The sequence below is a fragment of the Pristiophorus japonicus genome, chromosome 3, assembly GCF_044704955.1.
Source record: "Pristiophorus japonicus isolate sPriJap1 chromosome 3, sPriJap1.hap1, whole genome shotgun sequence".
Lineage (NCBI taxonomy): Eukaryota > Metazoa > Chordata > Chondrichthyes > Pristiophoridae > Pristiophorus > Pristiophorus japonicus.
In genome coordinates, this window is record NC_091979.1 from 64,846,173 (window position 1) to 64,918,261 (window position 72,089).

Here is a 72,089-nt window from a genome sequence, read left to right on the forward strand (position 1 = left end):
CCCCCTAGTTTTAGAATCTTCAGCCAAGGAGAAACAGTCTTTCACCATCTACCCTGTCAAGCTCACTGAGAATTTTACACATTTCAATGAGAACACCACTCATTCTTCTGTCACTGACCCCATCTCCTCTGGAGTTCTTCCCTCCATCGCCTCCAAACACAGACCCACCAACCCGCACAGCCCGCTTCTACCTCCTTCCCAAGATCCACAAACAGGACTGCCTGATAGACCCAGCCTGTTAGCCTGTTCCAGTCCCATGGAACGTATCTCCTCCCACCGCAACTGTTTTTTTCTCCTCTTGTCCAGTATCTTCCCACATATATCCGTGACTCTTCCGACGCCCTCCGCCACTTTAACAGTTTCCAGTTTCTTTGTCCTAATCCTCCCCTTTTCACCATGTACATCCAATCCCTCGACAACTCCATCCCCCACCAGGACAGCCTGAGGGTGCTCCACTTCTTCATTGAACAGAGGCCTAACCAGTCCCCAACCACCACCACCTTCCTCCACCTGGCTGATCTTGTTCTCACAATGAACAACTTCTCCTTTGACTCCACTCACTCCTCCAAATTAAAGGTGTTGCTATGGGAGCGCTCATGGGTCCTAGCTATGCCTAGCTTTCCATTGGATATGTGGACCAATCTTTGCTCCAGTCCTACTCAGGTCCCTTCCCTTTTTACGTTACATTGAGGAGTGTACCGGTGCCATTTCCTGTTCTCGCCCTGAACTGGAAAATTTCATCAACTTTACTTTCAATTTCTGCCCTTCCCTAACTTTCACATGGTCCAGTTCCGAGTCTTCCATTCCCTTCCTCGACTTCTCTGTCTCCATTTCTGGGGATAGGCTTTTGACCAGTATCTATTATAAGCCCACTGACTCCCACAGCTACCGTGACTACTCTTCCTCCTACCCCGCTTCCTGGATGGACTCTATTCCATTCACTCAATTTCTCTGTCTCCATCACATCAGTTTTCTCAAAGCCACCTTTTTTCTCAACCAGGGATTCCCTTCCACCGTGGTTGATAGCGCACTCGACAGTGCCCATTCCATTTCCTGCACTTGTGCTTTCACCCCTTCCCCTCCTTCCCAAAACCACGATAGAGTTCCCCTTATCTTCACCTTCCATCCCACCAGCCTCCACATTCAATGATCATCCTCCACCATTTTGGCCACCCCCCAGCATGTTCCCACCAAAAGCACATCTTCCCCTCCCCTCCGCTTTCAGCATTGCGAAGGGACTGCACTCTCTTCTTCACCCTGGTCCACTCCTCAATCCCCTTCCCACAGCACCTTCCCGTACAAGTGCAGGAGATGCAACACCCGAGTAGACAAGGCCTATAGGCCCCTATTTTCGCCATGATTGTGCGTCGTTTTTTGGCGCCCAAACGTTGTTTGGCATGAACTTCTCCGTTTCCAACACTAGCCAACATTTGTACGCCTGCGCCGGCCATCTGCGCCAATTAAAATTGTTGGCGCAGACATGAGTGAAAACGGACTCGGGCGCAAAATTTGAGCAATTAGACAATTTCGGCCTTCCACGATTTTTTTTCAGCGCGGCGCATACTGCCAAAAGGCCTCGAAAATAAAAACCTTCTGTGAACTTAAGTAAATCGGCGCAGCGCCACAAGATGACATTGGGGCCAGGCAAAAGAAGACAAAATAAAGTACAAATGCATGGATTTTTTTTTGGCAGGGTACTCTGAAAATAACTCAAAGTAATTTCCCAGTTTCTGGAGCGAGACAATGTAAAAAACAGAAGTATCATTTTTTCGGAGGGAACTGAAATAACTTTGCTGGGTTGTTTTTCACCCAAATCACGACTGTCCACCCCAAAACAATAGTTGCTGACCACGCTCCAGGCACGGTCGAAGGATTGCCGACTGGGCAGGATCGCAAGCTCGGCCGGACACAAGCACCAGAGCCCGGGCTGCTTTTGAAGCCGAGCGTCGACTTGTTGTGCTTGTGTCCGGCCGAGGTTGCGATCCTGCCCGGCACTCCTTCGACCTGTGCTCGAGCTCGGTCAGCATCCGAAATGGGACGTTTTGTGCACAGGCACAGCAGCAAACTAGAAATCACCATTTGCCAGAGGTGACCCAAGAGAATCACTGTACAAACAAACAAACAAACAAACGCATGCGCAGATCAGGTGTGGTCCGATCTAGGGCATCACCCAGTCTTGTGGAGTAAAACGGAGAGGAAAGGTGTCAGTGATTTAAGTATTTATCTGCATAATAACAATAATAACGGGTGCAATTTTCAGCATGCCTGATGTGATAAGGGTGTTGGCCATACATGGCATGCAGAGGTGATGAATAATTCGATGCCGATATCGGGGAGACAGATTGATGGGGAGGAGGCCTTACCCTCAGCGAGTCTATAGGGAGAGGTGCTCATACCTGCAACTCAGTGAGGCAGACTGCGTTTGCAGGCTGCAATTCAGAAAGGAGGTCATCACTGAGATCTGCCAACTAATCAGGGCAGATACACGGCCAAGAAGTGGAAAGAGGACTGCCCTACCTGTATAAGTAAAGGTAACAGCGGCACTTGTGTTCTATGCTACGGAATCACTTCAAGCTTCAACTGGGGATGTGTGCTCGATCTCGCAGCACACCACCCATTGCTGCATTCGTCAGGTGACTGCTGCACTGTATGTCAAAAGGGACAAGTTCATCCCTTTCTCTATGACCATGCAGGCAATGAGAGACAGGGCTGTGGGGTTCTTCAGAATTGATGGCTTCCCCAGGGTACAGGGTGCCATTGACTGTACCTTGACAGTACCCTTGCAAGATTCCAAAGTTTACCACAACAGGAAAGGGTTCCACGCCCTAAATGTGCAGCTGGTATGTGACAATCTGCAGCGGATCATGGCAGTGGATGCCAAATATCCCGGTAGCACATGATGCTTTCATTCTATGTGAGAGCATTATATCTGCGATATTTCAGGAGCTACCAGAAGGGCAGAGCTGGTTGCTCGGGGGCAAAGGTTACGGGCTCGCCACCTGGCTTATGACACCCCATAATGACATGGAGCATCATAGAGAGGACAATTGGTGTTTCAAAGCAGCGTTTCCGATACCTGGACCACTCTGGAGGCTACCTGCAATATTCTCCTCACCACGTCACTCAGTTCACTGTCGTGTGCTTCATGCTGCACAACTTGGCCATCATGAGGGGATAGGGACTGGACACTGAAAATCCTCCTGAGGGGAGAAGGAGGGATGAGGAGGAGGAGGAGGCTGACGAGGAGGAGGAGGAGGAGGAGGAACAGGAACCGCCTCAAGCCACTGGACGACGGTGGAGGGGGGTGGGTCGACCAAGGGGACCTCTAGCCATTGCTGGAGACTTGCGTCAGCGGCTAATCTGTGAAGGTTTTTCTGCCTGAAGGCTAAACGGCGGCACGGTTGATTATAGTGTCGCACCATATTGACTGTTTACACTTGTTCGCACTTTTAATAATGTTGTGTTGGTTTATGTTGATTAAATTCACAAAATAATGCACTGATTCTGGTTAAATTAAAATAATAGGTTTATTAAACATTTGTACATTTATACTCAACTTTAATAAAACCTTTTGTATCAAACTTTAAAATTTTCAATTAACATGTATCAAACTTTAAACTTTTCGCAAACTAACATTTTCAATTAACAAAACTTTATTGTATCAAACTTTTCTATTTACAAAACAAGTAACAGCAAAATACAGATATCTCTCCTCCCCCTTATTCAACGACCACTGGTGCATAATACCCTTCTTGCCCGCCCTGGTGCCTCTACCCTTAGCCCTGTCTGTTGGCGTAGCAGACTTCCTCGGCCCCCCGGTGAGCCCATGGTTATTTTTTTTGTTTTTCGTCGGTGGGTTGATCAGGGGCAGACGTAGTAGACACCTTTGTGTAAGGCCCGGGTTCATCTTTGTCTTCTTTTTCAAGCTGTGGATCACCCTGCGGCACAGTCCCTGAGGTTGGTCTGGGGATGATTTAAGTGGCAGCAGTTGATGCCTGCAGTTGGTGTTGTTGAATGACAACCTGGGTGTGTTCCCTTATTGCAGCAGCTACCTGCAAATTTCTATCACATATGTCAGACAATTTCCCCATCAGCTGTCCCAACAGTGCATCAAGTGCATCCACCATTCCCTCCCTAATCTGTCCCGCCAGTGGTGGTCCTATTCCTCCAGACAGTGTTGCTACTTCTCCTGACAGTCCCACAATTTCTAGCCTCACCTCACCCCTCCAGGAGCCACCTGGTTAGCTGCATACTCTCCCCACTCATCCCGATGAGCTGTACCATGTCTACCTGCACTTGTGGTTCAGCTATCCTTTCCACCCTCCTTCGCCGTCTCCCACCTGTGCCTTGTTCCTCGACCCTATTGGGCATCCCTCTCACAGTTGTGTGTTGCTGGACCACACTGGGACACGTATCCTGGTCCACCATGGGCTCCACTGGCTGCAGGTCCTATATGACCATCTGATCAGTGGGGGATCTTCATGCTGGCCTTCAACCAGATCATCCTGCTCAAAATCAAGAAACAATTCTGGACTCTCCCCTGGATGTCCTTTTGTGCTACTTCTGCTGGTACTTCGGCTTGTCCTTCTGCTTCTTTTATAGGATCACCTTCTGCCTCTTCCTGACGCGCAGCTGCTCTAAAGCAAACATCCATTAAAGCCTAGCTTGCCCATGCAGTATTTAGCCAACCCACAGTGCAAATTGCAGGGCTTACCCCATCTCTTTGACCTGGGCCCAGCGTCCACATTTGTGGTGGATCTTCTCCGGTGAACTTTAATCAGATCAGAGATCCTCTGTCCCAGCTGGCTCAATTGCAGCTTACTTGGTGATCCTCCACCAGTACGATTCCTGTGGTTCCTGATCTTTGTATTCTTCAACTGCAAAGATGAAAATAGAACTTTTTAAGAGAGGGTCCTTTGATGTAGTGGTCCCACACACACATACACACACACACACTCACATTTACGAATGTAATTGCAGTGCAAACTACCTTTAACTAATTGTCCTAGGTCCTGCCACTTCTTTTTCAAATGCCCACCGACTCTCCGGGGGATGGCTACTGCAGCAACATCATCTCAACATTGAGTCATTATAACAGGTTTTACTTTTTTTTGCTATTCCCCTGAGTTGCCAGCAGATGCCATTTCCTCTCAATAATATCTACCAGGGATAAAACTTTGTGTGGGAGAAATCGAACGGCCCTTCCTTCTCCTTGTCTTTTGAATTCCTCTTCCACTTCGCTCTCAACCATATTTTGCAGGTTTTAATGCTCAAAATTGCAGAAAGATCCGGCCAGCAGGATCCGATCACAAAAGTAAAAACGATCCGATCACAAAGGGCTCTTTAAATATGTCTGATCCAGACCAGGAAGTTGCTTTTTTCACGCATGTCCAGAGAGCTTTTAGCGCAGACTTGAAGCTCCGCGCTCCCCCCCCCTCCCCCCCCAGACAATATCGGAGAGCGCGGCGCCAAATTCAAATATTTGTTTGGCGAAAGTCCCGAAATCGTACGTTAACATGTGCGGGCGTCAAAAATGCAGCATGGAAAATAGGGGCTATATTCTCTAGAGTTTGGAAGAATGAGATTTGATCTCATTGAAATATACAACATTCTTACAGGGCTTGACAGCATAGATACAGGGAGGGTGTTTCCCCTGGCTGGGCAGTCTAGAATTAGGGGGCACATTCTCAGGATAAGGGGTTGACCATTTAGGACTGAGATTAGGAGAAATTTCTTCACTAAGAAGGTTGTGAATATTTGGAATTCTCTACCCCAGAAGGCTGTGGAGGTTCAACCATTGAGTATATTCAAGGCAGAGATCGATAGATTTTTGGATATTCAGAGATTCAATGGGTCGTTTCGGAGAAGGCCGGAGTGGTCCATTCCCATGTGCCCAGGGCGACATTTCCTTGATGTCCAGAGCAGCCCATTCCCAGATGCTTAGACTGACCTATTCCCAGAGGCAGCATTGTGAAGCCTGTCTGATGCTATCCTGGCAGAGTACCCAAATACTTAGGGAAAATCGAATTGTATCAGCAGATTAAACATTTAATATTTAACCAGAGTGACCTCTCTGGAATCGTGACAGTGAGTGGGAGAGGTTCACCAGAAAAAGATTGATTGGTCAATGATCCCATTGCTGTCTGTGGGACTTTCATAAATTCTATGATCAACGCCACACCATTGCAGATCATCGAGTGAGAGGACCTGGATTGCCTGCCAAACTACTGTGAGTACACTTTGCAAATCCATTGAGAGAAATGAAACCTATTGAGAGAGAGAGAACCTGCTGTGAGATGGGAAAGGTACAGAGAATTAATGACTGAGGGAGAGAGGCAAAGAAAGACAGAGAGAGACAGAGAAAAGATAGGCAGCCAGAGTGAGAGAGGGAACCTGCAGTGAAATGGGGAAGGTACAGAGAAATTGGGAACTTCAGAGATGGCGACGGATAGAGAGAGAGAGAGAGAGATAGAAAGATAAAGAGGAAGCGAGCGGTGAACAGAGAGACAGACACAGACACAGACAGAGAGCAAGACAAGGTAGATGCAGGGAGGATGTTTCCCCTGGCTGGGGAGTCTAGAATACGGTGTCACAGTTTCAGGATAAGGGGTCGGCCATTTAGGACTGAGATGAGGAGAAATGTCTTCGCTAAAATATTGTGAATCTTTGGAATTCTCTGCCCCAGAGGGCCGTGGATGTTCAATCATTGAGTCTATTCAAGATAGATTTTTGGGAATTAAGGGATTATGGAGATAGTGCGGGAAGGTGGAGTTGAGGTCAAAATTCTTGTTGAATAATCTTATTGAATAGTGGAGCAGGCTGAAAGAAAAAAGAAAAAAGAAAGACTTGCATTTATATAGCACCTTTTATGACCAGTGGATGGCTCAAAGCACTTTACAGCTAAAGAAGTACTTTTGGAGTGTAGTCACTGTTGAAATGTAGGAAACACGGCAGCCATTTTGCGCACAAGCAAGCTCCCACAAATAGCAATGTGGTAATGATCAGATAATCTATTTTTTTTGTTATGTTGATAGAGGGATAAATATTGACCAGGACACCCGGGATAACTCCCCTGTTCTTCTTCGAAATAGTGAAATGGGATCTTTTAGGTCTACCTGAGAGAGCAGATGGGACCTCGGTTTAAGGTCTCATCCAAAAGACGTGCAGTGCTCCCTCAGCATTGCACTGGAGTGTCAGTTTAGATTTTTGTGCCATAGTTCCTAGAGTGGGACTTGAATCGATAAGCTTCTGATTCAGAGGCGAGGATGCTACCCACTGAACCACAGCTGACACATATGGCATACTCCAGCTCTCATTTCTTATGTTCTTCTGTAGAAAGCAGGAGAGCGAGGGATAAGCTACAGAGAGAATGAAGTGGAAGAGAGGGAGATGGATCTTCAGAGTGAGTGACAGAGAGAGAGAGAAAGAGAGAGAGAAAAAGGCACAGATAGAGAGAGACAGAGAAAGAGGGAAAAAGGGGAACCTGCAAAGAGACATTAGGCAGGTGTAAGGGGACAATATCGAACCCTTGCTGAACAACCTTCTGACCCAGAGGCAAGACTGCTTCCCCCCGTTAAGGGGAAAGATGGAAAGACTTGTCTTTTCAATCTGGAGAGGAGGCGCCTGAGAGGTGATCTGACAGAGGGATATCAGATAGTTAAGGGCATGGAAATGGTGACTCCAGAATATTACTGCAAATTAATTTGGGAGAGTGGGAGAAGGGGACATAAGGTCAAACGAGTAACAGAGGAACTCAGGATTGAGATCAGGAGAGAACAATTTACACATGGAACGGACTCTCAAATAGAGTCGAGGAGGGGAAATCCCTGTGATCATTTAAGGAACAGTCAGATGGGGCATTGGGAAGGGGATGGGGGTGTAGGTGAGGACGTGTTAGAATTAAACAAACATAGAATGGTTACAGCACAGAAGGAGGCCATTCGGCCCGTTGACCCTGTACCGGCTCTCTGCAAGAGCACTTCATCTAGTCCCACTCCCCCCCTTTCCCCAAAGCCCTGCAAATATTTGTCCTTCAGGTACTTATCCAAGTCGCTTTTGAAAGCCACGATTGAGTCTGCCTCCACCATCTTTTCAGGCAGTGTATTCCAGATCCTAATCACTTGCTGCCTTAAAAAGTTTTTCTTCATGTTGCCTTTGGTTCTTCTGCCAATCACCTTAAATCTGTGTCCTCTGTTTCACGACCCTTCCGCCAATGCAAACAGATCTGTCTATCTACTCTGTGTAGACCCCTTATGATTTTGAACACCTTTATGAAATCTCCTCAAAACCGTCTCTGATTGATAGAGAGCAAACCCTGCTTCTCCAGTCTATCCACGTTACTGAAGTCCCTCATCCCTGGAACCATTCTCGTCAATTTTTTATGCACCGTCTCTAAGGCCTTCACAGCCTTCCTAAAGTGTGGTGTCCAGAATTGGACACAATACTCCAGTTGAGGCTGAAACAGTGTTTTATAAAACTTCATTATAATTTCCTTGCGTTTGTACTCTATGCCTCCATTTATGAAGCCCAGGATTCTGTATGTTTTTTTAACTGTTATCGCAATCTCTCCTGCCACCTTCAACGATTTGTGCACAAATACCCTCTATGCTTCAACACCCCTTTTAGGATTGTCCCCTTTAGTTTATATTGCCTCTCCTCATTCTTCCTACCAAAATGTATAATTTCGCACACTTCTGCGTTAAATTTCATCCGCCACATGTCTGCCCATTCTACCAGCCTGTCTATGTCCTCTTGAAGTCTATCACTGTCTTCCTCACTGTTCCCCACATCTCCAAGTGATATTCATCATCTTTCTGGATGAATGAATGAAGATGGGCTGAATGCCCAGCCTCATCCCATGATACACCTCATTTGGGACTCATTTGGGAAAGTACTACAGTGAGTACCAGGGTGGCTGGTTTGTGTGTTGGTTAGACCAGTGAGACTGGATTGGTAGTTCTGCCTTTAAATATCAGCTTCAAACCAAATTATATTACTCATTGATTCTTCTCATTTACAGGCTGGACACAGGATGAAAGGCTTCATTCCCTTTGCGCTTGTGGTGTGCATTTATCTGCCAGTAACTGCCAGTGAAGGTATGTTGCAGTTCAGAGCTGCACAGGCTATAGTGTGCAAACACCATTCAAAATATATTTTACATGAGAGGCACTGAACACCCGCTGCTCCCCCCAAGCCCCACACAGAGCAGGAAGGGTTCAGGTTCCATGCCCAGCCCGAGCATCAGTTAATCAATCCCACCCAGAGTGGAACTGAGCACCACACAGAGATGGACGATCATGGGTTCCATCATGATCTGTGCCACAGTGCAGCTGTTCCAAATCAATGTTCAGTGATTCCTGCAGAAATATGAACTTATAAATGTCTGTGTGAAGGGTGGGGAGTTGGATGGGGTAAAGTGTGTGTGTGAAAGGGGGGGGAGTTGGGTGGGGTACAGTGTGTGTGTGAAAGGGTGGGGAGTTGGGTGGGGTACAGTGTGTGTATGAAAGAGTGGGGAGTTGGATGGGTTACAGTGTGTGTGTGAAAGGGTGGGGAGTTGGGTGGGGTATAGTGTGTGCAAAAGGGGAGGAAGTTGGATGGGGTACAGTGTGTGTGAAAGGGTGGGGAGTTGGGTGGGATACAGTGTGTGTGTGAAAGGGTGGGGAGTTGGATGGGGCACAGTGTGTGTGTGAAAGGGTGTGGAGCTGGATGGGGTACAGTATGTGTGAAAGGGTGGGGAGTTGGATGGGGTATAGTGTGTGTTTGAAAGGGTGGGGAGTTGGATGGGGTACAGTGTGTGTATGAAAGAGTGGGGAGTTTGATGGGTTACAGTGTGTGTTTGAAAGGGTGGAGAGTTGGATGGGGTACAGTGTGTGCGTGAAAGGAGGTGGGGGGGGGGGAGTTGGATGGTGTAGAGTACCTGTGAACTGTGTCCAGAGGGAGTAAAGTGTCTGTTTCAACGGAGCGATGCATGTTGGACGGGTGACAGAGGTTGTTGAGGGTACTTCCCTTTTAATGATATATCTCTTCTATCTCTCTTTGTAAGCAGCTCACTGCTGATACCGTTTTGAAGAGTCACTAACCAGGATAACTCTGATATTTTGCAGGTTTTCAAGGGAAGTCACTGATATTTCCAGGAGAAACTGTCACCAGTTATGTCAAACTGCATCCCAGAAACTTTGTCGATTTGTCCTCCTTTACTCTCTGCCTGAGGGCAGCCTCTAATGTAAAGCGAGGTTATGCTTTATTTTCTTATGCTACCTCAAAGAGCGATAATGAATTGTTGCTGTGGCACAATGATGATGGGACATTGTCTGTTTACTTTGGCTCTATCATTGTTGGTTTCTCCCTCCCAATGTTGAATGATCTGCTGAATCACATCTGTGTGACCTGGGAGTCTGAAACAGGGCTGATAACTTTCTGGATCAATGGAGTGAGAAGCTTGCAGAAGTTTGGTCATCAGGGGGGTGTGGTGCATGGTGGTGGTACGACTATCCTGGGTCAGGAGCAGGACACGGTTGGGGGAAAGTTTGATATCAAACAGTGTTTTGTTGGGGAGATATCAGATGTAAATCTGTGGGACCATGTTGTATCTGCTCAGGACATCAAGACTGTAAGTCAGGTTTGTCACTGCCCTGGGGGAAACATCATCGACTGGGCATCGATACAGTATGAAAAAATTGGAACTGTGACCATCGCTGATCAAAATGAGTGCAGAATTTAAAATTCTCTGGTTGCAACAGTTTTGAAACAGCAGGCTAAAGGATTAGAACGAGCAGGGTTCAGGGAAGACATTTCCAGTAAACTGCAATCATGGAACATTGCCTTGCATTGCCATCTTTCCTATCTGAATCAGACCAGTCAGCAAAGGGAATCATGTTTAATCTAGAATGAGCAGGAATTGCTCACTGGGCTGATTGCATCAGGATCAGGCTTTAATCACAGGGACCTGTTTAATCACACATCCTGGATATCTGGGTGGGGCTCCAAACTCAATGTACAATAACCACTGTCAATCTCCACCATATATGTTGAGAGAGAGATGGAGGTATAGAGACAGAGAATTACGTCGATGTATACAAACAGGTCCGCCTGCTTTATCTGCCAAAGCCTTCTCATTTATGCCCTTTTCTAATCACAGGAGGAACAATTCTGTCTCCTCCTACAAGGTGCATCCGTGCATAAAGGTGACTAACATAGAAACATAGAAACATAGAAAATAGGTGCAGGAGAAGGCCATTCGGCCCTTCTAGCCTGCACCGCCATTCAATGAGTTCATGGCTGAACATGCAACTTCAGTACCCCATTCCTGCTTTCTCGCCATACCCTTTGATCCCCCTAGTAGTAAGGACTTCATCTAACTCCTTTTTGAATATATTTAGTGAATTGGCCTCAACAACTTTCTGTGGTAGAGAATTCCACAGGTTCACCACTCTCTGGGTGAAGAAGTTTCTCCTCATCTCGGTCCTAAATGGCTTACCCCTTATCCTTAGACTGTGACCCCTGGTTCTGGACTTCCCCAACATTGGGAACATTCTTCCTGCATCTAACCTGTCTGAACCCATCAGAATTTTAAACATTTCTATGAGAAACTAGAGGGAGGTTGCTGCCTTCTGACTCTGTCAAGCACACAGAAACTATAAAATAATCACATTTTAATGTTTGTGGTGTGGGCAGGCAGAGTCAGACTGTGTGAAAGTGCCTGTAATAGAAGCTGACTGTGTTCTGCATTGCGATTGTGCTGGTTTGTGATTATTAATGCCTGCTCTCTCTTTCTCTCTCTGCCTCATTGCTTTGAATCACCATGGACTGTAATACTCATACATTGAACTGATGTGTCTGTGGAGAGATTGTAATTGAACTGTGGAGGTTTCATCATCAGATTAATAAATTAGCATCAAAAAGGAGAGGTCACTTTGTCTTTAAATTACTGTGTTTGTGTCTAATATTCAATGTGAAAACCAGTACACACACAGTCCCACACACACATACACACTCTCACAGTCTCACTAACAAACACACACACACTTACACACACTCCCACTCACACACTCTCCACATACATACACACTCACACACTATGTCACAATCACACACACTCTCACTCACACACACACTCCCACTCACACACACTCCTACACAGACACAATGTCCAAATCACACACACTCTCACTCACACACACACTCACACTCACACACACTCTCACACACAAGGTCCCAATCACACACACAAACACACTTCCACTCAGAAACACACACTCACGTACACTCTCACTCACACACACACATACCAACATGCACACGCCCTCCCACACACACACACACACACACAGTCCCACACACAGTTCCAATCAAGCACACACACAGTCCCGCTCACACACAGTCCCACATGCACACTGTCACTGACACACACACACACTCACACAGTCCCACTCACGCACACTGTCACTCACACATACACACACACACACACACACACACAGTCCCACTCACGCACACTGTCACTCACACACACACACTCACACAGTCCCACTCACACACACTGTCACTCACACATACACAAACACACACCACACACACACATGCACACATAGTCCTACTCACAAGCACTATCACTCACACACACACACTCACACACACACTCTCACACTCACAAACACTTACACACACACACACACACACACACACACACACACACTATCACTCACACAAGATCATCATCATAGGCAGTCCGTCGGAATCGAGGAACACTTGCTTCCACTCTTATTATGAGTTCTTAGGTGGCTTTACAGTCCAATACGAGAACCGCAGTCTCTGTCACAGGTATGAGTGGACTCATACTCTCACATATACACACAATCACACTCACGCACACACTCTTACTCACTCACACGCACACTCTAACTCTCACTTACATACTCTGACACTTAATCACACTCACACACACATGCTCACACACTTAGACACACTCTCACACACTTAGACACACTCACACCACACTATTTCTCACTCACACACACTGAAGGAGTGCAAAATTCACAAGAGCCCCCCCCAGTGTTTGGGTTCATTCGAAAGGAAATTTAATTTGGGACTATCGACCGAAAAGTTTGGAACCCTAAAGTGCTTATGGAAGAAACTACGAACTTTAATAGAATTTTGAACTTTTATAAGACAAATTCAAGGCTGTGGATGGGCCTAAAAGGACTGACAGGAGACAACCTGATTGGTGAGACTACCTGGGTGTGAGGACTAAAGTAACCTGTCTGGAGAAATGGGTATTCGAGAATCCTTCTCCACAAGAGACATTAACATTACAAAATAGCTAACCATCAACTTGAAATTGGAAAACCATTTCAGCACATACATCATAAAGAGGCCCAATCCAGCCTGTATGTGAAAAACTAAGCACAAAAAGATATTGCAATTACCAAACTAATATTTCCATCAGGAAACAGTTTTCGAACATCAACCCACCCAAGACATATTAACTTTTAACGAGCCCGACAAAATATTACAAAGAAGAGTCAAGCCCGCCAAATTTAAACAAAGAATTCGGAACTGATTTGACACCAAGATTAGAACTAGTCAAACCGTATAACTGGCCCCTGTTTCAACAGAGGGTATGACACACTTTGCCATACAACTGAGACCAAGCTGATGTCATCAAGACAAGGAGAGAAACCTACTCGACAGTTGTAAACTAACTTCTCCCAGCCCCGAAATCCTGAAGTCCTGAAGGAAGGAAGGAAGAACATCACCATCGTGGCAGCAACCGACCACAACCAACGTGGTATCAACGGAAAACCATCTCGATTGATCAAATTCGAAACAAAACTCTAATGGGAAAAAATGTGAAGAATTGAAAAGTTTCCACTCTACAATCTGATCCTGACCTACCAACGGGTAAAACATTACCTAAAAGACTGTAGAAACCTATTTCTAACCAATGAAACCATAGATCCAAAACGCGCCTTACCGCATCAGCGGACTCAACCCGATTGAAGATTGTGCAGCAGAAAGTCTTCTCCAACATTCGGGGTACGGCAAGCAGACCCTACCACATCCAGCGAACCCCAAAACTGCGACCTACCATTAACTGTCAAAAGGATTGGTAAGCATAGTCCCTGCCTGCCCTGGAGTCTAACCTAGCAAGGATTAAGTATTGGGAGGTGGGAGGTGTAATTCTACTGTAACCCCCTTTGAATGTAATGTCTTGTTCTCTATTAGAGTCATTATAAGCTATTGTTTCCCCCTCTGACTGTGTAAGGTTCTGTTCTTTAATAATTTTGAATAAGTTTTGACATTGTACCTTCTTATTAGAGTAATTCTAAGTTTGTATTTTCTTGACTGTAATAAAAATCAAAGTTCTTTTGCATCAAACCAGTGTCCTTTGCACTTTGTCACATCCCCGAAATAAATCCAGAGTACAGAACCCAAGGGAGTGGGAGCGATTCGAACCGCTCAAGTTGGTCAGAAGGGAACCTGACCCCCTCATAGAGACCACTCCCTTACAAAATGGCGACCGCGGCAGGACTCTGGTACACGGGGTGTGATGTGGAGAGTGCTGGTTTGGGGCAAAGAACGAAAATGGAAGAGAGCATTTCCTCCTTGGTGTATAAGCAGGTCAATGTAACTAAAACATGGTTGCTTAGTCTATTGCGCGCTGAGCGTCCAGCTGACACTGCAGCCCAGTGGACACAAAGAAGCAGTAGAGAAGGCAATTTGGTTGGTCTGTCTACAGGACAGGTTGGACAGGTCCAATTCCTAGATAAAACCAATGAGACACTATGGGCAGAGTTATGGGAATGCGCAGGAAACTACCAGGAAAGGGTTATGTCAGAATAAAGATTATCGGGAGAACTCCGTAAGCTAAAATGGGAAAGGACTCAAATAATGGAAAGGTTTAAAAACAGTCAGGACTATTTTCAATGTCAGGTTACTGAGGCCAAAAGTAATGAAAAGTCACTGAGAGAGGAAAGCACTTGCCTCACCCTACAAGTAAAAGAGCTCCAGGAAAGATTAAAAGATGTGCAAGCAGCGTATAATGCAGCTAGCACTAATGGGTTTGAATCGGGAGACCATGGTCCCTGCCAGCAACAACTAAGAATTTAAACCTTGCTCTGTCCAAGGCAAAAGGCATGGTATGCCTAATAAGCCCAGGTACACCCCAGGTAAACCTGGAAGAGAAGGAGGAAACGATCTGGCCACTACCTGTGGCACCAGTGACTACACCGGTTCAGTATCAGGGGGGGAAAATCAGTTGCGGGGCTGACAGGGATAGTGAACCACCACTACCTGTAGCACTGAGTTTCAGCTCGGCTTGGCCGTAGGGAGGAGAGGGAGACGAGCCAGAACAGGGAGAGCCAGAACCAGGGCCAATGTGCCCGGTCCGGCAACAGAAGTTTGGTCCGCCCACCCTTGCCGGGGGTCCAGGGCCCCTGGAAAGTCAGTGTGGGGTCCCCCACACTCCCCCACAGCTTAGGGCTATGATAAGCCACCTGGGAAAGCTAACTCCAAAGGGAGGCCCCTCGGTTCACTTTGTGGAGGTGGAACAGACAGGGGATATTAATGGGTGCGATGATGCAGAAATGGCAAAGGTGCTTCTCCTATCTATAGACAGCAAACTCTACCAGTCCCTCTCTACTGAGAGCAAAAGAGGACAGAAAATATTTGCTGCCATCCAGAAAGACATTTTAGAAGCTATGGGCTGCAATGATGGGAGTCCTTTCTCTAGAGTAGAGAAAACAGTGCAGCTCACAGGGGAAACCCCACATGCTTTCGCAGACCAACTGTGGCCTGTGTACAAAAGTGCCTGTAGTGGGGACATAGACAGAGATAACTTTAGCCCGGACAAGTTAGCCCACTGGCTCCGCAGCCTAGTAGCTAACAGTTTACCCCGAATAAGAGGCCTGGTTCGACCCAAGAGATCCCCAAGCCACAGAACTGAGAGTGTTTAGGCAACTGACCCTAGCTTACAGAAACGGCAGAGGGATAGAAGAGCAGCCACAAAAGGGAAGGGTTCCTGAAATCTGACCCAGCCAAGATAAGAGGGAATGGCGCCATGATGGGGGTAGCCCCTCTAATACGAAACGTACCTGCTTCGGGTGCGGAAAGAGTGGGCACTGGAGAAAGGATTGTAGAAATCCCTGGAAGTATAGCGCAGGAAAGAGTTCTCCAGCCCCGGCCAAAAAGGCCGAGACCGATTAACCAGTCTCTCCCCACTCATTCGATACTTTTCTAACCGCACTCCAAGCCATGTTAGATGGCGCTGGGAAGGTAGCCATGTCACCGGTACCGAAATCCCATCTGCCCCCTCCCAACCAAAACCGTGACTAGGACAGGCACAGCCTGTCCACTTGTGTTCCCTCGAGTATGATGCGTGGGGGAGATCGACTGTACAGATGGAAGTGAAAAAGGTGAAAGGGACTTACCTGCTGGACACTGGTGCCTCAAGCACCCTCGTCTATGCAGCTAACCCCGCCGCCTCACCTCTGTCTAATGGGGTCCCCAACAGCTTGGTGGGTTTCACAGGCACCGAACAGACTGGCTCATTCTCCATTCCGCTCTCCATTCATTTAGGTACACTTCACACTAAGTGGACGTGTCATGATGAAGTGGGAGCAGGAAGGGAGAGGGATCCTGGGGGCTGACTTCATCGTAGGCCATGGGATCCTAGTGGATTTAAGAAACCACTGTCTTTGCGGGTCAGTCTGTGCGGGGCAGGAGAGTGAGGTGATGGTTAGCCCGGGAAAACAGGGAAAAGGGACGATGTGCACCATGAAGCCAAAGGAGGGTTACGACCTTGAATCACTGGTCAGTAACACGCCAGTAGAATATCAAGAATATGTGAGGAAAAACCTTGCAGCTTTTGTCACTCACAAACACGACTGTGGGAGAATAAACGGGGTTGACTTTAGCATTGATGGGGACCCCATGACCTGACACAGAAACAGTACAACTTCCCCAGGGAGGTGGAGGCAGACATGGAAACAGCCTTGGGTTCTCTGGTTAAACAGCGGGTATTGAGACCAATAGCTACCCATGTAAACTCTCCATTGTGTCCGGTTGAGAAACCGGACAACTCCTGGAGAGCCACGGTGGACTATCGAGTACTCAACCGTAACATCCCCGCCTGTGCACCCACCATGGCTGCTGTCGCCGACCTCATTAGAAGTATCCCAGCCTCCGCAACCACCTTCACGGTGCTGGATATTTCCAACGGGTTCTGGTCCATACCTTTAAGAAGGAAAGATCAGTACAAGTTTGCTTTTATCTTTAAAGGACAGCAATACACTTGGAACTGTCTCCCTCAGGGCTTCCACAACAGCCCCAATATTTTCCATCAGTGTATGGCCAACTGTTTAAAGAACTTCAGCAGACCCCAGCAGCTAGTACAGTATGTGGATGACCTGCTCCTGTTCACCGATGAGGGAGAGGAGCATGGCCCACTGCTGGCTGAACTGCTGGAGCTGCTGAAAGAAGAGGGATTTAAAGTAAACCCCAAGAAGGCACAGATCGGCCTGAAGGAAGTGAAATTCCTGGGACTGGCTGTGCACTGTGGGGAAAGAGCCATTGACAAAGCTAGAAGGGAAACAGTGCAAAAGTTACCCGCCCCCAACATAACAACAGGAGTGAGATCTTTTCCAGGGCTAACCGGGTACTGCAGAGATTTTATTGAGGATTATGCAGCCACCGCAGCCCCTCTGCTCCGACTCCTACTCAAGGGAGTGGAGTGGGAATGGGACAAAGGTTGCGAGGCAGCATTTATCCAACTCAAGAAAGACTTGCAGACCGCGCCAGCTCTTGGGGCCATAGATGGGGGTAAAGAGTTTTTCTTGGAGGTTACAGCCGGTGGGGACAGCCTGAGTGCAGTACTGATCCAAGAGCGGCACGGCTGGCTGAGACCGATGGTCTACTCCTCCAGGATACTCACAGATGTGGAAAAGGGATACTCCAACTGTGAGCGGCACCTGCTAGCCACTCACTGGGCTGTGAAAAGATCACTGATCTTCACAGGGGAGTCCACTATCACACTCCTTACCCACCATATGCTCACCCAAATGCTCCTGGACGGGAGAATTAAGGACGGGACAGTGAGCAGTGCCTGCATTGCTCGCTGGACCCTGCTCCTTTCTCAAATGGACCTAAGGGTAAAGGGTCTCTGTGAGCCAAGACTCGCAGCCAACATGATTTATCCAGGGACAGCCCATCGGTGTTCCGTAGAAGTGGTATGGGAAATTGACATAGGCTTTCGGGCTGGGTTACTCCCCACAGGCCGAGAGATCTATGTGGACGGTTCAAGCACGGTATCTGCGTGTGAACGGCTCACAGGCTGCGGAGTTTATGACCCTGAGGCAGGCATTGCCCTGGCGATTAAACTCCCCAGCACTATGAGCGCCCAGCACGCTGAACTGTCTGCGGTGATGTACATAGTCACACATCCCGAAATATTCCCTACCCCATACACGATTTTTTCGTACAATATGTTCACATGCAATTCGTGTACGGAGTACCTGGCTATTTGGTCCAACGCGATACACATCCGCAGACGGGAGACCCCTGGCAATTAAACCCCGACTGGAAAAGATCATGAAAGCCGTAGGGGAGGAAGGGAATATCTACATAAATAAGTTGAAGGCACATTACACCACTGAACCCTGTAGCAAGGGAAACTAGCAGGCTGAAATGTTGGCCAAAGCACGGGAAAGCTCTGGGATCCGTACAACCCAGGACCCATCGAGGCAGTCAGGGGCAGAATTGGGACAGCAAGGAAGGCAGGGATAGTTTTGCCCCCGGACCTAAAAATGGTTCAGACCCAAGACCCCGTCCTCAAAACTGTCCTGATCACGCTAGCGAAAGGGGAAAGGATAGACGGCCCGTACAGCACCGCAGCAATTGCCATTAAAGAAGGCATGCTGTTCAGGGGGGAGCAATGGGTAGTACCGCAACAACACCGAAGAGAATTCCTCCAGCTGGCCCACGAGGGTCCAGAAGCAGGACACCCCGGACTTAAGACCACTTGGCAACAAGTGGAACAGGGAGGGTGGTGACCAGGACTCAGGGAAGACGTCCGCGAGTTCTGTGCTAGCTGTCTGGTGTGCGTGGCCAAGAACCCCAACCCCCAGAAAAGAAAGGTGTCTATGGGACATATAAGGAGGGTAGAGGGACCCTGGCAGTCAATCCAAATCGACTACATCGGGCCCCTACCCATTGCCCAGGGAGGTTACAAGCACTGCCTAGTATTGGTGGATGTATTCACCAAATGGTGAACAACCACTGCCCTGGGAACAGCCAGGATCCTGGTCAGAGAAGTGTTCTCTCGATGGGGACGAACACAGTACGTGGAGTCTGACCAAGGAAGTCACTTCGCCGGGCAGGTGATGCAGGAGACCCTTAAGGTACTCACCATCAAAGGGAAACGGCATGTCGCCCACAACCCGTAGTCATCTGGGCCTGTGGAGCGTTTAAACCGCACTATTAAAGAAAGGCTGCGCAAAGAGACAGGGGACTCACCCAAAGGGTGGGTAGAGGTCCTACCACTAGTCCTCATGAGGATCCGGGCCAGCCAGTCAAAGAGCACGGGGTACTTCCCGTACGAGCTTATGACTGGCAGAGCCATGCGAACCCCTACCCATGTGTTAGCCCCGGTACTCACGGAAGGTCAGCTTAGGGAAGCGAACCGGGACAGCTTTGTCGAGAATCTGTTTGAACACCTTAAACAGATTCACTCGCATATTGCTAACAACATGGTAAAACAGCATCGGAGCAACCGACTGCAACTAGAACCCTGCCAGCAAGAGTCCCGCAAACACCATGAGTGGGAGATAGGTGACCAGGTTATGGTGAGGAACTATGCTAGAGTAGGGGTCTTTGAGGCAATGTGCATGGGGCCGTACCACATTGTCGACAAGGCAAGCCCCATGGTCTTTGCCATAAAATTGCTCCGCCGAACAAAGTGATTCCACATAAATCCCCAGGGGCAGCAGCAAAATGTAAGGGACAGCCAAAAACTATAAACCCTACTGAAGACAGGGACCCCCAGCCCACAACCCCTGACTGTGGAAATCCCACAGGGGACGTGGCAGACGCACAGACTGCACCTAGAGGAGCGGTAGACTGTGTTACTGGAGGAGCTGTCCCCACAATCATTTGGGACTCGAACGCACCCCCAGCAGCCGGAGCCTTGAGAAGGACTCCCCGCACACCACGGCCAAAGACACCATGGTCACCAGCGCCCCAATTTAAATGGTTCAGCCCCGGGAAAGGGACCAGCCGCAAAAGGGCACCTAAGGTTAGAGACCAGCCTGCGAACAGGGACACCCAGCCGGTAGCCTCAGGCAACAAGGGACCCTCAGAAGAGATAGCGGTGGATTAGCCACCAACTGGAAGTCCCCAGCCCGTAGCCCTCGACCAGGTAGAACCTCCAGGGGAAGAAACAAACCAAGCAGCCACCCCCAAATGAGTGGTGTGCTGCAGCACCGGAGGGGACGTTCCCCCGATAGTGTGGGACTCGAACCCACCTCCAGTCAGGACACTCCGGGTCCTGCAGTACAGGCCGACCTATTACCGACCTCGCTGGACCCCCAGCGGAAGAAGAAGAAAGAAAGAAGGCAGGAATTAACCTGGCCACCCGGAGACGGGTGGCAGATGTACATAAATAGTAAAATATGAATTTAAGAATGTTTAGTGAATAATTTAGGGTAGTGTAAGATTATCTGTGTAATGATAAGTATATATGTATTAGTTAACTGGGGTCAGGAAAATAATCTACCTGTGCAGCTATTAAAAGAGGCACAGGCCAGGTAATACCTGGGAGTACGAAGAATCTATATAGTATAACTGTCAAGGGAAGCTTCGGTGCGATAACAAGCAAAATGGCTCTGAGATGAACGTGAGAGCAGACATCAGTCCACAAGGAACTGAATAAGACAGCCAGTCAATTAAAGACTATGAGCCCAAATTGGAATTCAGTCACCTTTGACAAGCCAGAGAGTTTTCTCAGGGCTAGACAATCTGTTTTATGTACCTCTACAGGAAAGAGAGCAGCATGAGAAGGGTCCTATTTCTGCTCACCCTGATAAGGATGAGCAGCGGCGACCAGGGAGATGTGGAAGAATCCCTCATTTACAGGTGTTCAGGAGAAAGAACACCGATCGTAACCGCCGGGTGTGGCACCCCGGGCATGGAAGAACTCGCCGTTTATGCCCACGAGGGAAGATGGCCAGGATGGCTGGGATTTAATTCTACCCGCTACTCCAGCCAGGAAGGTTTTACCTACGGGGAGGCCTCAGTTCCATGTCCCCGGATATGGATCATCGCTACCCGAGTCAGTATTATAGAGGGAAATCGTGTATGTTTGACTTGCAAAGGAAACATTTCCCTGGGTAGATGGTGGTGGCTCAGAAAACTCAGCAAGGACACATGGGACCAGGAATCAGACTGGGAAAGATTCGGTAATGATATGTATCGCACCATCACGGGGACATGGGGAGGAGTAAAAGTGTGTTGGGACAAATGGTGGGAATCCGAACAAGGAATTTATGTTTGCATGTGGGGATCAGAGAGTATTTGACCCGCAGGCATATTGATCGCCTTCGCCAGGCAAAGGCAAGATGAAGGAGAAGAGATAGGGTAGGACTCTAGCCTACACGGGTGTGTGCTCCCACACTCCCCACTCCCAATTAATGCCACTGAATTAAGAGCACACAATAAGAAACCCCTGCCCACAACCCCGCCAATATGCACAGTAATAGAAAGGTGTCCTACCACCACCAAGGGACCTGGGAATGGATTAGTATTGGTACCGACTGAAAAGGTGTTATACCAGGGGGTACATTATGCAGTAGCTTCAGTAATATTAAATCTTACCGAGGTACACCTACCTGCATGGTGCCCAAAGGAAACAGAGCTGCTATACCAGGCCCTACTCGGAGACATGTTCAAGAAATTTTAAGAGTTAGACTTTGGAAATATAGACAATGCAGGCCTATACACCCTAAACGCTAGGACACCATGGGCTTGGGGAGACCAAGAAGGGGAATCATAAACGGCGTTTTCACTACCTACAACACAGCATCCTCTGTAATAAATAGCCTAAATGACATCGAGCTGCAAACACAGATAAACAGTTTAAAGAACCAATTGAGAAAAATCTTAAAACAAGAGAATACAGTAGCAGGATCAGAACTACACGAGGACCAGGCTATGACTATCCATTTAAAAGAAATAGTGGCTGAGCTGGAAAAACATGCACAGACAGTGAATGCACTCATACGGGAGGATAGAAACGTTCGGACCAGGCTGCACAGAACGAGGAGTGTGTACTGTATGGGGCTACTGTATGGGGCATGGTTGTTGGGCGAGGGCCGCAACAACCTGGAGGATTTAAAACAAGGTGTAGTCCCTTTTTGGATCAGAAACAAGCACCTTGCAGCCTTCCACCCGTACAGCAATTCACTAAGCCTGTGCCAGCTCCGCCTAGCCTCTGAAGCCTATCCTGTCCTAGTAGACTGTGGGAAACCGAACCACAACATTATGGGGATAGTATTAAGGATGCCGGTCATGGGTGGGACAGCCCGACCTGCACCGGTATACCGGGCAGAAAACATTGGAGTTATTCAGGGAGGTGCACACATTCGTTTCACAGCGGTCCCACCCAATGTCATAAAGTGGGAACACGCTGTAACGGGTACTGACCTCTCCGGGTGCCGGAGCCGGGGTGCACACGTAATACTGTGTCCCCAGTACTTGAGTGCCCATTCAAAGTCACAGTGTGGGTTTAAAGCTGCTGGCAGGCACAGCCTATTAACTGCACCATGGAGGTAATGGCACAAGACCATGTCCCTCCACAGGTAACATACATAGGAGGTGGGACATATTGTGTCTTAATGCAAGAAGTATCCGCAATAAGGTGGATGAATTAACTGTGCAAATAGATGTTAACAAATATGATGTGATTGGGATTACGGAGACGTGGCTCCAGGATGATCAGGGCTGGGAACTCAACATCCAGGGGTATTCAACATTCAGGAAGGATAGAATAAAAGGAAAAGGAGGTGGGGTAGCATTGCTGGTTAAGGAGGAGATTAAGGCAATAGTTAGGAAGGACATTAGCTTGGATGATGTGGAATCTATATGGGTAGAGCTGGAGAACACCAAAGGGCAAAAAACGTTAGTGGGAGTTGTGTACAGACCTCCAAACAGTAGTAGTGATGTTGGGGAGGGCATCAAACATGACATTAGGGGTGCGTGCAATAAAGGTGCAGCAGTTATAATGGGTGACTTTAATATGCACATAGATTGGGCTAACCAAACTGGAAGCAATACGGTGGAGGAGGATTTTCTGGAGTGCATAAGGGATGGTTTTTTAGACCAATATGTCGAGGAACCAACTAGGGGGGAGGCCATCTTAGACTGGGTGTTATGTAATGAGAGAGGATTAATTAGCAATCTCGTTGTGCGAGGCCCCTTGGGGAAGAGTGACCATAATATGGTGGAATTCTGCATTGGGATGGAGAATGAAACAGTTAATTCAGAGACCATGGTCCAGAACTTAAAGAAGGCTAACTTTGAAGGTATGAGGCGTGAATTGGCTGGGATGGATTGGCGAATGATACTTAAGGGGTTGACTGTGGATGGGCAATGGCAGACATTTAGAGACCGCATGGATGAACTACAACAATTGTACATTCCTGTCTGGCATAGAAATAAAAAAAGGGAAGGTGGCTCAACCGTGGCTATCAAGGGAAATCAGGGATAGTATTAAAGCCAAGGAAGTGGCATACAAATTGGCCAGAAATAGCAGCGAACCTGGGGACTGGGAGAAATTTAGAACTCAGCAGAGGAGGACAAAGGGTTTGATTAGGGCAGGGAAAATGGAGTATGAGAAGAAGCTTGCAGGGAACATTAAGACGGATTGCAAAACTTTCTATAGATATGTAAAGAGAAAAAGGTTAGTAAAGACAAACGTAGGTCCGCTGCAGTCAGAATCAGGGGAAGTCATAACGGGGAACAAAGAAATGGCGGACCAATTGAACAAGTACTTTGGTTCGGTATTCACGAAGGAGGACACGAACAACCTTCCGGTTATAAAAGGGGTCGGGGGGTCTAGTAAGGAGGAGGAACTGAGGGAAATCCTTATTAGCCGGGAAATTGTGTTGGGGAAATTGATGGGATTGAAGGCCGATAAATCCCCAGGGCCTGATGGACTGCATCCCAGAGTACTTAAGGAGATGGCCTTGGAAATAGTGGATGCGTTGACAGTCATTTTCCAACATTCGATTGACTCTGGATCAGTTCCTATGGAGTGGAGGGTAGCCAATGTAACCCCACTTTTTAAAAAAGGAGGGAGAGAGAAAACAGGGAATTATAGACCGGTCAGCCTGACATCGGTAGTGGGTAAAATGATGGAATCAATTATTAAGGATGTCATAGCAGTGCATTTGGAAAGAGGTGACATGATAGGTCCAAGTCAGCATGGATTTGTGAAAGGGAAATCATGCTTGACAAATCTTCTGGAATTTTTTGAGGATGTTTCCAGTAGAGTGGATAAGGGAGAACCAGTTGATGTGGTATATTTGGACTTTCAGAAGGCTTTCGACAAGGTCCCACACAAGAGATTAATGTGCAAAGTTAAAGCACATGGGATTGGGGGTAGTGTACTGACATGGATTGAGAACTGGTTGTCAGACAGGAAGCAAAGAGTAGGAGTAAATGGGTACTTTTCAGAATGGCAGGCAGTGACTAGTGGGGTACCGCAAGGTTCTGTGCTGGGGCCCCCGCTGTTTACACTGTACATTAATGATTTAGATGAGGGGATTAAATGTAGTATCTCCAAATTTGCGGATGACACTAAGTTGGGTGGCAGTGTGAGCTGCGAGGAGGATGCTGTGAGGCTGCAGAGCGACTTGGATAGGTTAGGTGAGTGGGCAAATGCATGGCAGATGAAGTATAATGTGGATAAATGTGAGGTTATCCACTTTGGTGGTAAAAACAGAGAGACAGACTATTATCTGAATGGTGACAGATTAGGAAAAGGGGAGGTGCAAAGAGACCTGGGTGTCATGGTACATCAGTCATTGAAGGTTGGCATGCAGGTGCAGCAGGCGGTTAAGAAAGCAAATGGCATGTTGGCCTTCATAGCAAGGGGATTTGAGTACAGGGGCAGGGAGGTGTTGCTACAGTTGTACAGGGCATTGGTGAGGTCACACCTGGAGTATTGTGTACAGTTTTGGTCTCCTAACCTGAGGAAGGACATTCTTGCTATTGGGGGAGTGCAGCGAAGGTTCACCAGACTGATTCCCGGGATGGCGGGACTGACCTATCAAGAAAGACTGGATCAACTGGGCTTGTATTCACTGGAGTTCAGAAGAATGAGAGGGGACCTCATAGAAACATTTAAAATTCTGACGGGGTTAGACAGGTTAGATGCAGGAAGAATGTTCCCAATGTTGGGGAAGTCCAGAACCAGAGGTCACAGTCTAAGGATAAGGGGTAAGCCATTTAGGACCGAGATGCGGAGGAACTTCTTCACCCAGAGAGTGGTGAACCTGTGGAATTCTCTACCACAGAAAGTTGTTGAGGCCAATTCACTAAATATATTCAAAAAGGAGTTAGATGAGGTCCTTACTACTAGGGGGATCAAGGGGTATGGCGAGAAAGCAGGAATGGGTTACTGAAGTTGAATGTTCAGCCATGAACTCATTGAATGGCGGTGCAGGCTAGAAGGGCCGAATGGCCTACTCCTGCACCTATTTTCTATGTTTCTATGTTTCTATGTGTCACCACCAGTGCAACCCACCACCAACATGGACACTTCTGGTGTCCGGTGAGTGACAGCAGTTTTTGCTTCAAGTCTGAGGCATCAGTTCAAGTGGCCCAGGAACGGATTGTCCCCATTCCTGAATCCTCCACTGTCCACCTCACTGTGAAGGAAAACATTACAAACCTGCAGGATTATGTTGTACATTTTGGCTATGCAATGCCCCCTCTACCCAAATATCTTACCGCTCTGCTAAAAGCTGTAATTATCTCACAGAAACACTTCTACACTGGAGAACAGAAAACCATTTTGATAGGGAAAAAGATTCTCGAGATCACAATTCCGCCTTGGTAGGACCTTTTCAGAAATATAGAAGCCCCAGTCTGGATCCAAATCGCTTCCCACACTTTAGTTAACTGTCAACTCGCAATTATTCTTCACTTATGGTGTCTCACTTGCCGAGTGAAATGCAGAGGCCATCAGGTCAGGCACCAAAGGCTGCTATACGCTCCTTGGCCGAACTTGGGAATCGCACAGGGAGGGGTGACACCATATTACCATGTTTAATTTCTGTTTGATTTTACCTGCTGTAAACCGCAGAATATCGAGTGTTGTAAGAATGTTATTTGAAAATGTGTTTGGCTATGAACCTTTATTTTACTGAACTTAAAATGTGTTTGACCATGGACCTTTATGCTCCTTGAGAATGTGTTACTATGTGCTTTCATTTTATTTTACTTAAAGTTGTGTTTGACTGTATACCGTTACTTTACTGAAAAAACGAGTAAAGGAGGGGCACCCCTTCTATACTGTAACCGAATTGTAACGACTGTATTCGCCTGTAAATTGCATTGCATTTAAACGGGGGATGCAAGATAATGTTTTGCTGGTATAAATGCAGGGAAGGTTGGCTCTCGGTAGCAGGAATTTTGCTTACCTTGATTGGCACACAAGAGTGTGGAGTGTCAACAGGGGGGACTGAGGGGGTGCAAAGTTCAAAAGAACCCCCCCTGTGTTTGGTCTCATTCGAAAGGAAATTTAATTTGGGACTATTTACCAAAAAGTTTGGAACCCTAAAGTGCTTGTGGAAGAAACTACGAACTTTAATAGAATTTTGAACTTTTACAAGACAAATTCAAGGCTGTGGACGGGCCTAAAAGGACTGACAGGAGACAACCTGATTAGTGAGACCACCTGGATGTGAGGACTAAAGTAACCTGTCTGGAGAAATAGGTATTCGAGAATCCTTTTCCACAAGGGACATTAACATTACAACATAGCTAACCATCAACTTGAAACTGGAAAACCATTTCAGCATATACATCACAAAGAGGCCCAATCCAGCCTGTATGTGAAAAGCTAAGCACAAAAGGACATTGCAATTATCAAACTAATATTTCCATCAAGAAACATAAACCCACCCAAGACATATTAACTTTTAACGAGCCTGCCAAAATATTATAAAGAGTCAAGCCCGCCAACTTTAAACAAAGAATTCTGAACTGATTTGGCGCCAAGATTAGAACCAGTCAAACCGTATAACTGGCCCCTGTTTCAACAGAGGGTATGACACACTTTGTCATAACAATCGAGACCAAGCTGATGTCATCAAGACAAGGAGAGAAATCAATGCGACAGTTGTAAACTAACTTCTCCAGCCTCGAAGTCATGAAGTCCTGAAGTCCTGAAGGAAGGAAGAACATCACCATCGCGGCAGCAACCGACCACAACCAACGTGGTATCAACGAAAAACCACCTGATCGACCAAACTCGAAACAAAACTCCAACGGGAAAAAAATGTGAAGAATCGAAAAGTTTCCACTCTACAATCTGATCCTGACCTACCAACGGGTAAAACATTACCTAAAAGACTGTAGAAACCTATTACTAACCAAAGAAAATGGGTACTTACCCCACAGATCCAAAACGCGCCATACCGCATCAGTGGACTCAACTCACTGAAGCTTGCACAGCAGAAAATCTTCGCCAACATTCGGGGTATGGCAAGTAGACCCTACCACATCCAGCCAACCCCGAAACCGCGACCTTTTGTTAACTGTCAAAAGGATTGGTATGCATAGTCCCTGCCTGCCCTGGTGTCTAACCTAGCTAGGATTAGGTATTGGGAGGTGGGAGGTGTAACCCCCTTTGAATGTAATGTGTTGTTCTCTATTAGAGTCATTATAAGCTATTGTAATAGCTTATAATGACTCTAATGTGACTGTGACTGTGTAAGGTACTATTCTTTAATAAGTTTGAATAAGTTTTGACATTGTACCTTCTTATTAGAGTGATTCTAAGTTTGTATTTTCTTGACTGTAATAAAAATCAAAGTTCTTTTGCACCAAACCAGTGTCCTTTGCACTTTGTCACATCCCCGAAATAAATCCAGAGTCTAGAACCCAAGGGAGTGGGAGCGATTCAAACCGCTCAAGTTGGTCAGAAGGGAACCTGACCCCCTCATAGAGAAAATGTGTGTGTGCATGTGTGTGTGAGTGTGAGAATGTGTGTATGAGTGTGTGAGAGTGTGTGTGTGTGAGTGTGAGTGTGTTCGAGTGAGTGCGAAAGTGTGTGTGAGTGTTTGTGAGTGTGCGTGTGAGTGAGTGAGACTGTGTGTGTGTTTATGTGTGTGTGAGACTGTGTGTGTGTGTGAGTGTGTGTGTGAGTGTGTGTGTGTGTGTGTGAGTGAGACTGCATGTGTGTGTGTGATTGGAACTGTGTGTGGGTGTGTAGGTGCGTATGGGAGTGTCCTTACAACACTCACTCCCACGCACACACGCTCACACTCACAAACACTCACAAACACTCACACACAAACACACATTCACACTCTCACTCACACACACTTTCTCACACACACACACTCTCACTCACAAACACATCCACTAACACACACACTCCCACACACACAGACACTCCCATACGCACCTACACACCCACACACAGTTCCAATCACACACACACACACACACACACACACACATTCACACACACACTCACACAGACACATAAACACACACACAGTCTCACTCACTCACACGCACACTCACAAACACTCACACACACACACTTTTGCACTCACTCAAACACGCTCTCACACACACTCTCACACTCACACCCACATGCACTCTCTTACTCTCACTCACACACACTTACTCACACACACACAATCTCACTCACACACACACACACTCACAATCACTCACACACATATACACTTTCACACTCTCACTCACACACACTCTCTCACACTCACACACTCTCACTCACTCACTTACACTCATTCTTACACACACACTCACTCATACACACACACACACTCTCTAACTCATACACACAATCTCATTCTCACACACACACTTACACTCACACACACACTCTCTCACATACACACACACATGCACTTACAAACTGTTCCTCTCAGACACTCAGACACACTCACACACACACAGACTAACCCACTCACACACACTCTCACTCACACACACACTCTCTCACGCACACACTATCACACACACAATCTCACACACACAAACACACTCTCACACACACACTCTCACACACACAATCTCTCTCACTCATTCACACACTCTCACACACACAATCTCTCTCACTCACACACACTCATTCACCCACTCAGACACACACCTTCTTATTTACACACATTCTTATTTATACACACACATTCTCTCACTCACACACACTCTTTCAGTCACACACACACACATACTCTCTCTCACACACACTCTTTCAGTCACACACACACACACACTCTCACACACACACTCTCTCACACACAGACTCACTCACTCACTCACACTCACTCACTCACTCTCATACACACACATACTCTCACACACACTCTCTCTCTCACACACTCATTCACTCATATACATACACACATTCTCTCTCACGCATTCTCTCTCACACACACACACTCTCACTCACACACAGATTCTCATTCACACACACACTCACACATACACATTTTCTCTCTCACACACACACACACTCGCTCACACACATTCTCATTCACACACGCACTCTGACTCACACACACTCACTCACTCACTCACACACACACTCTCTCATATACACACACACACACACTCTAACTCATACACACAATCTCATGCTCACACACACACACTTACACTCACACACACACTCTCTCACATACACACACACATCCACTTACAAACTGTTCCTCTCAGACACTCAGACACACTCACACACACACAAACTACCCCACTCACACACACTCTCACTCACACATGCACTCTCTCACACACACACTATCACACACACAATCTCACACACACAAACACACTCTCACACACACATACTCTCACACACACAATCTCTCTCACTCATTCACTCACTCACACAAACACATTCTTATTTATACACACACATTCTCTCACTCACACACACTCTTTCAGTCACACACACACACATACTCTCTCTCACACACAGACTCACTCACTCACACTCACTCACACACTCTCACACACACACTCTCATACACACAATCTCTCTCACTCACACACACTCATTCACTCACTCACACACACACCTTCTTATTTACACACACAATTACTCTCACTCACACACACTCTTTCAGTCACACACACACACACTCTCACATACTCTCACACACACACTCTCTCACACACAGACTCACTCACTCACACTGACTCACTCACTCTCATACACACACATACTCTCACACACACTCTCTCTCTCACACACTCATTCACTCATACACATACACACACTCTCTCTCACACACTCTCTCTCACACACACACACTCTCACTCACACACAGATTCTCATTCACACACACACGGACACATACACATTTTCTCTCTCACACACACACACACTCGCTCACACACATTCTCATTCACACACACACTCTCACTCACACACACTCACTCACTCACTCACACACACACTCTCTCATATACACACACACTCTCTAACTCATACACACAATCTCATGCTCACACACACACACTTACACTCACACACACTCTCTCTCACATACACACACATGCACTTACAAACTGTTCCTCTCAGACACTCAGACACACTCACACACACACAGACTAACCCACTCACACACACTCTCACTCACACATGCACTTTCTCACTCACACACTATCACACACACAATCTCACACACACAAACACACTCTCACACACACACACTCTCACACACACAATCTCTCTCACTCATTAACTCACTCACAGAAACACATTCTTATTTATACACACACATTCTCTCACTCACACACACTCTTTCAGTCACACACACACATACTCTCTCTCACACACAGACTCACTCACTCACACACACTCACTCACACACTCTCACACACACACACTCATTCACTCACTCACACACACACCTTCTTATTTACACACACACTTACTCTCACTCACACACACTCTTTCAGTCACACACACACACACTCTCACACACTCTCACACACACACTCTCTTACACACAGACTCACTCACTCACTCACACTCACTCACTCACTCTCATACACACACACACTCTCACACACACTCTCTCTCACACACTCATTCACTCATACACATACACACACTCTCTCTCACACACTCTCTCACACACACACACTCTCACTCACACACAGATTCTCATTCACACACACACTCACACATACACATTTTCTCTCTCACACACACTCGCTCACACACATTCTCATTCACACACACACTCTCACTCACACACACTCACTCACTCACACACGCACTCTCTCACACACACAAACACACACACAATCTCTCTCACACACACAAACACACACACAATCTCTCTCAGTCACACACACTCATTCACTCACTCACACACACACACACATTCTTATTTATACATACACATTCTCTCTCTCACACACTCACTCACTCATACACACACACACTCTCTCTCACACACACACATTCTCACTCACACACAAATTCTCATTCATACACACTCACACATACACATTTTCTCTCTCACACACACACACTCTCGCTCACACACATTCTCATTCACACACGCACATACTCTCACTCACACACACACTCTCACACACACTCTCTCTCACACACTCACTCACACACACAAACACACTCTCACATACACACACTTACACACACAATCTCTCTCACTCACACACACTCATCCACTCACTCACACACACATTCTTATTTATACACACACATTCTCTCACTCACACACACTCTTTCAGTCACAACACACTCTCTCACACACATACTCTCTCTCACACACAGACTCACTCACTCACACTCACTCACACACTCTCACACATACACTCTTTCACACACACAATCTCTCTCACTCACACACACTCATTCACTCACTCACACATACACATTCTTATTTACACACACATTCTCTCACTCACACACACTCTTTCAGTCACACACACACACACATTCTCATACACTCTCACACACACAGTCTCTCTCACACACAGACTCGCTCACTCACTCACTCTCTCTCTCTCACACACACATTCTCATTCACACACACCCATACTCTCACTCACACACACTCTCACTCACACACACACACACACACACACACACTCACTCATTCACTCACACACACACTCTCACACACACACTCTCTCACACACACACACTCTCACACACACACTCTCTCACACACACACACATAAACTCTCACACACAAACGCAGTCTCACTCTCACACACACACATTCTCATTCACACACACACACTCTCAGTCACACACACACTCTCACTCACACTCACACACTCTCACTCACACACACACACACTCTCACTCACACACCCACTCTCACTCACTCACACACTCTCACTCACACACACTCTCACTCACACACAAACACACACACACACTCTCACTCATACACACTCTCACTCACACACAAACACACACACACACTCTCATTCACAATCACACACATACACACACACACACACACACACACACACACACACACTCACACACACACACACACTCACACACACTCTCGCACACACATTCAATCCCTGCTCTGGGCTCAGTGAACTGATCGCTGTTGGGAAATTACTCTGGGTTCTGCGATGAAAATCGGGCATGTGCTAGAGATCAGAATTGGAGGATACCTCGGATTGTTGCAGCACTGGAGGAGGTTACAGAGATCGGGAGGGGAGAGCCCATGAAGGGATTTGTAAACAAGGATGAGAAGTGTAAAATAGAGGCGTTGCCGGACTGGGCGACAATGTGGGTCAGCAAGCACAGAGAGTGATGGGTGAACGGGACTTGGTGGGAGACACAGCCAGCAGAGATTTGGATGAAGTCAAGTTTGCCAAGTTCACTGTCAACATTCAACCATTTTCTATTGATCCATATCCGTCCGACCCTGATTTACTTTTCAATCTGAGGAAAGATCTGATCAGGAACGGTAGCATAGTGGTTATGTTGCGGGACTATTAATTCAGTAGGTCTGGACTAATGACGCGTGAAACAGGAGTTCAAATCGCACCAAGGCAGCTGGGGAATTTACATTTACATAAACCTCAAATTTAAAAAAAAACTAGTACCCTGTAATTTTGGTAAGAAAAGTAGGGATGTAACATTTTACGTGGAAAACAAGAATCTAAATGGGGTGGAAGAGCAAAAGGAACTCGGAGTACAAATACACAAATCACTGAAAGTAGCAACACAGGTTAACAAGGCCATAAAAATGCAAACCAAACACTAGTGTTTATTTCTAGAGGGATCGAATTGAAAAGTAGAGAAGTTTTGCTAAACTTGTATCGAATCTTGGTTAGACCACACTTGGAGTACTGCATACAACTCTGGTCGCCATATTATGAAAAGGATATCGAGGCACTGGAGAGGATGCACATAAGATTCACAAGACTGATACCACAAATGCAAGGGTATACCTATCAGGAAAGGATAAACAGGCTGGGACTCTTTTCTATTGCACAGAAAAGGCTGAAGGGTGACGTAATAGAAGCCTTTAAAATTATGAAAGGTGTTGATAGAGTAGAGAGAGTGTTTCCACTGATGGGAAGGAGCATAACTAGAGGCCATCAATAGGGATTTCAGAAGGAACTTCTTTACCCAGAGAGTGGTTAGAATATGGAACTCGCTACCACAGGGAATGGTTGAAGTGAATAGTATAGATGTATTTAAGGGATGGCTAGATAAGCATATGAGGGAGAAGGGAATAGAGGGTTCTGCAGATAGAGCCACATGAGGAAAGACGGGAGGAGGCTCGAGTGGAGCATAAACGCTGGCATGGACTGATTGGGACGAATGTCTTGTTTCTGTGCTGTATATTCCACGTCGAGGAAAACTAGCTTCCACTCTAAAAATGAGTCCTTAGGTGGCTGAACAATCCAATATGAGAACCACAGTCCCTGTCACAGGTGGGACAGGTAGTTGTTGCGTCAAGGGGTGGGTGGGACTGGTTTGCCACACGCTCTTTCCGCTGCCTGTGCTTGATTTCTGCATGCTCTCGGTGATGAGACTCGAGGTGCTCAGCGCTCTCCCGGATGCACTTCCTCCATTTAGGGCGGTCTTTGGCCAGGGACTCCCAGGTGTCGGTGGGGATGTTGCACTTTATCAGGGAGGCTTTGAGGGTGTCCTTGTAATGTTTCCGCTGCCCACCTTTGGTTCACTTGCCGTGAAGGAATTCCGAGTAGTGCACTTGCTTTGGGGGCCTCGTGTCTGGCATGCGAACGATGTGGCCTGCCCAGCGGAGTTGATCTAGTGTGTAAATGCTGGGGATGTTGGCCTGGTCGAAGATGCTAACGTTGGTGCATCTATCAACCCAGGGAATTTATAGGATTCTGCAGAGACATCGTTGGTTGTATTTCTTCAGCGAGTTGAGGTGTCTACTGTACATGGTCCATGTCTCTGAGCCATACAGGAGGGCGGGGGTATTACTACAGCCCTGTAGACCATGAGCTTGGTGTCAGTTTTGAGGGCCTGGTCTTCAAACACTCTTTTCCTCAGGCGGCCGAAGGCTGCGCTGGCGCACTGGAGGCGGTGCTGAATTTCGTCGTCAATATCTGCTCTTGTTGATAAGAGGCTTCCGAGGTATGGGAAATGGTCAACGTTGTCCAGGGCCGCGTAGTGGATCTTGTAGACTGGCGGTGGGGGGAGTGCTGTGCGGCAAAGACAGGCTGGTGGAGGACCTTTGTCTTACGGATGTTTAGCTTAGGGCCCATGCTTTCGTACACCTCAGTAAATACGTTGACTATGACTTGGAGTTCAGCCTCTGTATATGCGCAGGCGTTGTCTGCGTACTGTAGCTCAACGACAGACATTGGGGTGGTCTTGGACCTGGCCTGGAGACGGCGAAGGTTGAACAGGTTCCCGCTGGTTCTGTAGTTTAGTTCCACTCCAACGGGGAGCTTGTTGATTGTGAGGTGGAGCCTGGCAGCGAGGAAGATTGTTAAGAGGGTTGGGGCGATGACGCAGCCCTATTTGACCCCGGTCCGGACAACATTTTGATACAATGTGTAATGAGTCCAATGATTGAGGGCCCGAACTTGGTCAAGCCAAGGCCCGCTCAAGTGTCGCCCAAAGGACCACGAGGATCGCCGGGAGACCTGGTGGTACTTAACCAGGGAGATTCCTCCAAAAGAAAAACCTGACGGCCAAAAAACGACTTATGCCATGAATCTGGGTGGGAACTCCCAATCTCGGCGGCAAATGCAATCTTTGCCAAAGTGCCGCCGAGGATTGAGTTGGGCCCAGAGAGGGCGGAACAGCTAGAAATTAAAATTAAAAAAAACAATGGAAAACATTCAGGGGACCACATACTCATAAATTGCTGAAAGAAAGATAAATAAAAGAAGTTCACAAACCTTTTTTGCAGGTCTTCTTACTTACCCTTGTTGTTAGACCTGCCTCCATGCAATTCCTTCCCCCTGCTGCTGCTGACTTACACCCGGAGGAATTTGCCAGCTCGGCGGGCGGGAGGCTACTTACGCGACTGGTGCGCCATTGGCCTTCAGCGGGCGGTTTCCAGCGGTATTCCCCTCCCGCCAGCGGCAGACCTCGACGAATCTGTCACCGAGGGGAGAGCGGTAAAAAAACTCAGCGGCAGCTGACAGCAACCTATGGCAGTGGGCGGTAAGGCCACCAAATTCGGGCTCTTGGTTCCAGAACTACTTGCTATTCTGTTGGGTATGTATCTATCTAAGGCTAGACTACAGAAAGGAGGCAGCTTTCAGAAGACAGGGTACAAGGACATATGCTTTCAGATATGACCATGATTGTACCATTACCAAGCTCAGTCTTCTTCCATTTGGTAGTAGTAAAGCAAATCAAACGTCAATATCTAAGTAAGATATCCAGGCCAAAGCCTCCGGTGTAACAGCGTGGATATTTTGTATGCTGCCTGTGAATTTCCTCTGAGGGCAGAGCTCAATGATGTGCTCCAGGATCTGATCATGAGCTCCACAGTTGCATGATGGGGATGCTTTAATCTTCCATCTACGCGGAAGGTGGCAGCATCTCCCATGACCAGTTCTGAGGCGGTTGATGGTTGTCCACTGTTTGCGAGGAAGGTTTGATCCTTCAAGTTGTACTGTGGAGTCCTCCATAAGGAATCCTTTCTGTATGTCTCAGTTTTACCAAGCATTTCACCATCAGTCAACAAGGCTGAGGGCAGATCGCTGAAGGGCTTCGGCGATGGTCCAAAATGGCCTTCTAGATTTGACACTTGTGCTGGTATCTTGTTCAAGACAGCATGGATCATCATGCCTTTGCTGGTGTAGCGGTGGTATTCCGTGGAGACTGTATATTCATGGCGTAGATGTGTGATACTTGCAAGCAAGGGCAGCCAAGATGTCATCGATAAAAGTCTACTGGTGATAACTTTCAAAGTGGAATTCAGCTGGACACCAATGGATTTGGCATGCGGACTTGATAGCCATGCCAAAGAGCAGATTTGGGTGTACAGGGCTCAATTTTAAAATTTGTAGATGACACAAAACTTGAAAGTATAGTGAACAGTGAGGAGGACAGTGATAGAATTTAAGAAGACATAGAGAGGCTGGTGGAATGGGCAGACACGTGGCAGATGAAATTCAACACAGAAAAGTGCAAAGCGATGCATTTTGGTAGGAAGAATGAGGAGAGGCAATTAAAACTCTGGGGAGGTCCCAGCAGATTGGAAAACTGCAAATATAACGCCCCTATTTAAAAAGGGAGGCAGACAAAGAGCAGGGAACTATAGACCAGTTAGCCTAACATCTGTGGTTGGGAAAATTTGGAGTCCATTATTAAAGAAGCAGTAGCAGGACATTTGGAAAAGCAAAATTCGGTCAGGCAGAGTCGGCATGGATTTATGAAGGGGAAGTCATGTTTGACAAATTTGCTGGAATTCTTTGAGGATGTAACGAACAGGGTGGATAAAGGGGAACCAGTGGATGTGGTGTATTTGGACTTCCAGAAGGCATTTAACTAGGTCCCACATAAAAGGTTACTGCACAAGATAAAAGTTCACGGGGTTGGGGGTAATATATTAACATTGATAGAGGATTGGCTAACGAACAGAAAACAGAGAGTGAGGGTAAATGGTTCATTCTCGGGTTGGCAATCAGTAACCAGTGGGGTGCCGCAGGGATCAGTGCTGGGACCCCAACTATTTACAATCTATATTAACGACTTGGAAGAAGGGACCGAGTCTAACTGTAATGTCTGTAGCTCCACACTGTGGATGTGGACATATTGTGTTACTGCAACTAAAGGGAATAAACAGTCAGCTTACAAGAACCAGGAAGTTTCAGAGACTTCCGAAGCTATATTCATTTTAGGAAGCTGTGTGTGCTTGTGCTCTGTGAATATATTACATTTGGCAGCGAGATGGGATTTTTTGGATGATTTAAAGCTGAAATTTTATTGGTGAAGGATTCAGCCAGCCAACAGAGAGATTTTGGAAGCTTCTCTGTCTTTGGATATAGCTACAAAATCCGAGGTAAAAAATGAGTACACTAGTTTAAACTGCAGAGTCAAAAATGGCAGCACCCATAGCAGTAATGGGACACTTAGGTGAATATGAACGCGGCCAGGAAAGGCTTAACGCATATATGGATCAGCTAAAAATGTATTCCACTGCAAATAATATAATCGAAGTTCCAGAGAATGCAGATCAGAACCGGGCTGTGTTGGAACGGAAGCGAGCTATCTTCTTGTCGGAAGTTGGACCTGAATTGTATGAAATGCTGATAAATCTGCTTGTGCCTGACTAGCCAAAGGACACAACACTTAAAGAGATTTTAACGAACCTGGAGCAGCACTATAACCTCAAACCGTTAGAAATTGCTATCTAACTAACGAAGCTATCGTTTCGGTATACAAAATCAAAAGACTGATAAAATTATCAGTGATTACATGGTAGCATTAAAAAAGCTACTTATTCACTGTAATTTTGAAAACTTTCAAAACCGAGCATTGCGGGACAGTTTTGTTTGTGGGGTGAAAAATGATGCGATCAGAAGGAAGTTGTTGACGACGGATGAGTTGACTTTTGAGATTGCTTGTCAGACAGCGAGGTCGATGGGCATGGCCGATCAATATTCCCGAGAATTTCATAATAATTACAGTCGTCAGTTAACCAAGGTGAATCGCCTGTAGATTCAAAATAAAAGGTGGTGTGGGCCCAATATCTCAGAAACTGAAAATTGTAACAAAGCATTGAAGTCGTGCTATAGGTGCCTGGGATTGCTCAAAGTTGTCCATATGTGAAGGCAGAGTGTTTCTTCTGCAGAAAGACTGGGCATCTTGCGAAGGCTTGCCAACTGAAGGGTAAACCAGCTTTCAAAACTATAAGTCCAGCTTTCAAAGCTATGAGTCCAGCGTTCAAAGCTATGAGTAGAAATCCCCAGAGACTACATAGCATGGTCGAACAACAACAGGACGAGGAGATGTTAGAGTTATATGTCATCAGGAGCACGAGGTTAATGGACAGCGATTCGAAAAGTATCAAAATCCACATAGATGTCGTGGGATTCAAGACACCAATGGAACTCGACACAGGTGCATCCGTGAGTGTAGTACCGGAGTCGCTATACCTAGGAAGCTGTGTGTGCTTGTGCTCTGTGAATATACCACAGTAACGTAGCCAAGTTTGTGGATGACACTAAACTGGGTGGTGGTGCGAGCTGTGAGGAGGACACTAAGAGGCTGCAGGGTGACTTGGACAGGTTAGGTGAGTGGGCAAATGCATGGCAGATGCAGTATAATGTGGACAAATGTGAGGTTATCCACTTTGGTGGCAAAAACATGAAGGCAGAATATTATCTGAATGGTGGCAGATTAGGAAAAGGGGAGGTGCAATGAGACCTGGGTGTCATGGTTCATCAGTCACTGAAAGTGGGCATGCAGGTACAGCAGGCGGTGAAGAAGGCAAATGGTGTGTTGACCTTCATAGCTAGGGGATTGAGTATAGGAGCAGGGAGGTCTTACTGCAGTTGTACAGGGCCTTAGTGAGGCCTCACCTGGAATATTGTGTACAGTTTTGGTCTCCTAATCTGAGGAAGGACGTTCTTGCTATTGAGGGAGTGCAGAGAAGGTTCACCACATTGAGTCCAGGGATGGCTGAATTGTCATATGAGGAGAGACTGGATCAACTGCGCCTTTATTCACTGGAGTTTAGAAGGATGAGAGAGGATCTCATAGAAACATAAAAGATTCTGATGGGACTGGACAGGTTAGATGCGAGAAGAATGTTCCCAATGTTAGGGAAGTCTAGAACCAGGGTACATAGTCTTAGGATAAGGGGTAGGCCATTTAGGACTGAGATGAAGAGAAACTTCTTCACTCAGAGAATTGTTAACCTATGGAATTCCTTGCCACAGAGGGTTGTTGATGCCAGTTCATTGGATATATTCAAGAGGGAGTTAGATATGGCCCTTATGGCTAAGGGGATCAAGGGGTATGGAGAGAAAGCAGAAAAGGGGTACTAAGGTTGAATGATCAGCCATGATCTTATTGAATGGTGGTGCAGGCTCGAAGGGCCGAATGGCCTACTCCTGCAGCTATTTTCTATGTTTCTATGTTTCTATATAAAGATGGGAGGAAAAGCAATGTGTGAGGAGGATACAAAAAATTTGCAGAAGGACATAGACAGGCTAAGCGAGTGGGCAAAAATTTGACAGATGGAGTAAAATGTTGGAAAGTGTAACGTCATGCACATTGGCAGAAAATATCAAAGAGCACATTATTATTTAAATGTAGAAAGATTGCAAAGTGCTGCAGTACAGCGAGACCTGGGGGTACTTGTGCATGAAACACAAAAGGTTAGTATGCAGGTACAGCAAATGATCAGGAAGGCCAATGGAATCTTGGCCTTTCTTGCAAAGGGGATGGAGTATAAAAGCAGGGAAGTCTTGCTACAGTTGTACAGGGTATTGGTGAGGCCACACCTGGAATACTGCGTGCAGTTTTGGTTTCCATATTTACAAAAGGATACACTTGCTTTGGAGGCAGTTCAGAGAAGGTTCACAAGGTTGATTCCGTAGATGAGGGGGTTGACTTTTGAGAAAAGGTTGAGTAGGTTGGGCCTCTACTCATTGGAATTCAGAAGAATGAGAGGTGATCTTATCGAAACGTATATTATTATGAGGGGGCTTGACAAGGTGGATGCAGAGAGGATGTTTCCACTGATGGGGGAGACTAGAACTAGAGGCATAATCTGAGAATAAGGAGCCGCCCATTTAAAACTGAGCTGAGGAGAAATTTCTTCTCTCAGAGGGTTGTGGATCTGTGGAATTCTTTGTCTCAGAGAGTTGTAGAAGCTGGGACATTGAATAAATTTAAGACAGAAATAGACAGTTTCTTAAATAATAAGGGAATAAGGCGTTATGGAGATCGGGCAGGGAAGTGGAGCTGAGTCCATGATCGGATCAGCCATGATCGTGTTGAATGGCAGAACAGGCTCGAGGGGCATTATGGCCTACTCCTGCTCCTATTTCTTATGTTCTTATGTAAACTAAATTGTGGATGCCAAGATTGCATGAACTGTGTTGACAACAGTTGCACATTTAGTGTTTACAGATCCAAGTCCATCCATCCCTGATTTACTGACTGGAGCAAGTTGTTTGCTGATTTCTGCACAAGCATTGAATATATGCAAGGCTGAGATAGACAGATTCTTGAACTATAGGAGAGTCAAAGATTATGGGGAACAGGCAGAAAAGTGGAGTTGAGGCCAAGATCAGATCAGCCATGAACTTATTGAATGGCATAGCAGGCTTGAGGGGCCATATGGATTACTCCTGCTCCTATGTCTTATGTTCCTTATGTTATGTAACCCTCCAAGTGAAGAAATTCCACCTCATTTCAGTCCTAAATGGCTGTCCCGTTATCCTGAGACTTTGCCCCCTAGTTCTAGATTCTTCAGCCAGGGAGAAATAGCCTTTCACCATCTACCCTGTCAAGCCCACTGAAAATTTTACACATTTCAATGAGAACACCACTCATTCTGCTGTCACTGACCCCATCTCCTCTGGAGTTCTTCCCTCCACTACCTCCAAACACAGACCCACCAACCCCGCACAGCCCGCTTCTACCTCCTTCCCAAGATCCACAAACAGGACTGCCCTGATAGACCCATTCTGTCAGCCTGTTCCAGTCCCACGGATCCTATCTCCTCCCACTTCAACTCTCTTTTTCTCCCCTTGTCCAGTATCTTCCCACCTACATCCATGACTCTTCCGATGCCCTCCGCCACTTTAACATTTCTCAGCTTCCTGGCCCTAACCTTCTCCTTTCCACCATGTACATCCGATCTCTCTACAACTCCATCCACCACCAGGATGGCCTGAGGGTGCTCCGACTTCTTCCTTGAACAGAAGCCCAACCAGCCTCCTGGAAGGCCTCTATTCCATTCACCCAGTTTCCTTGTCTCCATCGCATCTGTTCTCTCAAAGCCACCTTCCATTACAGTGCATCAGATATGTCTTTGTTTTTCCTCAACCAGGGATTCCCCTCAACCATGGTTGACAGGAAACTCGACAGTGCCCGTTCCATTTTCTGTACTTATGTTCTGACCCCTTCTCCTCCATCCCAGAACCACGATAGAGTTCCCCTGGTCTTCACCTTCAGCCCCACCACCTTCAAATTCACTGGTCATCTACCGCCATTTCCACCATCCTATCACAAACATATCTTCTCCGCCCCGACCCTTTCGGCATTCCAAAGTGACTGCTCCCTCTGCGACACCCTGGCCCATTCATCAATCACCCCCAATGCCCCCACCCCTTCCCAGGGCACCTTCCCGTGCAAGCGTAGGAGATACAACATCTGAGTAGACTGGGCCTATATTCTCTAGAGTTATGAAGAATGAGATGTGATCTCATTGAAACAAAAAAATCCTTACAGTGCTTGACAGAATAGATACACGGAGGGTGTTTCTCCTGGCTGGGAGTCTAGAACCAGGGGGCACAGTCTCAGGATAAGGGATTAGCAATTTGGGACTGAGATGAGGAGAAATTTCTTCACTAAGAAGATTGTGAATCTTTGGAATTCTCTACCCTAGAAGGCTGTGGAGGTTCAACCATTGAGTATATTCAAGGCAGAGATCGATAGATTTTTGGATATTAAGGGAATTAATGGGTCCTTTCGGAGAAGGCCCGAGTGGTGCATTCCCATGTGCCCAGGGCGACATTTCCCTGAGGTCCAGAGCAGCCCATTCTCAGATGCTCAGACTGACCTATTCCCAGAGGCAGCATTGTGAAACCTGTCTGATGCAATCCTGGCAGAGTACGCAAATACTTAGGGAAAATAGAATTGTATCAGCAGATTGAACATTTAATAATTAACCAGCGTGACCTCTCTGGAATCGGGACAGTGAGTGGGAGAGGTTCACCAGAAAAAGATTGATTGGTCAATGATCCCATTGCTGTCATTGGGACTTTCATAAATTATCTGATCAAATGCCACACCATTGCAGATCGTTGAGTGTGAGGACCTGGATTGCCTGCCACACTAAGTGACTGTGAGTACACTTTGTAAATCCATTGAGAGAAATGGAACCTATTGAGAGAGAAAGAACCTGCAGTGAGATGGGGAAGGTACAGAGAGATAGGGAATTTCAGTGATGGTGATGGATAGAGAGAGAGAGAGATAGAAAGATAGAGAGAGGGGTGAACCTGCAGAGAGTAAGAGTGAGACAGAGAGACAGACAGAGAGACAGACACCGACAGAGAGCAAGACAGCAAGACAGGGTTGGTGCTGGGAAAATGTTTCCAAGATTATGGCTGGAGTGTCTAGAACACAGTGTCACAGTCTCAGGATAAAGGGTCGGCTATTTAGGACTGAGATGAGAAATTTCTTCAATCAGAGGGTGGTGAATCTTTGGAATTCTCAATCCCGGAGGGCTGTGGAGACTCAGTCGTTGAGTATATTCAAGACAGATGTCGATCAATTTTTAGGAACTAAGGAAATTAAGGGATTATGGAGATAGTGCAGGAAGGTGGAGCTGAGAGAGCAGACGGGACCTCGGTTTAACGTTGTCATCCGAAAGATGACACGACCGACAATGGAGTGTCAGCTTAGAATTTTGTGCTATAGTCCCTGGGGTGGACATGAACCCACAACCTTCTGACTCAGAGGTGAAGATGCTACGCACTGAGCCACATCTGACACAAATGGCCTACTCTATCTCTAATTTCTTGCGTTCTTCTGCAGAAAGAGGGAGAATGAGAGAAAAGCTACAGAGGGAACGAATCTGCAGAGGGAGATGGATCTTCAGAGCAAGTGACTGAGAGAGAGAAAGAGAGAGAGAAAAATTACACAGATAGCGAGAGACAGAGAAAGAAGGAGAAAGGGGGAAACTGCAAAAAGACATCATGCTGGTGTAAGGGGACAATATCAAACTCTTGCTGAACAACCTTCCGACTCGGAGGCGAGACTGCTTCCGCTCGTTAAGGGGAAAGTCTGGAGCGACTTGGCTTTTCAAACTGGAGAGGAGGCGCCTTAGAGGAGATCTGACAGAGGGATATCAGATAGTTAAGGGCATGGAAATGGTGACTCCAGAATATTACTGCAAATTAATTAGGGAGAGTGGGAGAAGGGGACATAGGGCCAAACTAATAACAGAGGAACTCAGGACCGAGATCATGAGAGAGAAATCGACACATGGAATGGACTCTGAAATAGAGTCGGGGAGAGGAAATCCCTGCGATCATTTAAGGAACAGTTAGATGGGGCAATGGGGAGCGTGGGGAGGTATTAGAATTATTGAACCATAGAAAGGTTACAGCACAGAAGGAGGCCATTCGGCCCGTCGAGCCCGTACCGGCTCTCTGCAAGAGCACTTCAGCTAGTCCCACTCCCGCCCTTCCCACACAGCCCTACAAATATTTTTCCCTCAGGTACTTATCCAATTCCCTTTTGAAAGCCATGATTGAGCCTGCCTCCACCACCCTTTCAGGCAGCGCATTCCAGATCCTAATCACTTGATGCATAAAAAAGTTTTTCCTCGTGTCGTCTCTGGTTCTTCTGCCAAGCTCCTTAAATCTGTGTACTTGGCTTCTCGACTCTTTCAACAATGGCAACAGTTTCTCTATCTACTCTGTCTAGAACCCTCATGATTTTGAACGCCCCAATCAAATCGTCTCTCAGCCTTCTCTGCTCGAAGGAGATCATTCTCAGCTTCTCCAGTCTATCCACGTAACTGAAGTCCCTCATCCCTGGAACAATTCTCGGAAATCTTTTCTGCAACTCTCTCCAAGACCTTCACAGCCTTCCTCAGGTGCGTTGCCCAGAATTGGACACAATACTCCAGTTGAGGCCGAATCAATGTTTTATAAAAGTTCATCGTAATTTCCATGCCTCCATTTATGAAGCCCAGAATCCCGTATGCTTTTTAACAGCTATCTCAAACCGCCCTGCCACCTTCAACGATTTGTACACATATACCTTCTCTGTTCCTGCATCTCCTTTAGAATTATGCCCTTTAGTTTATATTGTCTCTCCCCGTTCTTCCTAACAAATGTATAATTACATAAGAACGGAAGAAATAAGATTTCACACTCTTCTGCATTAAATTTCATCTGCGAAGCGTACGCCCATTCCACCAGCCTGTCTATGTCCTATTGAAGTCTTATCACTATCCTCCTCACTGTTCCCCACATCTACAAGTGATATTTATCATCTTTCTGGATGAATGAATGAAGATGGGCCGAATGGCCTCGCTCATCCCATGGTACACCTCAGGACTGGACTTATTTGGGAAAGTACTGCAGTGAGTACCAGGGTGGCTGGTTTGTGTGTTGGTTAGACCCGTGAGACTGGGTCGGTAATTCTGCTTTTAAATATCAGCTTCAAACCAAATTATATTACCGATTGATTCTTCTCATTTACAGGCTGGACACAGGATGAAAGGCTACATTCCCTTTGTGCTTGTGATGTGCATTTATCTGCCAGTAACTGCCAGTGAAGTATGTTGTAGTTCGGAATTGCACAGGCTATAGTGTGCAAACACCATTCAAAATATATTTTACGTGAGAGACACTGAACACCCGCTGCTCCATCCGAGCCCCACACAGAGCAGGAAGGGACCAGGTTCCATCCTCGCACTGATCCACAGTTTCTGAAGCAGAAAGAAGCAAATTATGTCAGGGCATTACAATTGACCTCAGCATCCTGGTTCAGAGTGGGGAAAAGTCAGCCTGTGCACCTGTTCCAAATTAATGTTCAGCGATTCCTTCTGAGATATGAACATATGAATGTCCGTGTGAAAGGGGGGGGGGGGAGTTGGATGGGGTGAAGTGTGTGTGAAAGGATGGGGAGCTGGATGGGGTACGGTGTGTATGTGAAAGGGTGGGGAGCTGGATGGGGTACAGTGTGTGTGTGAAAGGGTGGGGAGTTGGATGGGGTACAGTGTGTGTTTGAAAGGGTGGGGAGTTGGATGGGGTACAGTGTGTGTATGAGAGTGGGGAGTTGGATGGGTTACAGTGTGTGTTTGAAAGGGTGGGGAGTTGGATGGGGTACAGTGTGTGCGTGAAAGGAGGGGGGGGGAGTTGGATGGTGTAGAGTACCTGTGAACTGTGTCCAGAGGGAGTAAAGTGTCTGTTTCAACGGAGCGATGCATGTTGGACGGGCGACAGAGGTTGTTGAGGGTACTTCCCTTTTAATGATATATCTCTTCTATCTCTCTTTGTAAGCAGCTCACTGCTGATACCGTTTTGAAGAGTCACTAACCAGGATAACTCTGATATTTTGCAGGTTTTCAAGGGAAGTCACTGATATTTCCAGGAGAAACTGTCACCAGTTATGTCAAACTGCATCCCAGAAACTTTATCGATTTGTCCTCCTTTACTCTCTGCCTGAGGGCAGCCTCTAATGTAAAGCGAGGTTATGCTTTATTTTCTTATGCTACCTCAAAGAGCGATAATGAATTGTTGCTGTGGCACAATGATGATGGGACATTGTCTGTTTACTTTGGCTCTATCATTGTTGGTTTCTCCCTCCCAATGTTGAATGATCTGCTGAATCACATCTGTGTGACCTGGGAGTCTGAAACAGGGCTGATAACTTTCTGGATCAATGGAGTGAGAAGCTTGCAGAAGTTTGGTCATCAGGGGGGTGTGGTGCATAGTGGTGGTACGACTATCCTGGGTCAGGAACAGGACACGGTTGGGGGAAAGTTTGATATCAAACAGTGTTTTGTTGGGGAGATATCAGATGTAAATCTGTGGGACCATGTTGTACCTGCTCAGGACATCAAGACTGTAAGTCAGGTTTGTCACTTTCCCGGGGGTAACATAATCAACTGGGCATCGATACAATATGAAAGTGCTGGAACTGTGAGCATAAAATACAACAACGACTGCACGGTACAGAATTAAAATTCTCTGGCTGCAACAGTTTTGAAACAGCAGGCTAAAGGATTAGAATGAGCAGGGTTCAGGGAAGACATTTCCAGTAAACTGCAATCATGGAACATTGTCTTGCATTGCCATCTTTCCTATCTGAATCAGACCAGTCAGCAAATGGAATCATGTTTAATCTTGAATGAGCAGGAATTGCTCACTGGGCTGATTGCATCAGGATCAGGCTTTAATCACAGGGACCTGTTTAATCCCACATCTCTGCGTACCTGGGTGGGGCTCCAAACTCAATGTATAATAACCACTGTCAACCTCCACCGTATATGTTGAGAGAGAGATGGAGGTATAGAGACAAAGAATTAGACTTATGTATACAGGACAGGTCCGTCTGCTTTACCTGCACAATCAATGTCATTTTTGCTGCTTGTGCCCTTTTAAATTCACAATAAGGACACATCTGTATCCGACCGCCCCATATCCAACCTTTCTTTCCTCTTCAAAGTCCTTGAACGTGTTGTCGCCTCCCAAATCCGTGCCCATCTTTCCCGCAACTCCATGTTTGAATCCCTCCAATCCGGTTTCCGCTCATCAAAGTCACAAATGACATCCTTTGTGACTGTGTCAAAGGCCTCCTGGTCCTTCTTGGCTTGTCTGCAACCTTTGACACAGTTGACCACTCTATCCTTCTCCAATGCCTCTTCACCATCCTCCAGCTGGGTGGGACTGCACTCGTCTGGTTCCATTCTTATCTATCTAATCGTAGTCAGAGAATCACCTGCAATGGCTCCTCTTCCCACCCACGCATCATTACTTCTGTCCCCCAAGGATCTACCCTTGGCCCCCTCCTATTTCTCATCTACATGTTGCCCCTTGGCGACATCATCCAAAAACACAGCTTCAGTTTCCACATGTACACTAATGACACCCAGCTCTACCTCACTACCACTTCTCTCAACCGCTCCACAGTCTCCAAATTGTCAGACTGCTTGTCCGACATCCAGTTCTGGATGAGCAGAAATTTTCTCCAATTGAATATTGGGAAGAGTGAATTCATTGTTTTCGGTTCCCGCCACAAACTGCATTCCCTAACCATTGACTCCATCCCTTTCTCCAGCTGCGGTCTGAGGCTGAACTGAACCGTTCGCAATCTTGTTGTCATATTTGATCCTGAAATGAGCTTTCAACCACATATCCGCAGCAGAACTAAAACTGCCTATTTCCACCTTCGTTAGCATCGCCCGTCTCCATCCTTGCCTCAGCTCATCTGCTGTTGAAGCCATCTTCCATGCCTTTGTTACCTCTAGGCTTGTCTATTCAATGTTTCTGACTAACTTGATTGAACTTTTCGAGAAGGTAACCAGCAGGGTCGATGAGGGTAGTGCATATGATGTAATGTATATGGACTTTAGCAAAGCTTTCGATAAGGTCCCACATGGCAGACTGGTCACAAAAGTAAAAACCCATCAGATCCAGTGCAAAGTGGCAAGTTGGATCCAAAATTGACTCAGAGGCAGGAAGCAAAGGGTCATGGTTGATGGGTGCTTTTGTGACTGGAAAGTTATTTCCAGTGGGGTTCTTCAGGGCTCAGTATTAGGTCCTTGCTTTTTGTGGCATACATCAATGATCTAGACTTGAATACAGGGGGTATGATTTTGAAGTTTGCAGATGATACAAAAATAGGCTGTGTGGTTAATAATGAAGAAGAAAGCTGTGGACTGCAGGAAGATAGGCAGAAGATTAGCAAATGGAATTTAATCCAGAGAAGTGTGAGGTAATGCATTTGTGGAGGGCTAACAAGGAAAGGGAATACGCATTAAATGGTAGGACATTGAGAAGTGTAGAGGAACAAAGGGACCTGGGAGTACATTTCTACAGATCCCTGAAAGTAGCAGGCCAGGTAGATAAGGTGGTTAAAAAGGCATATGGTATGCTTGCCTTTATTAGCCGAGGAATAGAATATAAGAGCAGTGGGTGGGTTATACTTGAACTGTATAAAACACTAGTTAGACCACAGCTGGAGTACTGCATGCAGTACTGCAGGTCACCGCATTACAGGTAGGACATGATTGCGCTGGAGAGGATACAGAGTGGAGAATCTTAGCTATGAGGACAGATTGGATAGGCTGGGTTTGTTTTCCTTGGAACAGAGGAGGCTGAGAGAAGACCTCATGGAGGTGTATAAAATTATGAGGGGCCTCTATAGTGGATAGAAAGGGCCTATTTCCCTTAGCAGAGGAGTCAACAACCAGGGGGTATAAAGTTAAAGTAATTGGTAGAAGGTTTAGAGGAGATTCACGCAGAGGGTTGTGGGGGTCTGGAGCTCACTGCCTGAAAGAGTGGTGGAGGCATAAACCCTCACCATATTTTAAAAGTACTTGGATGTGCACTTGAAGTGCCGTGACCTGCATGGTTACGGACCAGAGCTGCAAAGTAGGATTAGGCTGGGTAGCCTCTTGTTGGCCGGCACTGACACGATGGGAGGAAATGGCCTCCTTCCGTGCTGTAAACTTCTATGATTCTATGATTCTATCCCAACGCACTCCTGCCTGGCCGCCCATGCTCTACCCCATGTAAACTTGAGGTCATCCAAAACTCGGCTGCCCCTGTCCTAACTCGCACCAATTCTCATTCACCCATCACCCCTGTGCTCGCTGACCTTCATTGGCTCCTGGTTAAGCAACAACTCGATTTTAAAATACTTATCCTTGTTTTCAAATCTCTCCATGGCCTCAGCCCTTCCTACATCTGTAATCTCCTCCAGCCCTACCACTCCCCAAAATGTCTGCGCTCCTCTAGTTCTGCCCTCTTGAGCATTCCTGATTCTAATCACCAATAATTGGTGGCTGCCTTCTGTTGTCTAGGCCCTAATCTCTGGAACTCCTGCCTAAATCTCTCCACCTCTCTGCCTCTTTCCTCCTTCGAGATGCTCCTTAATACCTACCCCTTTGACCAAGCTTTTGGTCACCCACCCTAATTTCTCCTTATGCAGCTCGATGTCAAATTTTTTAACTCATAATACTCCTGTGAAGCGCCTTGGGGCCTTTCACTACGTTAAAGGCACTATATAAATACAAGTTGTTGTTGTTGTAGGTGCATAAAGATGACAAGAGGAAGGCTGATGCTTTCTGACTCTGCCAAGCATACAGAGACTATAAAATAATCACAATTAAATGTTTGTAGTGTGGGGAGGCAGAGTCAGACTGTGTGAAAGTGCCTGTAATAGAAGCTGACTGTTCTGCATTGCGATTGTGCTGCTTTGTGGTTATTAATGCCTGCTCTCTCTCTCGCTCTCTCTTCCTCATTGCTTTGATTCACCATGGACTGTAATGCTCTTACATTGAACTGATGTGCCTGCGGAGAGATTGTAATTGAACTGTAACGGTGGAGGTTTCAGCATCAGATTAATAAATCAAAAAGGAAGTCACTGTGTCTTTAAATTACTGTATTTGTCTAATATTGAATTAAAAGTCAGTGTACACACACACACTCCCACTCACACACACACATTTACACACACACACTTACTTCCACTCACACGTACGCTCACTTACACGCACACACACACTCACAGTCCTATTTACTCACACACAGATACTCATAGTCACATTCACGCTCACACACACATTGATAGTCACATTCACGTTGACACACACACACACACACACATACACATACATACGCACATGCACACACACACTCATAGTCGCACTCACACGCAGACCAATTCACACTCACACACATACAGTCCCACTCACACACACTCACTCACATTCCCACTCACACATACGCCATCCCACTCACACACACTTACAATCCCACGCACACACACACACATACACAATTCACTCGCACACTGTACCACTCACACACACACACAGTCCAACTCACACACACTCACACACACAACACACTCACACACTGTACCACTCACATACAGTCCCACTCACACACACATACACACACACACACACACACACAGTCCCACTCATATACACACACACACACAGTTCCACTCTCACACACACACATACACAATCCCACTCACACACACACACACTCTCAGTCCCACTCACACACAGACACACACTCACACACAATCTCACTCACACACACACACACACACAGTTCCACTCACACACACTCTCACAGTCACATTAACAAAGACACACACACAGACACACATAGACAAACAAACAGACACACAAAGACACACTCAGACACACTCCCACAGGCACACAAAGACAAACACTCAGATACACTCCCACACAAACACACTCGCACTCTCATACACACAATCACACACAGACACACACTTACACAAACACACTCTCACTCTCTCGCACACACACAGACACACACTCAGACACACAGACACAGATACACACTCTCACTCACACACACATAAAGACACACACTCAGACACTCTCACTTACACACAGACAGGGTACAATTTCAAAATTTGCAGATGACAAAACTTGGATATATAGTAAACAATGAGCAGGATAGCGATAGACTTCAAGAGGACATAGACATGCTGGTGGAATGGACGGACACGTGGCAGATGAAATTTAACGGAGAAAAGTGCAAAATGATACATTTTCAGAGAAAGAATGAGGAGAGGAAATATAAATTAAAGGGTACAATCCTAAAGGGGGTGCATGAACAGAGAAACCTAGGGTTATGTGCACAAATCATTGAAGGTGGCAGGGCAGGTTGAGATAGCGATTAAAAAAGCTGACGGAATCCTGGGTTTCATGAATAGAGGTATAGAGTACAAAAGCAAGGAAGTTATGATAAACCTGTATAAAACACTGGCTTCAACTGGAATATTGTGTCAAATTCTGGGCACCGCACTTTAGGAATGAAAAGAAGGCCTTCGAGTGGGTGCAGGAAATATTTAAGAGAATGGTTTCAGGGATGAGGAACTTCAGTTACGTGAATAGACTGGAGAAGCTGGGGTTGTTCGCCTCAGAGCAGAGAGGATGAGAGGAGATTTGATAGAGGTGTTCAAAATCATGAGGAGTCTGGATTGAGTAGATTGAGAGAAACTGTTCCCATTGGCAGAATTGTCGAGAAATAGAGGACACAGATTTAAGGTGATTGTAAATAAATCAAAAGTGACATAAGAAAAACTCAATCATGGCTTTCAAAAAGGAATTGGATAAGTACCTAATGGAAAAAAATGACAGGCTATGGGGAAAGAGCGTGGGAGTGGGACTAGCTGAATTGCTCTTGCAGAGAGCCGGCATTGGCTCGACGTGCCAAATGGCCTCATTCCATGCTGTAACCATTCTATGATTTATGGGGCGAAATTCCCCAGCGCCCCATTTGGGGAGGGTAACAGATTTGGTACAGAAGTCCCGCCCCGGCCTCGAAATGCTGGTTACCGCTCCTCACAGGAAGTGGAGCGCAATGTCGCATGCTCCACTTTCTGTGGGGATGGTTTCCAGGGCATTATTCTCACTCCCACACACACTCCCACTCCCACACACACTCTCACTCCCACACACACACTCACTCCCACACACACACTCTCACTCTCACTCCCACACACACTCTCACACACATTCTCACTCCCACACACACTCTCACTCTCACTCCCACACACACTCTCACTCTCACACACACTCTCACTCTCACACACATACACTCTCACTCCCACACACACTCCCACTCCCACACACACTCTCACTCCCACACACATTCTCACTCTCACACACACTGTCACTCTCACTCCCACACACACTCTCACTCTCACTCCCACACATACTCTCACTCTCACACACACACACTCTCACTCTCACACACACTCTCACTCTCACACACATACACTCTCACTCCCACACACACTCTCACTCCCACACACATTCTCACTCTCACACACACTCTCACTCTCACTCCCACACACACTCTCACTCTCACTCCCACACACACACTCTCACTCTCACATGCACTCTCACTTCCTCACACACACTCACTCACACACTCTCACTTTCATTCACACACACACTCACTCCCACACATTCTCTCACTCTCACTCCCACACACACTCTCACCCCCACACACACTCTCATTCTCACTCCCACAGACACTCCCACTCCCTCACACACTCTCACACCCACACACACTCTCAGTCCCGCTCACACTCTCACTCCTGCTCATACTCTCACTCCCGCTCATATTCATACTCTCACTCCCACACACACTCTCACTCCCACACACACTCTCACTGACACACACACTCTCACTCTCACTCCCGCTCTCACTCATACTAACTCTGTAATGTATGTACATAAGGTCTGCCCACCAACAGGGGTGCTACCGTCAGAGGTCCTAGAGTCTTAGGTACACTCGTGCTGGGCCCGGTATATAACCTGAACTTCACCTTTGTATCTTCATTTCAGGAAGCCATTAAAAAGACTGACCAGGTTACACCTAGTCACTGGCTCACAGTACGGTGTTCATTGTATCATTTCATACACTACAATTGGCGACGAGGCAAATACATACCCACGCAAAGGTATGGCGAGCACAGCACAATCAAGTACTATTGGAATTCTAGAGAGATTCAATGAGGGAGAGGATTGGGGAGATTTCATGGCTTGTCTTGACCAGTATTTTGTGGCATGCAACCTAAACAAAGACAAGGATGCAGAAAAGCGCAGGGCAGTTCTTCTCACTGTCTGTGGCCCCACGATCTATGCACTCATCAAGAATCTGCACTCACCCACTCTTCCTACAGAAAAGAACTATGTGTTCTAGTTTGGGAACACCTTAAACCCATGGAAGGAATCCTCATATTCAGATATCGCTTCCATACGCACGTTTGTCAAGAAGGCCAGGATGTAGCGGCATTTGTTGCCGACCTGAGATGTCTTGCAGGGCCTTGCAAATTTGGGCCTGCATTGGAAGACATGCTGCGTGACTTTTTTGTGATCGAGGTCAATCACGAGGCAATCTTAAATAATCTGCTGGCTGGGGAGACACCGGACCTCACCAAGGTCATCACCATCGCCCAGGCTTGCATGTCCACGCAGAAAAGAACGAAGCAGATATCGCGACAAAACAGGAACTCCACAGCAAGTACTGTGTACAAAATTGCACTGACGGCCGGCAGAGCTGCATCTGCAAGACCGGGAGCCACTCAAAGTTCGCCATTGGATGCAAATCTGAGCTCAACATTTTGGCGTTACGAGGGCAATCACCGACCCCATCAGTGCCGCTTCAGGCAGTATGTATGCAGAGGGTGTGCGAAGATGGGCAATCTTCAGTGGACATGTCCACAGCAGAGCAAGTGAGCTGCGACACACCACGTGGATGATGATCAATTCCACGTAGATCTGGGGATGCAGCCCGAGGCAGTTGAGAACTCCGAGGAGGAAGTGTATGCATACGTGTGTTCCTAACAAAGAGCCAACCGATAATGATGGAGGTAAAACTAAACAGCGTGCTGGTATCCATGGAATTAGTGTAAGGGGTGGTTTGCAGGGGGTCAGCTTTCCCTTCTGACCTTATATGAGCGGTTCCGAATCGCTCCTACATCCTTGGTTCTAGACACTGGAATTATGAAGGGACTGTGACAGACTTGGACAGACAATCGGTTTCAAGGTCGGAAGCAGGTATGGCTTTATTGTGTTTAAAAAGAAGTAAAAAGGCACACCTTTAATAACACACACAGACCAATACACACTGAAGGGTACAACACATTGAATAAAATGTCAAATTACAGTCTGTGGGGCAAAGAATACAGCTTAAACTCTAAATGGGGTAAAGAGGCGAATGCAGATACATTTACACAAGTTATCCCAGCCTCCCTCCTCCCAATTCCCCTAACTAACTAAGTTATAGCTCTCAGGGTTCAGGGGCTATGCTCACCAATCCCTTTTGACAGTTGCCGGTGAATCGTGGTTTCGGGATTCGCTGCACTTGGCCTTCTAGGCGAGCCGTACCCCGGTCGGAGGAGAGGACTTCGGACTGCGTAGTCTTTGGTTGGGGTGCGTCCGTTGATGCGGTAAGTTGCGTTTTGGATGTATGAGGTAAATACCCACTTTCTTTGGTTAGGAATAGTTCTAGTTAGTCCCTTTTGGTAATTCCTCACCCGTTGGTCGTTCAGAAGTAGATTGTAGAGTGGAAATAAAGGTCGATTCTTCAGTTTTTGCTGAGTTGGTTTTGGTTGGTCGTTTCGCTGGTTGTGGTGGCCCGGGTTGTCAATTTGGGTGCTGACAACCTTCCATTTCGTGGGCTTCGTGCTCGGTCAGTTCTTGATGAGTTCTAGTAGTTTCCTTCACTGCTCCATTTCTTCACTCCCCAGCTCCGGCTGCTTGTGTCTGTGTTTGTGTTCCAGTCTGTGCTCTGCTTCTCTCCTGTCTTCTGCTAGTTTGTGTGTTCTGCTAGTCTGCGTGCTGCTCCTTGCTGGTCTTTCCTTGTAAAACTGGGGGATAGATATATTCCAAAAAAAGGCTCCGTTATCTCCCATCAAATCTCTTGGGCTCTGTTTGAACTGTTCTGTCCACTGATTTTCAAATGTCTCCTTTGTCAGCAGTAACTCGATTAGGGTGTGAGAATGTGTTATCACTGGTTTTGCATTGTTTTAGAATTGTCCAGTTTCTTGACCATGATTTCCATTGTGCTTGATTGGGTAATTCGATTATCTCTTAGAGGGTGAATAGTCCCCCCAGACAGTCTGGGGTCTTTAATACATGAATTTGGCCCCACCTCCTGTATTTGGTAACTCTTTTTTTTTTGCAGCCAAAATGTTGTTCAATCTTAAAATTGATATGCTCCTTCCCATAGATGTTTAGGGGATCTCAAGCTTCTGTAATTTAGGTCCATTTTGAATTCCCTTTCCTATGAGTCCAAACACTGGGAGGGGGGGGGGGGTCTCCATGAATGCATCCCCTTTTATCTCCCGCAGGCTTCGTCTGCCCCTTTAAACTCATTTTAAAAGCCCAAAAAGGGATTCTTCTCCTCTGTAGGGGAACGGTACCTGGAATCTTTGCGAGATATTGGTAAATTCTACATTCCCCCCTGTGATACCATATCACTTATGGTATCATTCTTCGAGGTGAGCAAAGTTCCTGACTCCCAAGAGATAACCTTCCCCGTAAATTAGCTAAACTAATACCCAAAATGCATTACACTAATGCAACATCACCATAGATGCACACTTTTCCCTTTACAGATACAAACTTTTTACATTTATACCCTCCCAGCTTGGAGGGGGTTCAATCACTACAATTGCATTTCAGCACAGTTACATTTCATTTCAGTTACATTATATTCACCAGCATATAGGCAACGTACAACCACATTACAGAAGGAAAAAAACCCTCGATTAAAATTAAACAACATCAATTGGTCTCCTGGTAATGTCTGGATCCTGCCCTTGAGAACTGCTCTCAGGCTGGCTGACACACAAGACAAACTCAAAATAATCACCTAAACATTACTGCAATATTACCCTCAATTCTTAACTAAACCTTAAAATGTAAAATGGTGCAGTCAGCTGCCTTAAACTAAAATTAGAGTTATGTACAACCGCCACCCGTCTCCAGGTGGCCTGGTTAGTCCCTGTCAGGCCCATGCCTTGTGCCGCCTGGGTGCTGGTGAGCTGGAGACCCTTGTCTCTGGGACAGCTCGTGGCTACTGCTCCTGTGAGTCCCTCACCGCTGGAGGCGGCTGGCTGGTGGTCCCTACTCTGAGCGGCCTCTGTACTTCTGACCTTCGGCCTTTCCTGTCGGGCTGCCCTTCTCCTAGGGTAGAATCGCTGAGGTTCAGATGCCGGTGACCATGGTATCTTTGGCCGTGGTGTACGGAGGGTCCTTCTCAGGGCTTGGGTTACTGGGGGTGCGTCCGAATCCCAAACGATGGGTGAGATAGCCCCTCCAGTACTGCAATTCACCGCCCCTATAGGCACGGTTTCTGAGCCTGCCACATTCCCTGTGGGCCCTCGGGGGCGGCCTGTCCTGAGGACAGTTCACCCCTCCCGGCTGCCCTCTGTGGTTGGCTGACCCTGGGTTGTACAGCTTGCACTGGTTGATGTGGAACCACTTAGTACAGCGGGGCAGCTTTATGGCATAGACCATCGGGCTTGCCTTGTCCACAATGCTGTATGGCCCCATATATAATGCTTCAAAAACCCCGACCCGAGCATAGTTCCTCACCATGACCTGGTCCCCTATCTCCCATTCGTGGTGTTTGCTGGGTTCTCGCAGCAATCGGTTACTCTGATGCTGTCTGCCCATGTTACTAGCAGCCTGCCAGTGAATCTGTTTGAGGTGTTCAAACAGGTTCCTGACAAACCGGTCCCGGTTCACCTCTCTGAGCTGACCTTCTGTGAGCACCGTGGCTAGGACATGGGTGGGGGTCTGCATGATCCGGCCAGTCCTGAGCTCATATGGGGAATACCCGGTGCTCTTTGACTGGCTAGCTCGGATCCCCATTAGGACCAACGGTAAGACCTGCACCCACTTTTTGGGTGAGTCTCCCGTTTCCTTCCGCAGCCTTTCTTTAATGGTGCGGTTTAAACGCTCCACAACACCAGATGACTGTGGATTGTGGGCAACGTGCCATTTCCCCTCAATGCCGAGCACCTTAAGGGTTGCCTGCATTACCTGCCCGGTGAAATGGCTCCCCTGGTCCGACTCCACATACTGTGGGAGTTCCCACCGGGAGAACACTTCCCTCACTAGAATCTTAGCTGTCCCTAGTGCGGTGGCTGTTCGGCAGGGGAAGGCTTCAACCCATTTTGAGAACACGTCCACCAGGACTAGGCAGTATTTGTAGCCTCCCTGGGCGGTGGGTAGGGGCCCGATGGAGTCAATTTGGATTGACTGCCATGGTCCCTCTACCCTCCTGACGTGTCCTAGGGACACCTTCCTTTTCTGGGGGTCAGGGTTGTTCGCAGCACACACCAGGCAGTTCGCACAGAACTCACGGACGTCCTCCCTGAGTCCCGGCCACCAACCTGCCTGTTCCACCCGTTGCCAGGTGGTCTCAGGCCCGGGGTGTCCCGCTCCTGGACCCTCATGGGCCAGTTTTAGGAACTCCCTCTGGTGCTGCTGTGACACAACCCATTGTCCCTCTTTAAACAGCATGCCTTCCTTAACGGTAATGGCTGCTGTGTCGTACGGACCTTCTACTCTCTCTCCTCTAGCTAGTGCATTCAGGACAGCTTTCAGGACTGGATCCTGTGCCTGAACTGTTTTTAAGTCCAGGGCCAAAGCTATCCCTGTACTCTCTGCTGCCCTGTTCTTATTCTTGACCGCTGCTATGCGGCCGGTGTCATAGGGGTCCCAGAACTTTCCCATGCGGGCACCTTCTTTGGCCAGTTTGTCAGCCTGTTGGTTTCCCTCTGCACGGGGTTCGGTTTTTGAATGGGCCTTCACCTTATGTATGTCGACCTTTCCTTCTTCCCCCACCGCTGTCATGATTTTCTCCAGCAGGGGCTTGATTGCCAGGGGTCTCCCGTCAGCGGACGTGTATCCGCGACGGGACCAGATAGCCAGGTACTCCGTACATGAATTATAGGTGAACATACTGTCCGAGCAAATCGTGTACGGGATAGGGAATTCCTCGGGGTGGGTCACCACGTACATTACGGCGGACAGTTCAGCATGCTGGCCGCTCATGGTGCTGGGGAGCTTGATTGCCAGGGCAATACCTGCCCTTGGGTCGTAGACTCCGCAGCCAGTGAGTCGTTGGCCAGCAGATACCGTGCTGGACCCGTCCACATAGATGTCCCGGCCTGTAGGGTGTAACCCCGCCCGAAGGCCAATGTTTACCTCCCATACCCCTTCTATGGAGCACCTGTGGGCTTTCCCTGGATAGATTAGGTTGGCTGCGAGTCTTGGCTCACGGGGGCCTTCTACTCTGAGGTCCATCTGGGAGAGGAGCAGGGTCCAGCAAGCAATGCGGGCACTGCTCACCATCCCGTCCTTAATCCTCCCATCTAGGAGCATCTGAGTAGGTGTGTGGTGGGTTAGGAGTGTTAGAGGAGACCCTCCTGTGAAGATCAAGGATCTTTTCACTGCCCAATGTGTGGCTAGGAGATGTCTCTCACAGTTGGAGTACCCCTTCTCCACATCTGTGAGGATCCTGGAGGAGTAAACCACCGGTCTCAGCTGGCCGTGCCGCTCTTGAAGCAGCACTGAGCTCAAACTGTCCCCGCTGGCTGCCACCTCCAGGAAAAACTCCTTTCCTACATCTATCGCTCCTAAGGCTGGCGCGGTCTGCAAGTACTTCTTGAGCTGATTAAATGCTGCCTCGCAACCCTCATGCCAGTCCCACTCTACCCCCTTGTGTAGGAGCCTGAGCAGAGGGGCTGCGGTGGCTGCATAATCCTCAATGAAGTCTCTGCAGTACCCGGTGAGCCCTAGAAAGGATCTTACCCCTGTCACTGTGTTGGGGGCTGGTAACTCCTGTATTGCCTCCCTTCTAGCCTTGTCTATGGCCCTTTCCCCAGCGCGCACAGTCAGCCCCAGGAATTTGACTTCCTTCTGACCAATCTGTGCCTTCTTGGGGTTTACTTTAAACCCTTCTTCTTTTAGCAGCTCCAGCAGCTCAGCCAGCAGTGGGCCATGTTCCTCCCCCTGATCGGTGAACAGAAGCAGGTCATCCACATACTGCACCAACTGCTGGGGTCTGCTAAATCCCTTTAAACAGTTCGCCATGCATTGGTGAAAAATGCTGGGACTATTGTGGAAGCCTTGGGGAAGACAGTTCCACGTGTATTGTTGGCCCTTAAAGGTAAAGGCGAACTTGTACTGGTCCTCCCGTTTTAAAGGAATGGACCAGAACCTATTTGAAATATCCAGCACCGTGAAAGTGGTCGCGGATGCTGGAATACTCCCTATGAGATCCGCTACGGCTGCTACAGGGGGTGCACAGGCAGGGATATTCTTATTTAGTACTCGATAGTCCACGGTGGCCCTCCATGAGTTGTCCGGTTTCTTAACCGGCCACAGTGGAGAGTTCACATGGATTGCTATCAGTCTTAACACCCCTTGCTCTACCAGTGATCCCAGCGCCGTTGTCAGGTCTGCCTCTGCCTCCCTGGGGAAGTTATATTGCTTTTGTGGTCGGGTCATGGGGTCCCCTACTATACCAACTTCCACCCTCATTACCCTGCCACAGTCATGTTTGTGGGTGGCAAATGCTGCAAGGTGTGCCTGTACATATGCCTGGTACTCCACTGGGGTGTTACTGACCAGTAATTCCAAGTCATAACCCTCCTTTGGCTTCACGGTACACAATGTTCCCTTGGCCCCTTTTTCTGGGATCACCGCCACCTCACCTTCCCTGTCAGTCACTATGGCTCCCCATAGACAGTGGTTCCTGAGATCCACTAGGATCTGGTGGCCAATGATAAAATCAGCTCCCAGGATCCCTTTTCCCTTCTGCTCCCATTTCATCAGGACACACTTCCATTTGGTTTTGAGTGTCCCTAACTGAATGATGAGCGGGATGGAAAACGAACCAGTTTGCTCATTGCCTGTAAACCCCACTAGACTGTACGGGACCCCGTTCGATAGAGGTGAGGTAGCCGGGTTATCTGCATATACAAGGGTGCTGGAAGCACCAGTATCTAGCAGGTAGGTCCCTTTCACTTTCTCCACCTCCATCGTAATGCACGGTCTCTTCCAGGCATCGTACTCTAGGGAACACAGGTACACAGGCTGCGCTGGCTCTAGTCATGCATCTGGGTGGGTTGGAGCAGAGGGTTTTACCATACCGGCTACTGGACCGGTTGCGATAGCTACTGCTCCCTGTCCGTTTATGAGTGTCTGTAGGGCGGCTACGAGGGTCTCATATGTGTCGGGTGTTCCTGCCCCGGCCTTACGGGCTGGGACTGGAGTGGCCTTTCCCTTCGTCTCTTTCCAGGGGTTCCTACAATCCTTCCTCCAGTGCCCACTTTTCCCACACCCAAAACACTTGCCCCCTTTGTGGGGAGGGTTCCCACCTTCCTGATGCCACACTCTCTTGCCTTGGCTGGGTTTAATCTCATGGACCCTCCCTTTAGAGGAGGGCTCCTCTGTCCCTCTACCGTTCCAATAAGCCAGGGTCAACTGCCTGACCACTGTCTCCTCGGTGGTTCTGGGATCTCTTGGATCGAACCAGACCTCGGCTTTTGCCTTTACTCCAGGTAGGCTGTTTGTCACCAGGCTGCGGAGCCAGTGAGCCAGCTCATTAGGGTTCAGGTGGCCGTGTCAAGAACCCCACTACAGGCCCTTTCGTAGACCGGCCACAACCTGTCGGCGAAAGCCTGTGGAATCTCCCCATAGAACTGCACTGTCTTCTCCACTTGGGAGAAAGGACTCCCGTCGTTCATACCCATGGCCTCTAGAACTTCCTCCTTAACCGTAGCGTACGTGTTTCGCCCCTTTCTGCTGTCTGCAGAGAGGGAATGGCACAGCTTGGTGTCTAGTGAGAAGAGCAACAGCTTAGCCTGCTCCGAATCATCGCACCCGTTAATATCCCCTGTGTGTTCCACTTCCAGGAAGTGTACCGAGGGATCCCCCTGTTGGGTGAGCTTACTTAGGTGGCCTATCATAGCCCTCAGTTTTTGGGTGTCGTGGGGGACTACGAAGTTGCTTTCTAGGGGTCCTGCTGCCCCATTGGCATCAGGCGGGCCAAACTTCTGCTGCCGGACCGGATGCATTGGTCCTGGTTCCGGCCCTTCTTGTATTGGCTCGCCCTCTTCCCCCTGCTGCCAAGCCGAGTTAAAACTCGGGGCTGCCGGTGTTGGTAGTTCGCAATCCTTGCCTGCCCCGCACTGTGGCTGACACCCCTGCTTCCCCGGGCCATTCCTGGGAGCTGCAGGTGGTGACTGAGGGGTTTCTCCTTGCCTAACCAGGTGTTCCTGGGCTAAACCCGGGTTTAACAGGCACACCATGCCTTTAGCCCGGGATAGAGCAAGGTTCAAGCTTTGGATCTGCTGCTGGCAGGGGTCGTGGTCTCCTGCCTCAAATTCCCTGGTACTGACTACCTTATAGGCTACCTGAATGTCTCTCACCCTCTCCCCGTACTCTTTAACTTGCTTGGCGAGGCAGGAATTCTCTTCCCGCAATGCCCGTTCGCTATTCTTGGCTTCAATAATCTGACACTGTAAAAGGTCCAGTTGGGTTTTGTACCTTTCTTTAGTGAGCTCTCTACTTTCTTTTAACTGTCCCACCTCTGTCCACAGCCTTTCCCCAACTGTGGCTCTTGCGCTGGACCTCTCTTCTGCCTGTCTCAATACTCCCTTTAATTTCTCATTCTCCTCATCTAGAAGCCAGATCTGTTGCTGAAGGCAAATTAGCCAAATGGCCTTCTCTATCGACTTTTTATGGTCCTTGCTCTCGGTCCATTGAGCTGCAGCATCTTCTGGACGCTCAGCATACAATAGATCGAGTACCCACTCCTTAGCCACATTAACCTTCTTAAACACATACGAGGAAATCCCCTCTTCCATTTTGCTTTGTTTCCTGAAACCAGTCTCTCTCTTATCACGTCCCTTGTACCAGTGTCCCATCTGGGTCGCCATTATGTAAGGGGTGGTTTGCAGGGGGTCAGCTTTCCCTTCTGACCTTATATGAGCAGTTCCGAATCGCTCCCACACCCTTGGTTCTAGACACTGGAATTATGAAGGGACTGTGACAGACTTGGACAGACAATTGGTTTCAAGGTAGGAAGCAGGTATGGTTTTATTGTGTTTATAAAGAAGTAAAAAGGCACACCTTTAATAACACACAGACCAATACACACTGAGGGGTACAACACATTGAATAAATTATCCAATTACAGTCTGTGGGAAAAAGAATACAGCTTAAACTCTAAATGGGGTAAAGAGGCGAATGCAGATACATTTACACAAGTTATCCCAGCCTTCCCCCCTCCCAATTCCCCTAACTAACTAAGTTATAGCTCTCAGGGTTCAGGGGTTATGCTCACCAATCCCTTTAGACAGTTGCTGGTGAATCACGGTTTCGGGATTCGCTGCACTTGGCTTTCTAGGCGAGCCGCACCCCGGTCGGAGGAGAGGACTTCGGACTGCGTAGTCTTCGGTTGGGGTGCGTCCGTTGATGTGGTAAGTTGCGTTTTGGATGTATGAGGTAAATACCCACTTTCTTTGGTTAGGAATAGTTCTAGTTAGTCCCTTTTGATAATTTCTCACCCGTTGGTCGTTCAGAAGTAGATTGTAGAGTGGAAATAAAGGTCGATTCTTCAGTTTTTGCTGATTTGGTTTCGGTTGGTCATTTCGCTGGTTGTGGTGGCCCGGGTTTGTCAATTTAGTTGCTGACAACCTTCCATTTCGTGGGCCTCGTGCTCAGTCAGTTCTTGATGAGTTCTAGTAGTTTCCTTCACTGCTCCATTTCTTCACTCCCCAGCTCCGCCTATCCAGTCCGCATGGAAAACCCAGGCCTAGGCAGACAATATAAACACCAAAACTAATTTTTCCAATCGAAAAACGAATTCAACAGATCGGCACATCCGAAACGAGTTATTGTTAATGAGCTTGCCAAAATATGACAAAGAATTACCAAGCCCGCCAAAATTAAGACAAAGAATCGGGTCTTATTTGGCGCGCAGATTAGAAAGGCTCTCAAAGTATAATTGTGGCCCTGTTTTACGGGTGAAAACAGCCTTCTGGAGCCTGCTGAGGATCGGCGTCTTCAGCCCAAACGACACTCCTGGGCTACCCTGCTCTGCCACTGAAGGAGGAAGAAGAACATCATCAAACAGGCAGAGAAAAGCAGTTCCCAGTAACTTCGGACATCATCATCGCGGCAACAACTGACCACAGCCAACATGGTAACATCGAACCACTGCAATCGACAAATTCTCGAAGAAAGAAACTCCTCAAGAAGAAATCGAGATTCGAAAGTTTCCACTCTACAATCTGTCCCTAGCTACCAACAGGTAAAACATTACCTAAAAGAACTTTAAAACCTACTGCTGAAGGAAGGAAGTGGATACTCACCACATAAATCAAATACGCGCCCTACCGCATCAGCGGACACTACCCAACTGAAGACTACGCAGAAAGAAGTCTTCCGCGATGTTCGGGGTACGGCAAGCAGAACCTGCAGAGTCCAGCGAACCCCGAAACCGCGAACCACCGCTAACTGACAATAAGAGGATTGGTGCGCATTATCCCTTTTGCCCTAGAGCCCAACCTAATCAGAGTTAGGCATTGGGAGGTGGGAGGTGTATTATTTTCTGTAACTCCTTTTGAACGTGTGATAAAGTGTTCCTTATTCTAGTGATTTAAGTTTTGACATTGTACTTTCTTTTCCTGAATAAAATCGAAGTTTCTTGCACCAAAACCAGTTGTCTCTTGCACTTTATCACATCCCCAAATAAACCCAAAGTCTAGAACCCAGGGAGTGGGAGCGATTCAAACCACTCAGAAGGTCAGAAGTGAACCTGACCCCGAGACCACACCTACAGTACCTACACCAAAGAGCTCATACCAGTGATCGATAGTGCTGCAGTAAGAGTGTCGTACAAGGGAACGGTTCATGATCTACCATTATGGATTATCCCAGGCAACGGCCCATTGATCTTCGGCAGGAGCTGGCTCGAGATAATAAAATGGAAATGGTACGATATCAAAACTTTTGTCATCAGCGAATGATGATTTGTGTGCTCAAGTGCTGAGCAAATTTCCTTGGCTGTTTGAACTGGGGACCCCAGCTATTTACAATATACATTAATGATTTAGACGAAGGAATTGAATGTAATATCTCCAAGTTTGCAGATGACACTAAGCTGGGTGGCAGTGCAAGCTACGAAGAGGATGCTAAGAGGCTGCAGGGTGACAGACAGGTTAGGTGAGTGGGCAAATACATGGCAGATGCAGTTTAATGTGGATAAATGTGAGGTTATCCACTTTGGTGACAAGAACAGGAAGGCAGATTATTATCTGAATGGTGACAGATTAGTAAAAGGGGAGGTGCAACGAGGCCTGGGTGTCATGGTACATCAGTCATTGACGGTAGGCATGCAGGCACAACAGGCAGTAAAGAAAGCAAATGGCATGCTGGCCTTCATAGTGAGGGGATTTGAGTATAGGAGCAGGGAAATCTTGCTGCAGTTGTACACGGCCTTGGTGAGACCACACCTTGAGTATTGTCTGCAGTTTTGTTCTTCTAATCTGAGGAAGGACATTCTTGCTATTAAGGGAGTGCAGCAAAGGTTCACCAGACTGATTCCCGGGATAGCAGGACTGAGATATGAGGAAAGATTGGATCGGCTAGGCTTATACTCACTGGAATTTAGAAGGATGAGAGGGGATCTCATAGAAAGGTATAAAATTCTGACGGGACTGGACAGGTTAGATGCAGGAAGAATGTTCCCAATGTTGGGAAAGTCCAGAACCAGGGGACACAGTCTAAGGATAAGGGGTAAGCCATATAGGATCGAGATGAGGAAAAACTTTTTCACCGAGAGAGTGGTGAACCTGTGGAATTCTCTGCCAGAGAATGTTGTTGAGTCCAATTCATTGGACATATTCAAAAGGGAGTTAGATGTGGCCCTTACGACTAAAGGGATCAGGAGGTATGGAGAGAAGGCTGGGGTGGGGTAGTGAGGTTTAATGAGCAGCCAGGATCATATTGAATGGCAGTTCAGGCTCGAAGGGCCAAATGGCCTGCTCCTGCACCTATTTTCTGTGTTTCTATGTTTCTATGTCATCAGCTTTCGGTATTGATTTTGTTTTGAAACTCAGTTGATCGTGACCTTGTAGTCTCCACAAATCCTGACCGTGCCATCGCTCTTTAACACCGGAACAATGGGGCTGGCCCATTCATTAAATTCAACCGGTGAGATGACCCCCTTGCGTTGTAGCCTGTCCAATTCGAACTCGACCTTTTCTCTCATCATGTGCGGAGCCGCCCTGGCTTTGTGATGGATGAGTCTTGCGTCTGGTCCAAGGTGATTCTGCACCTTGGCTCCCTTGAAGCTGCCAATTCCCGGTATTCCTTCAGTACCCCTTTCCTGCTTTCTCTCCATACCCCTTGATCCCCTTAACCGTAAGGGCCATATCTAACTCCCTCTTGAATACATCCAATGAACTGGCATCAACAACTCTCTGCGGTAGGGAATTCCACATGTCAACAACTCTGAGTGAAGAAGTTTCACCTCATCTCAGTCCTAAATGGCCTACGCCTTATCCTAAGACTATGTCCCTGGTTCTGGACTTCCCCAACATTGAGAACATTCTTCCCGCATCTAACCTGTCCAGTCCCGTCAGAATCTTGTATGTTTCTATGAGATCTCCTCTCATCCTTCTAAATTCCAGTGAATAAAGGCCCAGTTGATCCTGTCTCTCCTTATATGACAACCCAGCCATCTCTGGAATTAGGGTGAACCTTGGCTGCACTCCCTCAATAGCAAGAACGTCCTTCCTCAGACTAGGAGGCCAAAACTGAACACAATATTCCAGGTGAGGCCTCACTAAGGCCCTGTACAACTGCAGTAAGACCTCCCTGCTCCGATATTCAAATCCCTAGCTATGAAGGCCAAAATACCATTTGCCTTCTTTACCGCCTGCTGTACCTGCGTGCCCACTTTCAGTGACTGATGAACCATGCCACCCAGGTCTCGTTGCACCGCCCCTTTTTCTAGCCTGCCACCATTCCGATAATATTCTGCCTTCGTGTTTTTGCCCCCAAAATGGATAACCTCACATTTATCCACATTATACTGCATCTGCCATGTATTTGCCCACTCACCTAACCTGTCCAAGTCACCCTGCAGCCTCTTAGCAACCTCCTCACAGCTCACACCGCCACCCAGTTTAGTGTCATCAGCAAACTTGGAGATATTACACTCTATTCCTTCATCCAAATTGTTCATGTATATTGTAAAGAACTGGGGTCCCAGCACTGAGCCCTGCAGCACCCTACTAGTAACTGCCTGCCATTCTGAAAAGGACCCGTTTATCCCGACTCTCTGCTTCCTGTCTGCCAACCAGTTCTCTATCCATGTCAGTACATGACCTGTATGCAATGCTAGCCGGGGTAAAATCGTTCACCAAATTGGATCTAACATCGGCCTACGTGATACAGGAACTGGTTGAATCATCAAAGAAACTTACGTGCATCAACACACACAAAGGACTGTTTATTTACAACAGGTGCCCTTTTGGCATTTGTTCAGCAGCAGACATATTTCAGAGAAACATGGAGAGCCTATTGAAATCTAATCCCAGGACTGTGGTATTCCAAGACGACATCCTAGTCACAGGTCGTGACACTGCTGAGCACCTGCACAATCTGGAAGAGGTTCTGCTCGTCTGGACAAAGTGGGACTCAGGCTGAAACGTTCGAAGTGCATTTTCATGGCACCATAGATCGAATTCCTTGAACGAAAGATTGCTGCAGACGGAATCAGGCCTACAGACGCAAAAACAGAGGCCATCAAAAATATGCCCAGGTCCCAGAATATGACGGAGCTGCGTTCGTTGCTGGGTCTTCTCAACTACTTCGGTAACTTCTTACCCAAATTGAGCACAGTTTTAGAGCCTTTGCACAAGCTGCTAAGCTGCTCAGGAAAGGAGACAACTGGGTGTGGGGTGAACTTCAAGACAGAGCCTTTGAGAAAGCTAGAAATCTGTTGTGTTCCCACAAGCTACTGGTACTGTATGACCCTGTGATGCATCGTCCTATGGGGTTGGCTGCGTACTCCAGCAAGTCAATGAGTCAGGCAAACTACAACCAGTTGCATACGAGTCTCGAAGCCTGTCCAAGGCGGAAAGAGCCTATGGCATGGTAGAGAAAGAGGGTTTAGCATGTGTTTATGGGGTAAAAAGATACACCAGTATCTGTTTGGGCTTCGCTTCGAGCTGGAAACCAATCACGTTGCTTATATCGTTTTTCTCGGAACATAAAGGTACCAATAGCAACGGCTCGTCCCGCATCCAGAGGTGGACACTGACATTATCTGCCTATGATTATGTCATTCGCCATAGACCAGCACCAACAACTGCGCTGATGCATTGAGCTGGTTACCGTTGCCCACACCAGAGGTGGAAACGCCAATGTCCGCAGAGCTACTCATGGTCATGGATGCCTTTGTGAGTGAAGGGTCACCTGTCACTGGTCAACAAGTTAAGACATGGACCAGCCAGGATCCTACTCTATTGGTTGTAAAATGTTCTGTTGTTAACGGGGAAAGGTTGCCGATCCCCAAGGAAATAAGTGATGAAATCAAACCGTACAGCCGTTGGAAAGATGAGCTTTTCATCCAGTCCGACTGTTTACTGTGGGGTAATCGTGTTGTAATGCCCAAGAAAGGCAGGTGAGATTTGTACAGGAGTTACATAGTACGCATCCCGGTAGTGTCATGATGAAGGTTCCATGTTTGGTGGCCTGGCATTGACTTGGACTTAGAGTCATGCGTGCATCAGGGCAGTACTTGCATGCAATGCCCCAAAGGAAGCTCCGCTCAGTCTGTGGTCATGGCCATCCAAACCGTGGTCTAGAATCCACATCGACTTTGCGGGCACCTTCCTCGGTAAAATATTTTTTTGTGGTGGTGGATGCTATTGTCTTCCTAACACAGATGAGACCGCACACAGGGAGGTTAAAGTAACAGTGACCTCATTAAGACACTCCAGAGTGAGGAACAGGCCTTAGGGGCCAGCTTATATTCAGTGCTCCCAAGGGATGCTGGGATCCCTTGGGACTTCAGGGGATGCATTCCCTGGTGGTGGAACATGGGAGTGCAAGCTTTACAGATACACAACATCACTCATCCCCCAAAGTCAAAGTGAAAACTATTTACAAGGTGAGGCGGTCGGGAACCTTTCTTTCCCTGGTGGACCGCCCCAGTACAAATGTTTGTTCTGGTGTGTTGGCTGTGCCCTCGCTGGGCTGGCGTGTTGTTGGCCCTGCAAGGCTGCTGGGTGAGCCTGGACTTGCTTGGCTGTTGGGCGTGATGGGTTCTATTTCCTGGTACGGGGTGGTGTCGTTGATCCTTTGGAAGTGTGTTATGGGCTCGACAAAGGTGATGTCTGCTGTGGGTTGTTCAGGGCAGTCGGTGAACCGCAGCCTCGTTTGGTCCAGGTGCTTTCTGCAAATTTGTCCATTGTCTAGTTTGACTACAAACACCCTACTCCCTTCTTCAGCTATCACCGTGCCCACAATCCACTTGGGACCATGTCCATAGTTTAGCACATACACAGGGTCATTCAGATCAATTTCCCGTGACACAGTGGCACGGCCATCGTTTACATTTTGTTGCTGCCGCCTGCTCTCTACCTGATCATGCAGGTTGGAGTGAACAAGCGAGAGTCTGGTTTTAAGTGTCCTTTTCATGAGTAGCTCAGCCGGGGGCACCCCTGTGAGCAAGTGAGGTCTCGTGCGGTAGCTGAGCAGTACTCGGGACAGGCGGGTTTGGAGTGAGCCTTCTGTGACTCATTTAAGGCTCTGTTTGATTGTTTGTATTGCCCGCTCTGCCTGCCCATTGGAGGCTGGTTTAAACGGGGCCAAGGTGACATGTTTGATCACATTGCGAGTCATGAATTCTTTAAATTCAGCACTGGTGAAACATGGCCCGTTGTCACTGATCAGTATGTCAGGCATGCCGTGGGTGGCAAACATGACCCTCAGGCTTTCAATGGTGGCGGTGACGGTGCTTCCCGACATTATTTCACATTCAATCCATTTTGAAAAAGCATCCACCACCACCAGGAACATTTTACCGAGAACCGGGCTCGCATAGTTGACATGGATCCTCGACCATGGTCTGGAGGGCCAGGACCACAAACTTAGTGGTGCCTCTCTGGGCGCGTTGCTCAACTGAGCACATATGCTGCATTGCCGTACACAGGTCTCTCAGTCAGAGTCGATACCAGGCCACCACACGTGGGATCTGGCTATCGCTTTCATCATTACTATAATCGGGTGTGTACTATAGAGATCCGAGATGAATGTCTCCCTGCCCTTTTTGGGTAGCACTACGCGGTTACCCCACAACAGGCAGACTGCCTGAATGAACAGCTTGTCCTTTCGCCGCTGGAATGGCTTGATTAGCTCTTGCATTTCAACGGGGATGCTGGCCCAGCTCCCATGCAGTACAGTTTTTTACTAGGGACAGCAGAGGATCTTGGCTGGTCCAAGTCCTAATCTGGCGGGCCATGACAGGTGATTTATCATTTTCAAACGCTTCCATGACCATCAACAAATCTGCGGGCTGCACCACCATCAACAAGTTTGCAGGTTGTGCTATTTCCACTCCCGTGGTGGGCAATGGTAGCGGACTGAGAGCATCCGCACAGTTCTCGGTGTCTGGCCTGTGGCGGATGGTATAGCTATACGCTGATAGCGCGAGTGCCCACCTTTGTATGCGGGCTGAGGCATTAGTATTTATCCCCTTGTTTTCAGCGAAGAGGGATGTGAGGGGCTTGTGATCAGTTTCCAGCTCAAATTTGAGGCCAAACAGGTACTGATGCATTCTCTTTATCCCGAACACACACACACACACTAATGCCTCTTTCTCAGTCATGCTGTCAGCCCTCTCGGCCTTAGACAAGCTCCTGGAGGCATAGGCGACAGGTTGTGTGATGTATGTTGCATTCAAATCACTGACTCCAAACAGTCTGGTGTTGTAGTAACTGCTGTGACCTTGGTCCTTTATTGTGTAACTCCAGAGTGCCCTTCAGGTGTGGTGGTCAGCCTTTTATACTCTGTCTCGCAGGTACTTTCGGGTCTCGCACCACAGTGCCCCTTGTGGCGCACCATTGTAACTGTACATTTAATGTACATATACAATACATAACATCTCTTCCCCCCCCCAGTTCCAAAAGCAAATTGCCGGTAACCTTGGCCTGGTTCATCCTGGTTGATTTGTGAGTGTGAGTCCATGACTATCCACTTCCCTCTTCCCCCCCATGTAGAGATTATGCTTGCGATCTGGTGCAAGTATGTGGTATTTGCAGTCCTTACATGGGTGATACAAGTACACAAACATAATCTCCAGTAGAAAGCAGGTACACATGGACAGTACATTAGTATGCATTGAAGAGTTATATCAAAAGGTTGCAGGTACATTGAACAGTTATTAAATCTCAACTCCACTGGGTGAGGTGTGGTGGCAGCATACTGCCCCTTTTTGCCCGAGGTAATGGGCTGTGCTGAGACAGGGTATGGCAACTGGTGCATTGCCTCTGTTCTCAGAAAATAGTCGCCTTTTGCGGCTTGTCTGCAGCCGCTGAACAATTTCATAAATCACATAAAATCAGAAATCGCATTAATCATTACTCATGTTAGTCACAGATCCATTAACCCTTTTAACTGTACATTGTGATATTAACTCTTTTCACCAATCATCTCAATCATTTTAATCACAGTACTCATTTTAGCATCAAAATATTAACTCTTGTCAAAAATCACATCCTTATACAAATCACAGTCATCATTTTGACTCACTCTTGCCCTTACAAAAGTCTCTTTGTGGGGACCGCCAACGGTGTAAAACCCCTTTAAGACTCCCGGGTATATTTCCCTTTTAAGACACCATTTTGATTTTTCCACGAGGTTCTTTTGGGCATCGCCATTTTAGGTGCTCTGCTGGTGCCTGCCTGCCTCTCTCTGCAGAACTCTGCTGCCACAAGCTCGTTGTGCTGCTGCCTGCTCTCCCTCCCTCTCTCTCTCCGCAAACAGCTGGCGACCAAAGCTGCCTGGAAGAGCGCTCTCGCCACGGGCGGAGTGAATAAGCCTCATCGCTACAGACCCGGCACCTTGGCTCTGAGGGAGATCTGCCACTACCAGAAATCCACCGAGCTGCTGCCTGCTCTCCTTTCTCTCTTCTCCAGCTCGGTCGGCGCTGCTGCTGGTTCCAGCGCCTCTTTCTCACTCTCAGACTTTGCAGGGGAGAGTCGACGGCCGCCGCTGCTCTGCCCAACCCCACACACGCTTCCTTCGCTGCCATCCGATCCAAAGGTGGAGGCCTGCTCTGCCTGTGAACATGGGGGTCTGTGGAGGAATGAAGTCTTCCCAGTTCCCACGGACCTTCTCCATCCACCTCCTGCTGAGTAGTGTCGGCCCATCGCCTGCAATGATCCACAAAGATAAACCGTGCGTCTCGCCACCGTGAGATACCGGCACATCCGCTCTGCCAAGAACAGGTATCAGTTCCTTGGTGTAGGTGCACAGCTTCGCCGTGACCGGGACCAGCTTGGGTCGTGCAGCTGGGTTGATCCACAGTTTATCAAAAGTTTCCTGACTCATCAGCGACTGACCCGACCCCGTGTCCACTTCCATACTCTCTGGGACTCCGTTAATCTTGACTTCCATAATCACTGGGGCCGAATCGTCGGTACAAGTACACAGTCCAAACACATCATCTTCTTCTACCTGGGGCTAGGATGCCCGTTGAGCCAAACCGCAATGCTCCTCGCTGGATAGCAGATCATCTACCATCTCCTCAGCCACACAGTGAGTCGTGTTTCTTTTGCACATACGCTGAAGGTGGCCTTT

General features: G+C 47.5%; 2 protein-coding genes across 2 annotated transcripts in view; both read left to right on the plus strand.

Moving 5' to 3' along the window:
- Positions 1 to 11,376, plus strand: part of LOC139253919 (mucosal pentraxin-like) — a 12,847-nt gene extending 1,471 nt beyond the window's left edge. The window contains exons 3-5 of the mRNA XM_070873603.1: positions 5,261 to 5,314; positions 9,020 to 9,095; positions 10,104 to 11,376. Of these exons, the coding sequence (XP_070729704.1) occupies positions 5,261 to 5,314; positions 9,020 to 9,095; positions 10,104 to 10,720 (747 nt within the window). The 3' untranslated portion in view covers positions 10,721 to 11,376. The remainder of the gene's footprint in view (positions 1 to 5,260; positions 5,315 to 9,019; positions 9,096 to 10,103) is intronic.
- Positions 11,377 to 19,544: 8,168 nt separating this feature from the next.
- On the plus strand, positions 19,545 to 46,644 carry LOC139253935 (mucosal pentraxin-like). The gene is made up of 4 exons (XM_070873604.1): positions 19,545 to 19,838; positions 38,041 to 38,102; positions 43,481 to 43,545; positions 46,022 to 46,644. Exons 1-4 carry the CDS (start codon positions 19,545 to 19,547, stop codon positions 46,642 to 46,644), a joined length of 1,044 nt encoding a protein of 347 aa, XP_070729705.1.
- Positions 46,645 to 72,089: the final 25,445 nt, after the last annotated feature.

Coding starts and splice junctions, on each gene's coding strand:
- LOC139253935 (XM_070873604.1), top strand. CDS start 19,545: ATGAGGATCCGGGCCAGCCAGTCAAAGAGCACGGGGTACTTCCCGTAC. Junction 19,839..38,040: donor AGATAGGTGACCAGGTTATG/GTGAGGAACTAT, acceptor GTGCCTGACTAG/CCAAAGGACACAACACTTAA. Junction 38,103..43,480: donor CAGCACTATAACCTCAAACC/GTTAGAAATTGC, acceptor GTTCTTCTGCAG/AAAGAGGGAGAATGAGAGAA.